The 72,089-nt window shown below is 44.6% G+C and overlaps 2 protein-coding genes across 3 annotated transcripts in view; both read left to right on the top strand.

Annotated features, from left to right (window-relative positions):
• Window positions 1-26,450: 26,450 nt before the first annotated feature.
• Window positions 26,451-42,078, top strand: Pnliprp1 (pancreatic lipase-related protein 1). 2 transcript variants are annotated; one of them, NM_032081.1, is given in 13 exon segments: window positions 26,451-26,522; window positions 26,618-26,666; window positions 27,714-27,868; window positions 28,231-28,356; window positions 29,739-29,873; window positions 31,180-31,288; window positions 32,453-32,572; window positions 32,684-32,803; window positions 34,919-35,037; window positions 36,031-36,160; window positions 38,375-38,483; window positions 38,997-39,164; window positions 41,959-42,078. In NM_032081.1, coding segments are annotated over 12 exon segments (1,422 nt in total). In that variant the 5' UTR covers window positions 26,451-26,522; the 3' UTR covers window positions 42,041-42,078.
• A 14,251-nt stretch (window positions 42,079-56,329) lies between these two features.
• Window positions 56,330-72,089, top strand: part of Pnliprp2 (pancreatic lipase related protein 2) — an 18,667-nt gene continuing 2,907 nt past the window's right edge. Inside the window, 10 exon segments of the mRNA NM_057206.1 lie at window positions 56,330-56,495; window positions 57,015-57,169; window positions 58,368-58,493; window positions 59,023-59,157; window positions 60,119-60,230; window positions 61,511-61,630; window positions 62,885-63,004; window positions 65,500-65,618; window positions 68,637-68,766; window positions 71,573-71,684. Of these exon segments, the coding sequence (NP_476554.1) occupies window positions 56,408-56,495; window positions 57,015-57,169; window positions 58,368-58,493; window positions 59,023-59,157; window positions 60,119-60,230; window positions 61,511-61,630; window positions 62,885-63,004; window positions 65,500-65,618; window positions 68,637-68,766; window positions 71,573-71,684 (1,217 nt within the window). The 5' untranslated portion in view covers window positions 56,330-56,407.

Consider the following 72,089-nt stretch of genomic DNA (forward strand, 5'->3'; position numbering starts at 1 on the left):
GTTGATATGATTTGCTGAACATGGAAGATTTCCTTGACTCCTGCCCTTTAAAACTGTGGAGTTATGGTCGATGGACATTGTATTAATTCCCACAGTAGTTGCCATGTCTTTGAATCTTTGTTTTGTTTATTATTTTGACACCAAGGTTGGATTCTCAAGAGTGCTCTACAACATGGCACGCCTGGTTGTTGCTATTGTTTGTAAAATTGACTTTTCTTCCCATTCTTTTTGCAAATCAATATTTCTAACCTGTGCCACTTAATAAGGAAAATCTCATGTGAGTGCATCCAGAGGCAGTCAAAATTACCAAGATAGTATGCCCTGGTGGGTAAAGAGGAGACTGAGATTCAACCTTCACTGTTAAATAGCTGAACAACTCTAGGAGAACTCACCACTCCTAAGGTGTTTGTCCATCTATACCTGCAAATAATGTTGGTGGTCTAAATGTCTTTGAGAAGGGATGTTGATAAAATAGTGTATGCTAATTACTTATCCTAAAGCAAATAATTATTATTTAGTAAATGTTGGTTATTAGGAGAATATGGCACTGTATTCCCAGTACATGTAGAGGAAGAATACGCAGTGACTGGGAACACCTTATGATACTCAAGGATGGAGAATAACGGTACCCAAGGATGGAGAATAACGGTACCCAAGGATGGAGAATAATGGTACCCAAGGATGGAGAAAAATTGTACCCAAGGATGGAGAAAAATGGTACCCAAGGATGGAGAAAAATGGTACCCAAGGATGGAGAATAATAGTACCCAAGGATGGAGAATAATAGTACCCAAGGATGGAGAATAATGGTACCCAAGGATGGAGAATAATGGTACCCAAGGATGGAGAATAATGGTACCCAAGGATGGAGAATAACGGTACCCAAGGATGGAGAATAACGGTACCCAAGGATGGAGAATAACGGTACCCAAGGATGGAGAATAACGGTACCCAAAGATGGAGAATAATGGTACCCAACGATGGAGAATAATGGTACCCAAGGATGGAGAATAATGGTACCCAACGATGGAGAATAATGGTACCCAAGGATGGAGAAAAATGGTACCCAACGATGGAGAATAATGGTACCCAACGATGGAGAATAATGGTACCCAACGATGGAGAATAATGGTACCCAACGATGGAGAATAATGGTACCCAAGGATGGAGAATGGGAGACGCAGATAAAAAGAGTATTAGGTTTCACCTGGTTGGTGCAGAGCAGATTCAACAACATGAAGTTCCCTTCAGAGAGCAATTGGCCCTTTTATAAAATGGTGTCTTGGTCTCACAGATGTCTCTGCCTTGGACCCACTTCTTCACTATCTAAGAAGTTGGAACTGGGTTAGTTCCCTCAGGGGAGACTTGTCAGTGTGTGTTCCATACAATGACTTGAGGTACACAGGGGTCCCTTGGCACATGGTTCCTGAGCTACTTTGGGTTCTGAGCCATATCCCTGCCTGTCTTACTGATGTTACCTTCTTGACAGTTGAAGATGGAATATAGCACCTGCTTACTCTTCTAGCTTCAGAAATGTTCCCAGGGCCCCTCCAAAGAGGCTCAGATGATGTTAAGGAAAATCAAGAGAGGAGAGGGGAGGGGAAGAGAAGGTGGGAGGGAAAAGGAGGGGAGGGGAAGGAGATGAATTTTATTTGCTGCATATCCTTCTGCTGCATATTCAAATAGTGAGTTGGAGAACATCTACTCCAGTAGACATAAGAGTGGATCCATTAGAGCATGATTTCAGGATCCTTATAAGAACTTTAGTGAGTCACAAGATTGTTTATTACTAGAAGATAAATGGTCCTTATAGCTCATGGGTCTTACATGGACCTCCTTAGCCCTAACCTTAGGTATAATCAGAATGAACTTTTCAGTAAATAGCTCCCTTTCAGCGTGTCAGTAAGTTCATAGCATGGCTCACACAATACAAGATGAAGACTGATCATAAATGGGGACATTGGGCCTGGAGATGGCTCAGTGGTTAAGAACACTGGCTGCTTTTCAAACGATCCTGGTTCAATTCCCAGCACCCATGTGATGGCTCTCAACCATCTCTAACTCGAGTTCCAAGGGATCTAATACCCTCTTCTTGCTCTGCAAGCATCACGCACACAATGTGATACACAGACATATATGCAGACATAAATGGGGACATTTACCCACTCACTGCCTAGCAGCTGTATACTCTCCCCTTAACTCCCAGCCTAAAGACTCTATCAGCTCCTCATCTTGTCTTATTTAATTCTCCATGTGCTTCTGTGGAGATGCCCCTGTGGAGGTGTGGAAGGAACGAACAGGGCTGCTTCTGTCTCCGCAGTTTCTTCTTCCCTATCCACCTCTTTTACCACAATCTCTTGTCCCCAAAGAGGAGGACATTATCTTCTGTCCTCTTCATTCACCTGGTTAAGCTTTAAAGGTTAACTCTATGATTCTCTCTACATGTCAGGAAGGCTTTTAAAATGTGAAATTGCAGCCACCTACTAAGAGAAAGCCATGAGAACTGAGGAAGGCCTGCCTTGGGGCTGAGTAAAGCCCATTTGTCACTGACTGACACCTCCTCCTATTCTTTTTTTTTTTTTTTTTTTTTTTTTTTTTTTGGTTCTTTTTTTCGGAGCTGGGGACTGAACCCAGGGCCTTGCGCTTCCTAGGTAAGCGCTCTACCACTGAGCTAAATCCCCAGCCCCTTCCTCCTATTCTTGATACGCAGCTTTCTCAAAACAGTCTATGGAGATACAGCTTCTGTCTTTCACACTGTACGTCTTGAGTTCTAGGACAAAGACTTTGGTTTGTATCGTTTGTACCAACCTGAATGCATGAAGAAATGAATGAATGAACGCATTCTAACAATTCTTCAGGCAGGTGAATGTGTTAGGGCAAAGAGGCCAAGCTAGAGAAGCAAAGAGAAGATAAATACATGTAGGTCAGGATGCTTCCGTTGTAACAACCTGTGTAGAGTGGTTCACTATAAAGAAAAGAGCACCCTCATTCTTTATTTGCTTGTCCTGGGATGATGCTTCCTCTGTCCAAGGGGAGGATGCCCTCAGATGGGTCATTGTGCTGACAGAAAGATATTATGGGAGAACAAGCAGAATCGGCTGGAACTTTTACCCAAACACTGGTAATGCCAGTAATTTTGCTCGTAAGTTTTAATTTTATTTACCTTATATTCCAAGTACAAAATAGTTTCTCATGTTCACTAATAATGTGCGAAAGTTGATTTCCATGTGGAAGCTTTAAACGCTGCTCCCCATTGTGGAAAATGTTCAGTACCACACAAATAATGACACAGTCTAATAGCATAACAGAACAGAACATGATGTCTGGGTTATTAATGAGACAAAAATCAATTTCTTCATGCTTGATCATGGAGCTGATTTCAAAGGCTTCCTCTGGTCCATCCTCTTAGTATTCAGCCATACATTTTGTTGAGCAGAATTCTGTACCAGAAGAAAGTAATCTCTGAGAGATGACCCAGATAGTTAGAATAGAAAGGAACCACAGAGCAGAGACTCATTTAGGACAGTAGACATGCCAGGGCTGGTCCTGAGGGGGAGGGTGGGAACAGTTTGTTACAGAGACAGGATGGTTTCTTCTCTGGGTAGGGGAGGAAGAAAATTACTTGTGTGGGTGTCAATAGGGTTAAGAGCCCTGTAGAAACTAAAGACAAAATTACCCCAGGCTAACACTAAGTGATAAAGACTAATGGCTCACTGCTGGTTGGTGCCAAGGCAACCTCCTTTTGGCTGTCTGGCTCTGCAAGGCCAATTCAAAATGGAATTATAAAATTAAAAAGGTAAATACAGATCACTTAGACAGAAACATGGCAGGACTCTAAAAAGTGGTGATCAATCAATAAAAATGAAGCAAAACTAGCCATCTACTACCTTCTAATCCCTTTCACCGAACAATAAATTGCCAGGTTACTAAATTGAAAGCAAAATATATTTACTAGTACATTGACTTGAAAATAAAACTATATAAATTTTAGAAGTATCCATACAACCTTCAAACCCCTAAATGGGAGTGGCTTGAGACTGTGCTGTCAATAGACTTCAATATAAATAGACCCCATGCAGTGGGATCTAAAGTAATCCTGTTTAACTAAGTCTTCTCTTTGCTCCTGTAAAAATTTTGCTCTTGAAGGCTAGAGGTAGCAGGTGGCTGTCACCTTGTCTAAACAGAAAGTCACAGGACACAATTAGGTCTCCCTGTTTGGAAGTGGAGAGAACTCTAAACACTATGACATTTTCAACTGAGTAGAATATCACCCTGATCTCCTTCACTGTACAATATACTGCATAAGAGTGGGCCCTTCATAACAACGCAGAGGCACCATCATGTATAGCACGGAGGAATTAATTTTCAAACTTAGATCTCAACACATTCAGAATTTTATTCCTGTTTTCTCTGCTGTGTCTTGAAATAACCCATTATACTTACTCTTATGCATAACACCTGAATCATAAACAATAATTATTTTATTTTATTATTTTATTTATGGCAAAAAGCTGGAGGAAAGAGTATACAATGATGTTGTGAATAAGTTACATACTGAAAGAACTGTGCCAACTCCTGAGAGAATTGTGTAAAATTGTGCCTTTGGTTTTATTAAAGTTACAATTGTCCTTGAAGTAATTAAAACCATCAACAGTAAAAGCTGCCAGTTAACATGCAAGGATGAGTGTATTTAACACAGGGAAATGACAATTTCCTATGAGCCAGTTCAACCCAAGATATCTACTAAGCCCTTTCGGAAATTCATACACATATATGTGCACAAATGATGACAGCCATGTTTATTTATACCCAAAAGCATTACACATGTATTTTTATGCACACACATGCTTCTGTGCTTTATATATTTTTATTATATTGTTCACTCCCCCCAGGGGGCTCTCTCCAACCTGGAAAACTCTTAACAGTGAGACTGACTCTCTGTAGATGTTGGAGATTTGCAGAAGGCTAAATGTATTTGATACAACAATGTGATCAACCCAACTCCACCCACAGTGGAAGCGTTGGAGATAACAGAGGGAAGAAATGATGGTAGAGTATAGGTAAGAAGAAACAGGGGGTAAGAAAGGTCTTAGAGTATTTACCATTCTCTTCTCTCTAAAATTCTCTTTGTGGTACATCACCTACAGAGTCATACATGCCCCAGCCAGGTCTGTATTCTAAGACCCCATGTGTCTTTAGGAGACAGTGTTAAGTACTAGGAATGTCACTTTGATAGATTTAAACAAGGGAGAAGAATGTTTCCTTTGGCAGACAGGCTTAGACTGTGTAAGTGACTCATGCATGCATCCCCACCCCAAACTTCACGTGTTCACAATGTAGGTTGTTGGGAACTTGTTAACTTATCAAGGAACAGAATTATGCCTCAGGCTCTTAAAGCTTAGGTCACTGAAGCTAAGTGAGGATCAGGAGGTACACAACAACTAGATTTCAAAGCACAATCTACTATAGAGGTGTGGAGGGAGGGCGGAAGGTGTTTAGAGTTATCTTGAATATTTAGCATAGCCCTGATAAGCACACACAAGTGAGCAAACCAGCCATGGCCTAGGAACAAACCACATGGAAAGATTAGAGGCAGCAGGGCCTGTTTTCTCCAGCAGTGGGATTATGGTCTGTTTCCACCAGGCAGACACAAAAGTCTGTCATTCTGTTGACATTGCACATCGACTTGGGACAGTCCCATTTCGTGGTGTGCAATGAATCAGCTAGACTGAGCAGTGTTTGACATAACTGAATTTTTTCCAAGTAACCGAACTGGATCTCAGAGCAAACTTAGATTTGTAGAACCATAAAATTTCCCATCAGGAAACACCTGAACAGACCCATGTGGAAATGTAACTCAAAGACTGACAGCTCTACAAAGAAACCTGATAATACAACTTCAGATGAACAGACCAATAAAATGAGGTCTAGTCAGAACTGACACTAATGCTAAACACATAATTCAAGAAGTGAGCACACATCTGTTTTACTTACTCAACAAGGTTAGAAGAATTATAGCAGGTATAAAAAATAATAAAGACTGTAGGTGAACTTCTACAGATTAAAAATAGAATGTCTCACATGAAAATACAATTAATAGCTTACAAACTGAATAAGAGATTCATAAAGACAAAATACAAACTATACAAAATGAAATATAAAGAAAATCATTTGTAAACTGCAAACAGCATCAGTGATCTACTAGAAAATTCAAGACAGCTAATGTTGCTGTTTTTGAAGACCAGGTTGGCAGGAGGGACAGAAAAATCTATCTGTAAAAGTAATGTTTCCAAAATTGTGTGAAGTGTTGAAAAGCTGTAAACCAACAGATCCAGAGAACATAACATCCAAATCAAATCATTTAAAAGTAGTTACAGCGGGGAAACCTGTGAAAACAGCCGGAGGGAAAAGACAACACACTGGAGAACACAGAGGCCAATCTCACAGACAGTTCTGCACAGAAGACACATCTTTAATATTCTGAAGAGAAAGACCCTTCATGCTGGTTTTCTTCCTGTGGCTGTGAAAAAAAAATCACTCTGGCCAAAAGCAACTTAGGGAAAGAGTTGGTTTATTTGTCTTACACTTCCACTCATACCCCACCACTGGGGGAACTCTGGGTGTGAATCCAAGTGGGAACGTGGAAAGACCTTTCTTGTATAGCCCAAGACCACCACCCAGGGAATGGTGTGGCCCACAATGAGTTATGCTTTCACATTCAGTTAAGACAATCAATACACACCCCTCCACAGACATGTGCATAGACCAACCCAATGAGGAATTCCTCAGTTGAGACTCCCCCTCCCCCAGGTAATTCTAGGCTGTCAGGTGGACAGTTAATGATAAGACACTATCTCTTTATTATCCATACAAATATTTTTCAAGGCTGAGAATGAAATGCATTTCAAACTACCAGTGCTTAGTTCTTCACCAGCCAGTCAGTGCAAGAAATGCTGCTGAGAGCCTTCTGAGGTGTTATTTTAGTAAGAAGTTAACCTACAGAAAGAAATGAAGAATACAAAAGTAATTATTTTGAAAATGCATGCTATTTTTGGAATTCTTTAAATCTCATTAAAACAATTGACTATGGAGAAATAATAATATCTGGGGAGTGTATATGATAGGCATAAGCGAGGTATATTCTAACAATGCCATGTAGGGCAGGAAGAGAGATGGAAACAGTGTCTTGGAGGATCCTCATGCTGAAGGCAAACTGCTGTAGTATCATTTGAAGGTTTACCGTGACCATTAAAAATATGTGCTTTTAATTCTAAAGCAACAGTATATCAACAAATTAGGGAGAAAGGAACAAAAAACTTCAATGTATGACATTAAGGTGGGAAACAAACAGAAACAATGGAGCAAACATGGAATGGAAAGGCCACAGCCACAGCGGGTGGGGTTGGCAATTTCTTAAAAAGCCAAGCATACACCAACCTATAATGTGGGCCACACTACTCTCAGGGTCAGTAGAGCCTTTCCTCATTTGAAAATACTAAATGGAACTACCAGAGGTAGCAATATCGACATTTAAATTGCACACCTTTCTAAACAGCGTAATGAAAGCTCATGCTTTCCCATTTCATCACCGTATGCAGATTGTCTGCTTTCTGGTATAATAAAGCTGCAAACACTGCCCACTCTTGTTAGTCAGTTATAGCCCTCATGGGTGTCAGATTGTCTGGTGTAGGAGTAAGGGTAGAATTTTTATTGTTTTGCTCTAGATTGTGGTCGTTACACTTTCACTACAGCACTGTGTGCCACTCTAATTATTCCACTTGATTTTTTTGTTGTTGTTGATCTCTTACTTTCCCCTTCTATATATGGGGCTGTGTGTGTGTGTGTGTGTGTGTGTGTGTGTGTGTGTGTGCGTGTGTGTGCGCGTGCGCGTGCGTGTGCGTGTGCATGCGTGTCATGGCGCATGTGAACAACACACAGGATTCTGCTCTCTCCTTCTGCCCTGTGGGTCTCAGAGATCAAACTCAAGTCATCAGGTTTGGCAGCAAGTGCCTTTACCCACGAAGTTGCCTTCCAGCCTTTATATTTCTGTAACAGGAATGGTGGGACCACCTCCGGGGGCCACATGGTCACAAAAGCATTTCCTGTGGAAGGATCTAATGTTTAAAAATTGTTTATGTATATGAGTGCGGCATGTATGTGTGTGTATGATGTGCATACCTGATGCCTATGAAATCTTTAGGAGAGTGTTGGATCTATTGAAATAGGAATTACACATTGTGAGCTGCAATGTTGGTACTGCTCCCCTGCGAGAGTATCAGATCTCTTAACTGATGAGCCATCTTGGCAGCACTTTAAAAATATATATTGTTTTATTTTCTAGATGTTATCCTTGGAACCTCCACCTGGTTTCCCTTTAAGCAGAAGAGCCCCCTCTTCTGCTTAACAAGTATATTACATTGAAAAAACTTCTTAAATTTCAATGTTCATAATTCGGTCTGCTCTCCAATGCTCAGTAGAGCTATTGTACTAAACACATCTGCCCTTAAGGCAATTCCCATTGTTATCCCCATTTTAAAACTAAGTATATGCAAGTCAATACTACAAGTCACATGAAATTTAACTGCAGTAAGCTTATTACATAAACTACAAACCTTCAGTACGTCTATATTCTTCACATATAGATATTATGTAGCTTTCATCAATATTGGTTCTTAACCTTTACCCTGACATTTGCAAAGCCGTCAGACCACAGGGAGCCAAATGATGAAGACAAAACGAGGATTTTTCTGAACATTTTTTAAAGGCCATGCACTTTACACATGGCAGTATATTTTATCAGAGAAAATTAAACCCGAAACATCATAATATTGCTTACATAGAAAATCCTGTTATTGCAGTTCAATGCTGAATTAAAATAAGAGCAGTGAGCCAGGAAAAGGCTGTCGTAAGCTCTGTGCAGGGCTGGCATTGTGTGATATCCTCCACTCTTGCTCAGTTGCTTTGGTTGGCTAAGTGTTCAGTAACTATTTGATGGAGCAGACAAAAGAGCTCTTGCTGGTCTTTAGGGCATCAATGGTAGCATGTCGTCATTGTCGTTGTTGTTGCATTTGTACAACTGTAAAACAAACTTGGACATGAGAATTCAGTCTTTCAACGGTCAGTGGCTGGAACCTACAGAATGTGCTCTTTATTAACACTCAAGGAGAGTTGTAACAGTTTCACGACCAGCACTGAATTGTCAGGAGTGTACCAGGAAGAAGTAACTTTATAGTGCTTTCTTTCCACAGTTTCAAATTTTGCAGTTCCAAAACCATGAGGGAGAACTCCTGGTGACCCTGACTTCATAGTAAAAGCCTGTTGACAAGGGGCCACTGCATCTAGCTGCTAATAAAACTCAGCAGGGTAGTGATCTGTATGGGGTGGTGCTGATGTTTTAATTGGGAATCTGAAGGTCCTGTTCCCCAGTTGGTTCTTGATCGATCAATAAAGATACCAACAGCCAAAAGTGGGTAGAAGAGGTGAGAATTCCAGATTCTCATAGGCAGGCTAGGTATGAAGGGGAAAGAAAGGGATTCATCATGCTTCAGAGAGAGAGAGAGAGAGAACCACCAGTCATGTGAGATCTTGGGTGGAGTGGCCATTGGCCACTTCCCCAACTGGGCCTAGAGCAGTAGGTGGGAGATTAGAAACACAACTAAGTTGAGGACAGATTTAGAGTGTTGAGCAAGGAATAAAGGGAAGAGCACACTAGCTGTGGGAGGCTTAGAAGAGCCCAACATCTGTGCCTTAAGGCGGGTTAAAATGAGCTTGTGTGTGTGTGTGTGTGTGTGTGTGTGTGTGTGTGTGTGTATGCACGTGCACACGTGCACACATGCTTGAATGTGTGCATGGGTGCATGTGTGCTTCATATGTGTATCCAAGGGAACCAGAGAGTAGTGGTTAGTAGTGTGATCTGCCCAGAGTTTAAAGCAGTGTAATAGAAACTACAACCTACAGATGGCACACCACTAGAACAAAGGATCACAGCCACTGCCAAAGAGAGCTTAAGCTCAGAGGCTGTGGGCTCCTGCTGTGCAAACAGGCTGACTGATTCCCTGAATGCTAGGAGGGAAGCAGTGAGAAACAAATAATAAGCTGCCTGTCTCCAGCCAGAAAAATATCAAAAGATAAATTTTGAATTTTTAAAAATTTAAAAGTTGATTTAACTGTTTTTAAACAGTTAATAGGGAGTAAAATAGTAATTGTTTAAATATTCTTAAATATACAGATATTAAAATCCACAGAAGACAGAAGTTAGGGGAAAGTGATACAGTAAGCAAAGGAAATTTATTAAAGTAAAATACAGAGAAATAGAAATATTGAGGCACTCAATCTTAAAAAATTAGATCGAAGGCAGGGGGTAGTAAGCTTAGCCTATCTCAGACAGTAGAAATTTAGGCCTTGAGAATTACATAAGGAGGAAGCCTGAAAATAGGGTTATACAGTAGGCAGAAGGGAATTTAAGTTTAAATTATATAAATAATTTATGCCTTGATCTCATGAAAGTCAGGCTGTGTCTCACTGGTTAATATTTGTTTAGATTGCTTTATTGCTTTGAATTGTTTTAATTATCAAAAGGAATATGATTGGTGGTTATATTAAGATTCCTTTGGGAGAGAGATCAAGTTAAACATTTAATGATTTCCTACTAGAACAAGGATATGTTATTTTGTGAGAGAGATTCTGTGTTCGTATTGGCAGGAAAGGAGAGAGGGCTTTGGACTCCATCCAATCATATGGATCAGATATGACAGGGGAGACAAGACAGGTAAAATGATCTGCTGGTTCCTTGTCATGAGAACAGCCCAGTAACTGGCTTAGACATAAAAATGTCTCTAGCCAAAACGTCACCTAAAATGAGACAATAAATCTTATTGGTCCTGGAATCCCGATGATTTCTCATGCCTTCCTTCATGTGACATTGAGTGTAGATTTATTACATTTGGTTATTGATAAGATTAACTCATAATAAAGAACAGTTGTTGTTCATCTGCTCAAACAAGAAGCAGGATTTCATCCTTAACTGATCTGTGCACCCTGCACAGGATCTTAATGGTACTAAAACTTTTGTTGTGTGATTCATATATTGCAGAATGTACTGCTCTGACAAGAGTCATCCACTGGGATGCTGAGCTGGCCTGCTGTTCTAGTCCCCTGCTTCCTGATGCTGCCCAGAGACTTACTACCAGAACAGCTTTAGGATTGCTGCTGATTCTAGATGACTTCACTTCATCCAACATTTCAGATGGATCCAGTCAGAACTTTAGTCAACCTCTGCATCTTCTAAACATGCAGAGACTGGATAAGAGATGCTAAAGCTAGCCTTCTTAAGTCTAACCAGCTTTTCTAGTTTTTCTACCCCTCTATACCCCTTTAGAGTATTTCTCACCATCCCTATTCAGCAGAAAGACGCTATGGAGAGTCATCAACCTGATTCCCTGGGTTTGGGTGCTTGGTAATGGTTATTTTTACAAAATATAGATAGGTTGTTATTTTAAGGGTTAATTTGGAAATGGTCATAATTTTGAACAGGGAGGAAATAGATGGGATGGATTACTAAACTTTATTCTTGAAATAAATTTGATTCTTGTATAGCCATAATGTTACATTAATAAAAATCTTTGTAACTGATACAAAATTTCGTACATTGGTACAGCAATTATATATTGATATAGAATTAAGATTTTCATTGGTATAAATCTAAATATTGATATAAAATTTGAAATTAATATTGTTACCCTTAGATAAGTATTGTGCCTTTGCAACTCATTTAAGACTATGAGGCTTAGACTCAGTCCTTTTAATCACTGCTTTACAAACTACTTAAGATGATTAAAGAACACAAGTTAAGGACCAGAGAACAAACTCATGGTTATGTTCTATTCCGATTTAATTATAATAAAGTGGTTTTAGTTCATTCAAAATAAAATGGCTAAGAGTAGCTAAGATTTAACAGTACAAATATGTTTTGCATAGAAAGATTACTCAAAATACCAGAAATCCACAGAATGTGACATTTAATGTGGTTTCATTATTAAGGATAATTTGGCCATGAGGCACGTCTGCTCCCAACAATTTCCCCATTCCCCTTCAAAAAAGAATCCAGGTGAGGCTGCTTATTGTGGCAAGGTAGCTAATAGACAGAAATTTCATATATCATCTACAGACAATATACTGTCCAAAAGGAACAAACAGAGGGAGGATAGTTGACTACTAAGCTCTGCCAAGACAGAGTTAACCAGTCCTTCATATTTCCTGCTTCTCATAAGGTCTGCCAGATGGTTGGGCCAGAAGGCTGAAGGCAGATGTTCCAACATTCAAGAAATTAGCAGCTGTCCAGATAGTCAGCTGTCTCTATAACTCTGTAAGTTTGGATGCTATGCTTGGTTCTTCCTGTATACTCAGGCAATATTTAATTTGTTCTAGAATTTCTGACAGAGTTGAAGACTAGTTATAGTTTCACAATCAAACTCAACTTGTTTGGCATTGAGAGAGAGGTTATAGCATAGTAAACATGGTTTTCAGATGCTGTTACAGGCTAAAATCTAAACATAATCCAGGGAAAGAGTTATAGCTATTTAGGTTAAGAATGATGGTAAGGACTTTATCTAATTAACAAGTATAATGGACTGGATATTAATTGTATATCATACTTTGTAATTTATATGATTATTATAGTTTTGTTCAATTTGTGTCTGAGAGTTTTCTTTTTTTACTGGGCAGAAAAGGTGAGATGTAGGGGGTAGTTTTTGGTCAGAAATCTGTGTATAAATGCTGAAGGTCCTGTTCCCCAATTGGTTCTTGATCAATCGATAAAGATACTGGCAGCCAATGACTGGGCAGAAGAGGCAGGGCTTCCAGGTTTCCACCGGAAGGCTAGGAGATACAGGAGGAGGAAAGAGATTTGCCATGCTTTGGAGGGAAAGAGAGCCACCAGTCATGTGAGATCTCAGGTGGAGTGGCCTTTGGCCGCTTCCCTGACTGGGCCTGGGGTAGCAGGCAGGAGATTAGAAATGCAACCAAGCTGAGGATATGGTGAGATTTAGGGCATTGATAAAGGAGAAGATAAGTGGGTAACTAAGTTGAGGACTGATTTAGAGTGTTATGCAAGGAATAAAGTGAAGGGTACACTAGCCACAGGCAGCTTAGAAGAGCCCAGCCATTGAGCTATAAGGCATGTTAAAAATGAGCTTGTGTGTGTGTGTGTGTGTGTGTGTGTGTGCGTGTGCGCGTGCACATGCGCGTGTGCACACATGCGTGTGTCTTTCATCCTTAAATCCAAGGGAACCTGGGCATTGGCTGGTAACATGATCTTCCCAGAGCTTAAAGTAGGGTAGTAAAAACTACACACTACAGTGAACCATTATTAATTATGTCTTGTCCTCAACTCCTTTATGTACATGGAAACATATTAATATGGTACTTAAAATCTCGGGCTGGAGAGATGGCTCAGCGGTTAAGAGCACTGACTGCTCTTCCAGAGGTCCTGAGTTCAAATCCCAGCAACCACATGGTGGCTCACAACCATCTCTAATGAGATCTGGTGCCCTCTTCTGGCCTGCAGTCACATATGCAGGCAGAATGCTGTACATAAAATAAATAAAATCTCAAATCTGCAGCTGGTGCGATGACAGGTTATGGTTACACTTTGCTACATACTGTGTGGTGGTCACACCTCGGAATATTACATACACAGTCACTATCATGGTGTCCACTTAATATTACTGTTGTCGCTCTGATCACTGGAGGCAGACTTCTGGTCTCAAAGGATTCCCTCTGGGTAGGTAGGTGCAGAAGGAAAGCACCAAATCTAGCCTCTAATCCCAACGTTTTTGTGTTCTGTGCCTTCTCCTGCTCAGATACTGCACAAGCAATAACAGGATAGTGAGGAGGAGGGGTATGGGCTTCCTAACTGGTCTACATCCCCACCTGATACAGTGGGGTTTCTCCAGTCTCTGCCTTTCTACAGACCACAGGGTCTTCCTTAAAGATGAAGATTTATGGCATCGGAAGAGAACCTCCGAAAACACGAATCATCCATCTGTCAATGTGAAAGGCCAGTCTGCTCTCAAGTGATCTTTCAGCACATGATTTTCAACAGGGTTCTTGCTGGACTGTGTGACTTTAGTCCGACATTGTGTAAATGACCACTGGCCATAGAGAATGAGATTCAACCTGTTCCTTTCAGGGTGGATTCACAGAAGATGGCTGACTGCACACTCTGTGCTGTCATTTTCCCCAACACATGCCTTAAAGCATCTTAGGTTCTTTCTAAGTACTCTATAGACCGGTTACTCATTTATCGTGACAATACACCATGATAGTGACTGTGTATGCAATATTTCCAGGTGTGATTACCACAGACTATGTAGCAAAGTGTAACCTTCACCTGTGGTCATACCAACTACAGATTTGAGACTTTAACTCCATTTATTATTCCCATTTTCAGATGAAGTAGAGCTGTGTAACTCAGGCAGAATTGCTGGCCATCTAGTGGTGGGTCTGTGTTCCCAGTCATTTTGGAGGCCAATTTGTTTTCATGAAGTAGCATTGAATTCTTTGGTTTGGTTTGGTTTGGAAGTCTTTTTGTTGTTTGTTTGTTTGTTGTTTGTTTAGTTGTATTGTCAGATTGTCTTGACCCTCCAGCTCCTAAGTAATGACCCAAAGTCATATTTATTTTTGAAAACTTAGGCCTTAGCTTGATATCTTCTAACTGGCTCATATAACTTAATGAACTGGTTTATTCTAATCCACATTTGCCAAATGGCCTGTTACCTCTCACTCAGTCACTGTACATTTGACTTCCTCCATGACTGGCTGGCAAATCTCCTGCCTCTCAATTGTTTTCCCAGAATTTCTATCAATGTCAGGAAGTCCTGCCTTTCCTTTCCTGCCTAGCTATAGGCCATCAGCTCTTAATTAAAGCCAATCAGAGAAGGCCTTAGGCAGGTGAGGAAGGACACATAGTGTACAAAAATGTCATCCCAACCTAATTTGGGGGTTGTTTTTGGTTTTGTTTTGTTTGTTTTGTTTTTGAGACAAGATTTCTCTGTGTAGCCCTGGCTCTCCTGGAACTTTCCCTGTAAACCAGGCTGCCTCAAATGTCAAGATCCATCTACCTCTACCTTCCAAGTGCTAGGATTAGAGGCATGGAGTTGGGGTTTAATGAAGATAGTTTACCATAGGTTTAAACACAAAGGTTTAAAAAAAAAGAGACACGCAAAAGAATAAACAAGGCACACTCATGAATATTTCCAAGTATGGGTACAATCTCCTTAATGGAGAATCACAGGCTCTTGTCTTTGAAGGTCGTCATACATAGGAGTGCTTCAAAGAGTTACTAAGGAATTTAAGTGAGATCTTTAGTAGAGTGGTTTCTGAGAGTATCTCACAAGATTGCAGCTTACAAGTTAAATGTGGGTTACAGGTTACTAGAACATAAGGTATTTCTATTGCAGACAGTATTAAATATTTTTTAAAATACTATTTATTAAATATATGTATGTGTGTACTTGAGTATATGTATGTGTACCACATGGGTATATTGCCCATGGAAGTCAGAAAAGGGAATTGGATCCCTTGGACCGGGAGTTGCAGATAGTTGTAGGCCACCCAATATGGGTGTTGGGAACTGAGACCCCTAAACCTCTGGAAGTGCTTTTAATTACTGAGTCATCTTTCCCAACCCAAGGTTAAATCTCTGTATCAATATTAAAATTAAACATTTAAAAATTATTTAAAAATAGCTCTGTTTGAGATTCTCAGATGAAGTCTGGGAAATCAAATGAGGCCAGATGCAATGTCAGATTCTTCCAAGCTTTGAGGCTGAGACACTGCTATTCAAATGTAAAGTGTCTATCAAGGAGAAGGATGTGGGCTCTGGGTTTGCAGCCTTTTCAGTAAAGGTTAACTGTGTTAGAATTCCTGCTGCTCTGCTGGCCAGGAGCTTCCGCCAGGCTCCAGGGTGAGGTGTTCCAGGTCATCCCTTGTTCCCACAGTTTCCCAGTCTTTCTATGCTCCTTCAATGTCCCCCTTTCAGACTGTGTCACACAGAGCCAAAACACCTGTGCTTTGTAATTTCCTGGATGCTGAACAGGCACATAGATCCTACTTATTAAAAACAAGCACATCAGAATTGTCATGAGCCATTTGGGATAGGCCAAAGGATAGCAGGTGCCTTTCCTGAAGGTGCCCCACTTTTTCGAATGGTCTAAGATGAATGAGCTTTTACAAGCAAGGCCACAAAGAGATTTCATCTCAGGATTGCTTCTTGAAGCTGATGTGCCTTTCCTGCCATTACTAAATTAATATAGCAATTCCTGGGCATTAGCCCAGCCCATTGGGCAGATTTTTCTGCAGGTAACCAAAATGTACTCTTGTAGTAATACTGTATAGATAAATAGATTTCATAATTCCTAAAAATGATTCTATAAAATTTATACAAGTAATTTTGAGCCCTCTAAGTATGAAGACTACAATTAGGACTCTGTAAACCTTTATGTGGCATGAACTAATTGCACTAAGATAGATAGCAGGTGTGAAACAGATTTACAATCAGGGAAAACATTCTTTCTGGGTTGGCTGTGAAACCATTATCAGATAACCGAAGGTCATGAAACTGATAACAAACCATTTATTATAGGTACAAGGACAAAAGATAAAATATTGACTATACAAAAATATTAGATAGATAATATATTGTCTAAACAAAACTTCAATATTAATGAGACACTAGGCAGATAATTTGCCTCTTGACAAAACCATGCTAACTTTGACATAGTAATTATTGTTTCAAACTTTTAATGAACCTGTGGAGCTAGTGGCAGAAAATGAAGTTTTAGTTAGATAGTCTTAATGAAAACACATGTAAATATCTCTGTTGCAACTTCTTATTCAATTTATGGTTTGAATTTATGTTTGAACTTGTGAACTTGTGAGCTTGGAATACCATGTGATCATGTATCCTGAAAAAGTACAAGAACTAGGACCAATGAAAAAAGAGCAGAATAAGAAGAGAAGCAGAGGAGAGCAGAGAGAGCAGAAGAGAGCAGAGAGGAACAGAGGGACAGATTTTTTTTCTTAACCAACTAGAGAGTTCTCCCCGCTCCATCCCTCCTTTCTCTTGGAAGAAAGATTAGAATCTTCTTTCAAAGTGAGTGTTTTCTTTTTTCCAGAGGTCCCAGGATCTGTGAGGAAGGTGGAGGAACACAAAAAACTCAATCCCCTGCTGTTTAACAATTGGGTGTTAATCACCAGAGGTTTGCAGTTAATAGTCTCAGAGTAATTTAGAGTAAAAAATGTAAACATTACTTAATAGTAAACAAAATTTATTGTGTGTGTGTGTGTGTGTGTGTGTGTGTGTGTGTGGAACCAAGTAGTGCCCCCCTTCCCCCAAGCTTCCCCACAGCTGCTATCCTGAGACATCCAGTGCTCCACCAGACTCCTGGCACAGAATAACCTTGTATCTCTCATCAGCAACCCAGGAGCCAGCCAAGTGTGAAACAATATATCTCTAGCCCTGAAGGTAAACAGCTAGCAAACAAAGAATTAAAATAACCCAAATCCCCAATATAAAAGATAAAGTAAAGCTGCCTTTTCTAAGAACTACTGGGCCTCTCACAGAGACAGATAACCTAGGCAGATTGCAATGGAAAACAAACTCAAACTATCACACTGATCACACTGCTGCTACTGACCGAAAATTTGCTTTTTAATATTCCTCTATTGAAAACAACTTACCTTTCATCTACTGCTAATAAACAAGCACTTCTGTCTTGTAGTAAATGATTGTTTCTAGAAAGGAAAGATAAAAGTTTAAAGCGGACATAAGTTGTGAAGGTCTAAGAAAATGATTTAAGGTGTGTGAAAATAAGACATAGAAATAATAAAAGTTCAAAATTCACTCAGTCGAGTTCTGATAAGTTATTATTTTAATCTGATTTCTGTGGCAGAAACAGTGGCTACTAAAACTTTTTTTAAAAAAAATAAATAAAATTACCATAGTCACAGGCTCAATTTTTTTTTTTTTTTGGTTCTTTTTTCCGGAGCTGGGGACCGAACCCAGGGCCTTGCGCATCCTAGGTAAGCGCTCTACCACTGAGCTAAATCCCCAGCCCCAAATTTTTTAACTTTCTTTTGGTTGTTTCCTAAACACAAGCTTAAAGGTTCTTCTCTGTGTGTTGAAAACATCTCTGTCCAATTTGTATCTATCTAGTCCTCTGTCCAAGAGGGGAAAAAATGCTCATCCTTCTACTTCCAAAACATCTGTGAGTCCTCAAGCTTTTACTCCTGTTCTCTTTTCTACTGGGAAACTTTCTTTTATCATGCTAATAATTTTTCAGGTTTTATTTTTGCCATAGCTCAAAGGTGTGAGTCTATTCAAGTTGCTTACAGACACTCTTAATCTGCTTCTCTTCTATGATCTCGGTGCAGATTACAGACAGTGGCCATGCTAATTTATCAAAAACTTTTATCTCTTTTCCTGACTTTAAAGGATCCTGTGAGCTTTAAGGAATCATGCCTTTGATCCATCTGTCGAAAGACTCATTCCTCCCCTCCTGGTGGATTGATTGATCTTTCTGTATTCACAACCTTCTAAGCAAAGAAACAGGACTGAAACATTGCAAGTAAAGATTGTCCCAAGCTCCTTAACTTTACCTTCTTCCCCAATGTGTCTTGTCTCAGAGATTTTTACTCAGCTGACAGACACAACCCAGGAATCAACTATAGTCCTGCAACTACTCCAAAACGGGCTCATCTCCCTAGCCCCAGGTGGTCCTCAATATCTGGCCAGCTCTGGATTTGCTGAAAGTCTATGTGAAGAAGTCCAGCCAAGAGAAAGAGAACTTGCCTGCAAATTATGGCCTCCAGTGGCCAGCTCCAAGGTCCTTTGGTCTCCCTTGAGCCCCATGGCTCTTACTTCTCTTCTGCCCACTGATCTCCATCCTTCCCACCATAATGTGATTGTTCATGTCTCTTCTGGTTCTTTCAGGTGAAATTACCTACGTTTATGTTAAGTCTCCTACCATAGCCTGCCTGCCCGACTCACCCCACATTTGGCTCACATTTTAACCTTCCTGGGCCCCCACGACTGTGTCCCTATCCAACTGTGAAGCACCCAGAAAAGTATACCCCTTTTCATCAGCAAAAGGCTGGAAAAGCCCCAAGCACTCCAAAAGAGGCTAAGCCTCACTGATTTGGTCCAAAATGTGTTCTTGACTCAACTCAAGCAGGACTACAGGATTGCTGGGGAAGAGATTAAAAGCTCACTCTCCCCACTCCTCAGGAACCTACTCCTGTTCTCTCTGCTCTGATAGATAGCCCTGGGCCTGACCAGTCTGCCCTTCTCCTCTCTGTCCTAGAGAGATAGCCATGGTAGCTTTGGACTTTCCCCAGTGGCCCCTGGCTAGTCTCTTATATCTGATAAAAACCCTTCTGGCTGTCTGAGCCCTTGCTTACAGGGAATACTAAGAGCAAGGCAGTAATTGATTGAACAAAGACCAACAGAACAATGCTTAGAATTAAATTGGGTGTTTGGGTTCAGGACTTTTTGCCGCAGGACTGTATTAGACTGAAGGCCCTCAGGTGTTGGACACCCATAGTCACCAAACCTGGAGCAATGGCTCTGGGTCTGTTGTCTCATTCCAATAAAGATGAACTCAGTAGAAAGTCATGGGAACAGAAGCAGGTTATACTAAAAAGTGTTCCAGAGAATTTAAAATCCGAGGCAAGGTGAGAAACTGAGGGAATATGATGCTCCTAAAGGGGGGGGAGCTGCTGACCTCTGTCATCCAGGGGTTTATGGGGCCATGGCACAAACTGGGAAAAGGCTGTGGTGATTGTTATGAGATTGGATTGTTTTCTAGATTACCAGGGGTCTGGCCAATCAGGGTCCCAAATGCCCTATGTATTGTCAAGGAATGTTGAAGACACCCCCTCTCACCCAGCGTCTACCTCTGACCTCTGTTTTGTTAGCTTTTGACCATTGACCTGTGGGTTAGCTATGTGTTACTTGACAGATGGGTGTTCTGCTGTCCCACCTTGCATGTGATTGTACTAGAAATCTTCGTTAACACTTGCCAGCTTCCCCTTAAAAATAGATGCATTTGTTCCTTCTTCGTTAGCTCCTTATCAGTGGAATGGTCTGAGGTCTTATTCCTAAAATAGGGGGAGACTTTCCTAAAAGCTCCCTGTTAGAATTAGCTAGATTAGAGCCAAGGACATGTAAGAGAGCAATAGTGTGTAGCCCATGCTTCCTGGGAGGGTCTCATGGAAGCTCTCCGAGCGGGTCTGCTGACCCTGCCCTTGCTTCTTTGAGTTCCTGTCTTCTCTTATCAGGTTCACCTGAGTGCCTCATGCCCAACTGCAAGCTGTTCACTCCTCACTCCTAGTCCTCCCAGCTCCACTGTTTGCCCCTAACATTCCCTCCAACACTGGCATCTGCCTAGTCCTCCCAGCTCCGCTGTTTGCCCCTAACATTCCCTCCAACACTGGCATCTGCTCTGACTGCAGCATTTGTGAGCTTGAACTTTTCACATTGGGCTCCTTTCCCTTCCTACCTTTGAAGACATAGCTTCTGCCTTAGAATAAAAGTGATTTTCAGAAAAGAGAGATAAGATGGACAAACACTTAAAAACTAACCAATAAAAAGAAAAAGGGGGTCTAAATTAATAAGATTATAGATGAAAAATGGAAGTTGCTACAGATTCAAATGAAATCTTGAGTATCATTTAGGGAATTATGTGTGAAATTACATTTCCCCCAACCCTGAAAATTTTAGAAATAGAAAATTCTACACATATATGACCTGCAAAAAATAAATCAAAGATGTATAAGGAACGTAAGCAGACCCAAAGTAAGCAAGAGTAGAGAGGCCAACAGTATCCACACGACGACAACCTCAAGACAAATTCACTGCTGAGTTCTACCAAACAGACTACATACACACACCATACACCACACATACCACACGACACCCTATCACATACCATATATCACACACAACACATACAATACACAACATACCACATACCACACATATACTAGACATACAAACACACACACACCACATACCACACACACAAAGACACACACATACAACATACCACTTACCACACATATGCTAGACACACACACATACACACACACATACCACTCTCATACACCACATACCACACATACACACACAACACTCTCACATACCACATAACACAGACACACACACACACACACACAAACACGCTACATTCTACACACCATATACTACACATACCCACACACACCACACACTATACTCTACACATCATATCACACACACACACCCCACACTCTCATACACCACATACCACCACACACACACACACCCTACATACCACACATATACCACATACACACACACCACTCTACAATTTTTTTTTTACAATTTTTTTTCTTTTTTCTTTTTTCTTTTCTTTCGGAGCTGGGGACTGAACCCAGGACCTTGCGCTTACTAGGCAAGCACTCTCCCACTGAGCTAAATCCCCAACCCCCCACACACACCACTCTAACACACCACATACAACACACACAGACACACACATACAACATACCACATACCACACATATACTAGACACACACACATACACACCACTCTCACACACCACATACCACACATTCACACACACCACTCTCACATACCACACACACACATACACACACACACGCTACATTCTACACATATACTACACACTCACACATACACACACACCACACACCACACACTATACTCTACACACCATATCACACACACACACACCCCACACTCTCATACACCACATACCACCACACACATACCACACACACACACACCACACCACACATACACACACATACCACACTACATATACAACATATAACACAGTCTCACATACCACACACACCACACACATACACGATTAAAAAAAATAACCTGAAGAAAGAAATAGAAAAGGACACTAGAAGATAGACTCTCCTGCTCATGGATTTGAAGAATCAATGTTATAAAAAAAATGGCTCTCTTGTCTAATGGCTTTCTTGTCTAAAGCAATCTCCCAAGTCAACACAAGTCCCTCAAAATTCCAATGACATTCTTTTTTTTTTTTTTTTTTGGTTCTTTTTTTTGGAGTTGGGGACCGAACCCAGGGCCTTGCGCTTCCTAGGTAAGCGCTCTACCACTGAGCTAAATCCCCAGCCCCTCCAATGACATTCTTAACAGAACACAAAATCAATCCTAAAATTCAAGTAGAAACACAAAGGCATTTCCAAGCAGAGAACAATGCTCAAAGTACTACAGCTGATGATCTCAAACTATACTCCCAAGCCATAATAACAAAAACAGCAAAGTACTGGCATAGAGACAAACATGTAACTCAATGGTGTAGAAAGCAGGAATAAAGGACTCTCACGGATATCAACATGTGGTGCTCATACATACCCACATGCAGGTAAACACCCATACATTAAAAATTAAACATATGATAATATTGGTTTTTTAAAGGATTGTATCTTTCCTCAGAATGGCCATCATCAAGGAAACAGATAAATTCTAGGAGGAAGTGAGGGGGGAGCTCTTGTACAGTGCTGGTAGGAGTATGAACTAGTATAGCCACTATGGAAATTAGAGTGGAGGTTGCTCAAAAATCTGAAGATAGAAATACATATCATCCAGCTATACCACTCCTACCAAGTACACAATGGGCTCTTAATCTACATACCACAGAGATAACATACATGCACATTTGTGTTTATTGCTACATGATTTATAATAACTACTTACAAGGGCTAAGAGATAGAACAAGTGTAGCTGTCCACCACCTGAAGGATAAAGGAAGCATGGTACCTACCTACAATCAGTCATGGAGAAATATTTCCTGTAATTGAAGATGATTGTGTTAGGTTAAATAAACCAGACTCAGAATGACAAATTCTGGGTATTTCTCTCTCATATTTAGGCACTAAATTTGTGTGTGGGAGACTGTGAATTCTTACAGAGGAGTGTGTGGAGGAGGAGGATATATTATATGCATGAATATATATCATGAGTTGACACTGATAAAGCAGAATTCAGATTCAGATGTAATATTTCAATGCAAATTTCAGCGCAATGATAGATTCTGATCTGAGGAGTTTGGCTTCGAAGGCAGAAACGTGCTAACAAAGCAAAACCAGAGACACAGCTGGGATTGGTCATTTCAGAGTTATGTCCCTGTATAGTTAAAGCAAAGGGAAATTCCTTATTGTAGTTATTTGCATTGACTAGACTCTCCTGTTTTATTGAAAAGATAATTGGCCCATTTCATTCTTTACTTGGATTACGTGATATGTAACACACATAATTCCATTCCATTTGGTTCTAACAGTGAAGGTTTATAACTACTGTTCAATGAATTTTGTGGGAGGGTGCAGTCCTGGAATAGCCTCCTGTTCTAGGCCCTCACAGATCATAACCAAACCATTACTTCAGAGTTATGCTCCTGTAAGCATGTTGTTCGTTCAAATCAATGACAGTGTGAGGCTTCATTCAAACAATAGAGTAGGACAGGGCCCACCTCCACAGTACATGATCTAGGACAGGGTCACCTCACAGTACATGATCTAGGACAGGGTCACCTCACAGTACATGATCTAGGACAGGGTCACCTCACAGTGAGTGATCTAGAACAGGGTCACCTTACAGTGCATGATCTAGGACAAGGTCACTTCACAGTGCATGATCTAGGACAGGGTCACCTCACAATGTGTGACCTAGAACAGGGTCACTTCACAGTGAGTGATCTAGGACAGGGTCACCTCACAGTGAGTGTTCTAGGACAGGGTCACCTCACAGTGCATGATTTAGGACAGGCTCACCTCACAGTTTGTGATCTGGCAGCTCTGGAGAGGCTTAAGCTCATCCCTCAGCTTTCCCTCGTTTATAGGACTATGGGAGATCTAGAGTTACTGTGTTGTATTTATCTTTATTATATTCTCTTCCGTCAAATCTACACAAGCACTTCAGTGGCAGCAGTCTAGATTTAAAGAGAAAGGAGCAGTTATGTTGCAGCTAAATAATTACTATGTAACCATTGTGCTCTTGAGATAAATCAGACACCTATACCAATGTAGCAGAATAGAGAATCCAGAAGAATTTGTGAGTCTGCAGCCTGCTAGTTTTTAACAAGGGAGCCAAAAGCATCTCCTGGAAAATGAAAATTCTCTTTAACAAAGTGTCCTGAATTGTTTCGGGGAGATAACATGTCCACACAGTGAAGAATGCCATTCAAAGCCTCCCTTCCAGCATATGTGACAATGAGCACAGAACAGATACTGACTCCACATTACAAGCTGAAACTATAAAAATTCTAGTAGAAAACATATGGGAAGTGCTTCATGACCTTTGTCCAGACAAATATTTCTTATATTTGACCCCAGAATTACAGGCAAAAAAGGGTGGCAAAAATCCCAAAAAGTGTAAGTGGGCTTGCATCTTTACTCATTAGCTGGGGGAGGTATTTCTCTTTGTGCCTCAGTTTCTCTATGCATAAAAGGACACTAACAATAAGTCCTGCCTAGTGTGTTAGCTGTCAAGGTGAAGTGAGATCACTTGTACTTGAACCAGAGTGACTAGAGGTGGCTGTTTCTATTTTTGTTTTTGACAAGTCTGTTTAGATTCTTCTCTGTTCATAGTTACAGGTTTTATGACTGTTCTTAAGGAATGGTTGTGTACAGGATTTTGTGTTGTCTAGATGGGCAAATTGCATTTTATCAATTAGATCAGAGGATATTGTGTGATGTATTCTTTCATGTGGTGACTTAATTGCATTCAAGAGATTATATGGTGGCTGGATGCACGGGGCCCACCACGGAATTGGGATGTGAATGCATGGCATGGTGGAAACCAGCCAAGAGAGCTGTGAGCGAGGGCGGGATGGCCTGACAGGGTGCTGTGCTGGAATGGCTCGTGGACAATGGGTCAGAAAGTACTTGGGGGCAGCATGGAGCTGCGAGATTAATTAGTGCAGTTCCAATGTCCTGCTGGAGCCGGAACTAGCGAGACCGTGACCGCCAGGGTACGTGAGGGAACTGTTCGCGCCTTTTTAAATTTTTACTGCAGCAAAGGTCTCTTGCAGCCTGGGCTGGACTTGTCTCATTTAATGGGTAGTCAAAGAGGACTTTGAACTCTGACCTCTTGCCTTCACCTTCCTCTCAGTGCTGAGATCAGAACGCTTTACAATGCCCTGTGTAAGCTGTCAAGGGGTAGAACCCAGGGTTTCGAAGTGGTATGCAATTACTCTAGCAAATCCTGTCCTTACCCAGCCCAGGGCTGTTCCTTGTTAATCTGGAGGATGGATGACCTTTCTTAACAGGAGGGCCCTTTGACCTTTACCCCAGTTCTTGAGTTATTTTGGTGTATGAACTTGACATAGAATTGGGTGTCTGGCCCTCACCATGCTTGCTCTGCGAAGGCTTATCTGCCTCGTGTGAACTGACCGGCTGCTTTCAGGTACATAGACCTGAAGGTAAATCGGGGTCCAGTCTGTCTTGCAGCTGTGCAACCTTTTGAGGATCTGGGGGAACAAAACTGGCATGCTGTGAAGTGCAGTGCTGGGTGGGATCTGGGGGACCCTGAACCCCGACTGTTCAAATTAGAGGGAGGGACCGTCGCAGTTGCTCTAAGCACTGTACCTCAGATTGATTCACTGCACGGCAGTGGGAACAGGTTGATGGGGCTGGAGACCGTGCTGGGGTTATAGAGAGGCCCATTGAACAGTCTTCAAGGCTCTTGTGCCTGAGTGTTTCTAGCCTGCCAAGGGAGGGAGGCATTGGAGAGAAAATTCTTTTACCGGGTGTTTGCCTTTACTTCCCATGCTTCTAGGGCATCTCTACCTATTGTACATGAGAGACACTACCCCCATAATAGGGTTTACTGTCTTTTTTTTTTTTTTTGAGGGGAGGTTCATGTTGGAAACAGAAACCAAGGTCTCATATATACCGAGAAAGCACACTTATCTCTGAGTTACAACTGGACTGCTTTTGGGTTTTAATCCCTTTTTATTCTACTTTGAGACAGAAGCTCACTAAGTCACTCGTGTGCAGCCCAGTGCAGACTGCGTGCAGACCGAGACCTGCCCACTGCTCTGTGGTAAAACTGAAGCAGAGAAACAGAGCCCACTTGGCTCCTAAGGATTCTCACAGGCACCACAAGGAGAAGCTAAGGTTCTTCTGCATCTTCCGTTCAAGCATGTTTTCATCTTCCCAGGCTTGTGGGAAGATCTGCCTGCCATCCCGAGCTTGTCGTGTGTAAATACACACGCAGGTTGAAGGACAGATCTAAGGGGAGATTAAAGGATAGATAGAGTTCCCATAGCCCCAGCTCTCCTCACTCACTGTTTGCTTGAACTACGGTCCAAACGATAAGGCTGGAGCATAAAAAGGTCCTGGTGGGTCCCAGGAGAACAAGCACCTGGCTCCTGTGACCACACCAGTCACCTTAGGATCTGCATCTCCATCAGCTGAAAAAGCAGAGGTGAGGCAAACAAGTCCTGCACCCCCCCAACCTCACCCCCAAGACTTTGCTCCAACCCAGGCTGAGTATGTCTGATATCATTGACTTTGTTGTAGATGCTGACCCTCTGGACAGTCTCTCTTTTCCTACTGGGAGCAGCTCAGGGTAAGCAACACCACAGTGCCCCACGGTTGTCGATGTGTGCTCCGACCCTCTCTAGGGCTGGAGAAAGCTCTGGCCCAGACAAAGCTTGCAGGTGCCCAGACTTTCCCACGGTTCTGGGAAAGGTGATGCAACAGCCTGGGAGGATAGACTGGGCGACTGAGGGGGATGGGTCCTATGCCTGCAGGAGCTTGGAGCCTGAATTTTTAAGGAAAAATTCTAGAATGTCTAGAAGTGACAGGTGGACTTTTGCTGCATTAACATGGACCTCTGGGGTTGGGGCTGCTCTGCAAATATGCTGGAAGAGTTTGGGAAGGGATTTGGGGTGTTTTAGGTTTTTTTCTCTTTTATTGAGAATAGACTTTCCCCATGCAATATGTTCTGATTGCAGTTTTCTCTTTCTCCCACTCCTCCCAACTCATCCCCATCTCCCCTTCCATCCTAATCCACCCCTTTTCTGTCTCTTGTTAGAAAACAAATCGGGTTCTAAATGATGATAATACAATAAAAATAAATCAAAAAGCAAACAAATCTGAATATGACCAAAGTTCCAAACAAGAAAAAGAACCAACTAAAAGGTGCAAAACCACATGTAGATGCAGAGACAAACATGTTCACACACACAGGGATCCCATAAAACCCCCAAACTGGAAGCCATAACATATATGCAAGGACCTGTACTGTTAAAAACAAATTCATCGTCAGACAAAGACACTCTGAAGATGCTCTTGAGTTCGTTTTATGGTGAACTCCTACTGCTGGGCACGGCGCCTACCCTAGGAGTGGTTTCCTCAGTGAGACTTTCTTGGAAGAAACTAGATTTTCATTTGCAAGTGTCTATGAGTTTGAAATAGCTTCTGGGTTAGCATGCCTTGCACGGCCATCATCGGAGAAGCTTCCCCCTTCAGAGATTGGAACAACCAGCCAGACAATCTGTAGAGAGTGAGAGACCTTGGAACACTTGGGTTCCCATCAAGCCCCCCAGTCAGGAACTTGGGAGCTCAGCCACAATAGCTTCTTCTTGAGCCTATCCACATTCTCTCTCCCCAGGAAAAGAGGTTTGCTATGATAACCTTGGATGCTTTTCTGACGCTGAGCCCTGGGCAGGGACAGCTATCAGGCCCCTCAAACTTCTCCCATGGAGCCCTGAGAAGATCAACACTCGCTTCCTGCTGTACACCAATGAGAACCCAACTGCTTTTCAGGTAAGACTTCTCTTCATGAACTCTGGGGACACCCCTTATCTTTGTACCTGTTTCCCACGCCCTGCCCCACCTTATGGGTGAGTGACTGGTTCACAGCTGTGTAGTTCCTGCTAACTCTTTAGCCCTCATCTGGACATGGGCTTTCTGTCCAACGATTCCACAGGAATGATAACTTGTAAGCCCCCATCCCAGACCCAGTGGAGGTAGGGCATCAGGAGTGGAAAGGTCAGGGTGGCCTCCTGAGGTGACTTTGTGCTCAGCCTTGAAAGGCCAATACAGTGGGAAAGGCGAGGATGGAGATGGGAACAGATAGGCTCAGGGGACAAGTAGGCAAAAACCTAAACCCTTCCTGCTTGTCACAGACTCTCCAGCTTTCTGACCCATTGACCATTGGGGCCTCCAATTTTCAAGTTGCCAGGAAGACTCGGTTTATCATCCATGGCTTCATAGACAAAGGAGAGGAAAACTGGGTGGTTGACATGTGCAAGGTAAGGAACACCTCTCATCCAATCACTCAGCCCCACTCACGCCTCTGATCTACACAGCCCTGTCCTACTGACCTGTCACACCTCACACAGCCACACTACGTAAGCTTGAAAGCAAAAGATCTGGCAGCTCAAATGCTTCTCTTCACCAAACCCCAATTCCTCTCTAGTTTCTAATCCGAATTTGCAGCCCGAAGCAGGAATTTGCTATGGGAACTCTCCCCTCCCCCATGGCTGTGCGTCCTGTTTAGCTGTGGTTAAGGCGCACTCTCAAATTTTGGCAGGAGTGTTTGTATTTCTGCAACTGAGGGATTGTGGAGTTTCATTTATCCAAATCTTCTCCACATTCCTATGAGTCAGAGGCATGTGTCTGTGACCACTTATTGAAGATACAAAGGACTAAGGTTGACATGGTGACTTTGAAGAGGCCCAGTAGGGAGCAGGACACCAGTAATGAGACAGCCATGGGAGGACACAAACCTATACACATGTGCACATGGGAAACTGACATAGAGACATGCATGGCTGTACATGCTTAGTCTACACACATGTAAAAGATGGTATCCTCCTTTCTTATTATATATACAGATTCTATTTGTCTCAGAAATCATGCAGCCACCTGCCTTCTACACATGTAGAAATAACAGTGATAATTTTGACAATAAAAATTACAATTTGTCCCTTGGCGCCTGTCACCCCCTTGACCTGTCTTTTATAAACATCTCGTTAATCTAGCTACAGTCCCAAACTTTCCAAGGTCTGGAGATTTCCCAGGCTTGCTTTGAGAATGGAAATCTCGAGGAACAGGACCTCAGAAACTCAGACATCTGACTGTTAGCACTATTGTCAAAATGTTAGATGGGAATCTAAGATATCGGTGCCAACTGGTCATATGTGTGGCCTGGATGAGCACAAGGATGCGCTCCCTAATTCCCTGATCTCTCCCACATTAGTGTCCTATCCATGAAGTGTTTACACCATCTTGACTAGAAAATGACCCTTCTCTGCCTCAAAGCTCAAGAAATACCCAGCAGCCTGGCATGTCACCTAAAGGACCTCTCGGGCAGAATCATGAGGTCACATAGACACCAGCCACCAGATGCTACAGTGAGGCCATTTCCTGTCACAACTGGATTCCTTTAAGGCTGCAACCCATCCACCTTGTCAGATTCAGTTAAAACAATCAGAGGGGCCAGCTTTTCCTCCATCTTTAGGGTGTAGATGTTCTCTGCTGCTAGATTTACTTTTTTGGACTTCAGGATCCCCTGGAGAGAGAGTCCAGCCCATCTCAGCACCCCAGCTACAAGACACAAGGGACCCTTCTGACCCCTGGCTGAAAGGTGTCCCCCATGCCCTACGGCAATACTGTATCTCTCCAACCCTAGAACATGTTCCAAGTGGAGGAGGTGAACTGCATCTGTGTGGACTGGAAGAAAGGTTCTCAGACTACCTACACACAGGCTGCCAACAATGTGCGAGTAGTGGGTGCCCAGGTAGCTCAGATGATCGACATCCTTGTGGTAAGTGGGCCGGCACGGAGGTTGGGGGATGGAGCACAGAGGTGAATTTAGGAGTAATGAAAGAACCACCTCAGTGGCACACAGGTAAAGGGAGAAGGTGTCAGCTAACACCCAGTGCTGGGATTTTATTATCCCCTCCTATTTATAGTTGAGGAAACTGAGGCACAGGGAGGTTAACTAGCTTGCCAAAAGATAGAGCGGATGAATAGAAGAGTTGTCTTGGGGCCCAGAGCATCTGGCCTCCACAACATAGTGTCATTTGTGTGATGCAGAGCCTGGTATTGCAAAGAAAGCCACACAGAGCCAGGGGCAGGATGTGCAATTGACAAGTGTGGGTGCCTGCAACTCCAGGTCTCTGCGATCTGGGTCCTTGAGACTCTGGGTCCCTGTGATCTGGGTCCCCTGTGATCTGGGTTCCTAAGACTCTGGGTCCCCAAGACTCTGGGTCCCTATGATCTGAGTCCCACTCTTGCTGGGAAATTCTTCCTTCCATGATCATTTCAGTTCCTTCTTCCAAACTTGGTCTTTGATCTTAGCCAATACTGTAAGACTCTCCTTCTCTGTGTTAATTCAGGAATCCTTTGTGGCCATTTTCTGTACCAGGTCAAAGTCCCACTATTTCCCATCTTTGAGGTCATAAGTCTACAAAGAATGAACTACTTCTGCACCCCTACAGAAATCAGAACCTTTTGGGTTTGTGCAGGAAGCAGAGTAGACCCATTAATGAGAGGCCTGTTGAAGGATATCACAGAAGAGTGCATGTGGCTGCCTTGGTTGTCCTGTGTTTCTAGAGCACAGGGGCAATAACTTGTGAGGAGGTAAAGGAAGTCAATGGGATCCTAGGCCTTCAAGGAGCTGCAGGCAAGGAAGACTTGCAGTGACCACAGAGCTATCAGTGATCTGTTAGAGGGTTCTGGAGGTGGGGGAAGGGCATGCAGGCTTTATGTGGGAACATGAGGATAGTTAGTCCACCTTGTATGTGGGCGTGGGGTAATGTTTGGGAAGTCTCTGCAGGAAAATGTTACTGAAGAGGGTCTTCAGATAGTTGGTGAGCAAGTAGTAAAGAAGATGGGTTACCATGGTATAAACCAGGTCCAGGGAACACATTGAAGGAAAGGGGCACTGTTTCAGACCACAGGATTTTAGCTTGAGAAGATTCTAGTAAGGGACATGTTGAGTCGGGAAAGCTCTGAGGTTCTTGTCAGAAGCTAGAGTTCAATTCTGAGGTCCCAGAGAGCAGGGAAAGTTCACTGCAGGAGAACCCAGAGTATAAACATGTCCAGCACATGTGATCTCTCCTTTCTAGAAAAACTACAGCTACTCGCCTTCCAAAGTCCACCTCATTGGCCACAGCCTAGGAGCCCACGTGGCCGGGGAAGCAGGAAGTCGGACTCCAGGTCTAGGCAGAATTACAGGTAAGGCCCCAGGTCCCATTCCAGCAACCCCAGAGTGGTCACAAGTTCGCAGCCCAGCTGAGAGCCATCCCAAACCCCTCACCTGTGGTAGGGATGGGTATAACCTAGACGAGGATCTTAAGAAGCTTCTAAGAAACACATAGGCCATCACTGTTGGCAAGAAAGATGGTGGCTATGTCTCTGTGATACTTCTGCTGTGATCATAGTCAGTCCTCCCCAGAGGCAATCCTTCCTTGATATGGTGTCTGTAGCCACTTTGAACAGGCAGGAAAACAAGCGTGCAGCAGATAGCTAGTACAGACATGAGCAAGTAGACTGAACAGGGGCTGCTCTACCCATTCCTTGCCTTCCTTTTGAAGTCAGAGGAAATTGCTTTCCACCTTTCTACTGGTAAAGGCTTCTACCCAACATATTTACCAAAAACACCCTTTAATCAGCACCGTCAAAGCAGCCTTCAAACACAGCAAGGCCTTCACATTATAACAAGAACAACAGAACATATCTACATGAGAATATTAGCGCCATGATTTAAGACAGTATAGGTTAAGTTCCTGATTGCCCTAAACCCTGTGCAAAGCTCCTTGTGTTCCTCAACTAATCCTTAGAACTGAAGAAACCCAGTCAGGGAAGCAATACTTACCTGAGAGCACATAGATTATGTATGATTCCATGCCATTCTTTGTGCTACACATTGTATATTGAATTATTTAATTAACAACTATATAAAATTAATGAATTCATTGTTTTTAATTCATGAAATAGGGAAACTGAGACACAAAAAACTTTGATGGTTTTTGCAAAGTTATACACAATTTGTTCCAAAACTTGCTTAGCAGAGATTTAGAACCCGGCAACCCAGACAGGCCCAAGACACTGCTTTCTTTTTAATTCACTAAAATAAAAGAGAAAAAATGAAAATGTTAAATATGAAAGATACATGCAAGAAACTGATGTAGAAAGAAATCCTAGCTCAAACATAATCTGAATTCTTTTGCTCATGTGCCCTCCTCTCCTGCCACAAAGCGCCTTATAAATGAATAGCACTGAAACTCTGTGTCCCCATGTTTGAAACCCAGGCAACGGCACTGTACTACTACAAGTAATTGCATAACCTAGCCTGACCCTCATGAATCTACAGTTTGACATGTTTGCCATCCCGTCTAGGACTGGATCCTGTAGAAGCAAACTTCGAGGGCACTCCTGAAGAGGTCCGGCTTGACCCCTCGGATGCTGACTTTGTTGATGTGATTCACACAGATGCAGCTCCCTTGATCCCGTTCTTGGGTGAGCCTTATGGTGCTCTGGCCTATAGATGTGGGCAAGAGTGATAGTGCTTTAACCCTAAGAGCTCTGTGCTTCTAAAACCCTGTCTCATTGTTGGTACAAATATTTTAGGCTTCGGAACAAACCAAATGTCAGGGCACCTTGACTTCTTCCCCAACGGAGGACAGAGCATGCCCGGGTGCAAGAAGAATGCTCTGTCCCAGATTGTAGACATCGATGGCATCTGGTCAGGTAAAGCCATGGGGGCCACTCTGGAGGATGTTGCTTCTTTGGGATACTCAGTGCTTGCCATAACTAACCCGTGTGTTTGTGTGTGTGTGTGTGTGTGTGTGTGTGTGTGTGTGTGTGTGTGTAGGGGTGTGTGGGAGGGTGTGAGTAGGGGTGTAGAGGTGAGTGTGGGTAGGGGTGCATGTGTATATAGGTAGGTATGGGGTGTGGGTGTTTGTGTGTGTAGGGGTATGTGTAGGGGAGTGTGTGAGTAGGGGTGTATGTAGAGGTGTGTGCGAGTGGGGGTGCATATGTATATAGGTGGGTATAGTGTGTGTGTGTGTGTAGGGGCATGTGGAGGGGTGTGTGTGAGTAGGGTTGTGTGTAGAGGTGAATGTGTGTAGGGGTGCATGTGTGGGTATGTAGGGCAGTGTGTGTAGAGGCGCATTGTGTATAGTTGTGTGTATATGTGTGTATAGGTTGTGTATGGGGTGTGTGTCTGTGTAGGGGTGCATGTGTGTGTAGAGATGTGTGTGTAGAGGTGTGTGTGTATGTGTAGTTTGTGTAGGGATGTGTGTGTGTGTGTGTGTGTAGGGGTGCATGTGGGGGGCAGTGGAAAACTTACTGTGTCATTCCTTAGATACTATGTACCCTTTTTTAATGGCACCAGATCCCACCATCCTAGAGAATGTCATAAGGAACCTTTACTCTGCCAGGACTATCAAAATGCTGCCACATTTAGCTTCTTTTTTAACATGGACTTTGGGCATCAAACTCAGGTCCTCCTACTTTCAAGGCAAGCATTTTACTGACTAGGCCATCTCCTTAGCACTATAGCAAATCTTAGTAATGAAAATGTACTTTCTTTTAAGAATATACAATGTTTCTTTGTGCATATTATTTCTGAAAAAAACTATGTAGTTCTTATGTGTCAGATCTACTGATTCTGTGTTTCGCTCAAGCATTGTTCTGAATGTTCTGGAATACATAAGCAACAAAGAATCAAAAATCTCTGTACCACCCCAGCTGTCAGCTGGTAGTCATCTCACAGAGAACAGGAAGTGGCAAGAGGGATCATACAGGATGTCTCAAGAGAACTTTCCTGCAAATGCCCCTGTGAATCAATATTGCAGTTCAATCCTAGACAGCTAGCTTCTGTTCTGTCCCTAGAATAAGGGTATCTCAGAGGTGTGCATGGTGAAGCCATCTCCATAGTGTAAGTCACTGCTCACTTATGGTGAAAAGGGCAATCACATGAGGGAGGCTAGAATGAGGACTATCCATTTGCCATTGATGAGCACGCCTGGGTTAAAGGGCATCCTTCCTTCCGTTACAGCACCTATGCTATCTATTGAGATCAAGAATCCAACAGCCATTTCGAGCCATGATAATCAACTAGCACCATATTCAAGTTAAAACCCTTCATGGTGTGATAGAGCCTTACAAGTGTCCTTTCTATTCACTCAAAAGGGCTTGGGTGGCCTCTATGCAAATATTAAAGCTATATGTCTGGACTTTGATCGCTCCATCAGCAATGGAGAGTAGTTAAGGCCAGGTCAAGAGGTTTGCTGGGACATTTGTCAGGTGGCTTGGGTGAGGACATGGAACACTGAGGGGGAGAGGGAGGGACACTCAGGTGAAGCCACTGGAAGCTACTTTTACCTTCCTGTACATAAGAGCATCATGGCAATGCTCTAATGCTGACCGTGTCACATCTGGAAGAATAAGGCACATCTGGTTGTATCTCTGGGGATTTCCAACCTTGTACCTGGACACAGAAGCTGGAAGGACAGTATTGAACCAGATGAACTTGTGCCCATTACAGCTCTCCCCTTTGCTAACTGGAATTTGTGAATCATTGTGGATACATTTACAAAAGTGGTATTATGACATCTGCCTCCTAGGAAAAGGGGGGTTTATCAGACAAGGCCAATGAAGTAACCAGAACACTATCTCCAACACCCAAAGCCTTGTTTGCTTATTGTCATTATTGTGAATGAATTATGAACTTAAATTCTGAAGACCTGAACTTAAACTCTGGACCTATTACACTGGAGAAAGAGAGGCGTAGATCCTGCATAGATCCTGTCACAGCCTGCCTCCAGTTGCCTGGACTGACCTCTTGCCCTGTTTCCCCAGGAACCCGGGACTTTGTGGCTTGTAACCACCTGAGAAGCTACAAGTACTACTTGGAGAGCATCCTTAACCCTGATGGGTTCGCTGCATACCCCTGTGCTTCCTACAAGGACTTTGAGTCTGTAAGCTATTATTCTACCATGAGCGAAAGGCATCACACACCGAGGCCCTACTGTATAGAGACCATAGTGCTTTCTCTCTGCATGCCACACCCTGCCCCTCAAAACCCACTCTCAGATGAGCCACCTAGGAGAGGAAAATTCTTGATGATCAGAGAACAGATCCACAGGCTGGCCACTTTCTATTCACTCAAAAGGGCTTGGGTGGCCTCTATGCAAATATTAAAGCTATACGTCTGGACTTTGATCGCTCCATCAGCAATGGAGAGTAGTTAAGGCCAGGTCAAGAGGTTTGTATACAGCAAAGAGACAGACACCATGACATACTGCTGCCTGCCTTTTTGACTCATGAGAGCCAGTAGGGACATCCTTCATTTAGCTCCATACTTGAGACATCATGTTGGCAGCCTAAAGCTGGCCAGGATTAAAATATTTATACCATCGAAATTGGCAAACTCTGGGGGCTGTAGCTGTAGCTCAATTGGTAGAATACTTGCTTGGCATGCACAAAGCCCTGGTTCAATCCCCCCGCACCTTATAAACCAGATATTGAGGCCCAGACCTATGATGTCAGCATTAGGGTGTCAATAGCGGGAGGATAAGAAGTTCAAGGTCATTCTCTACTATATAGTGAGGTCAAATACAACCTGGGCAACATATGATTCTGCCTTTAAGAAAATAAGAAAGAAAAGTGTTGGTAAATGCTACAATCAGTATGGAGAGGTGGCACCACCACCACACACCTGCCTGAGAAACACAACCCAAGATGGAAACTGGGCCCAAGACGGCAGTGCTGTTAAAGGTCTCTGGTAATTCTAACACGCTGCACATCAGAGCTAGGGATTGCGCTGAGATGGAGGGAATTCAGAGGTGATGAGCTCTAATTCCTTTCCCATTGCAATGGGGGAACTGGGCTCTGAGGGAATAGAGCATCATCTTTTCCCAGAGAGCATAAGATGACAAACCTGCTTCATAGCCCCCTGTTCTCTTTACCAGAACAAATGCTTCCCCTGCCCAGATCAAGGCTGCCCACAGATGGGTCACTATGCCGATAAGTTTGCCGGCAAGTCAGGTGACGAGCCACAGAAGTTCTTCTTGAACACAGGAGAAGCCAAGAACTTTGCACGTAAGTTGACTACTTGCCTGTGTCAAGAGAGTGTCATACTTGGTATGTGGAAAGGCTTGTCCCTAACCTAAAGATTTCTGAACATGTTTAGATTACCTTAAAGGAGGATATGCCTTCCCTCAGTGCTCCATACATGACTCCACTGAGACATAGAACACATCCAAGCTTCTTCCATTTGATTTCCATTCTTTGGAACAACGAGAAGTCAGCAGTGTCATTTGTGGGTTTGAGGCAATTTACAGAGCTTTGGGAACAACGAGCTTAAACTTTTACTCTTCTAGAGTTCATTGCCCCCTTTCTTATTAAGGTTCTCTCTCAGTCTCTTTCTTGTTTTTCTGTCTGTCTCTCTGCCTCTCTGTCTCTATCTCTCTGTCTCTGTCTCTCTCTGCCTATGTCTCTCTGTCTCTGTCTCCCTGTCTCTGTATTTCTCTCTCACACATACACACTCCTGTGTACTCCTGCGTTTCTGTGTCTTTGTATCTCTGTCTCTCTCTCAGTCTCTCTGTCTCTTTGTCTCTCTCTCTTCCTCTGTCTCTGTGTGTGTGTGTGTGTCTCTCTCAGTCTATTGTTTCTCTGTCTGTCTCTCTTTTCTCTGCCTCTGTCTCTCATACACACATTCCTATGTATTCCTGTGTCTCTCTGTGTCTGTCTACTGTATACTTGGCACTGGTCCTTCGCCAGGGAGGTATTTCCCATAAGGTATTCCCCTTTCTCTATCATGTACCCCAGGTGCCTGTCTGATGTAGAATGGGGTGCTCACTGAGAAGGGGATGATTCCTCTCCTAATCATCTTGAACTCATTCAAGAGGCCAGGTCTGAATTAGGCATGTTTGCACCGTTTGTGACAACTTAGGTTAGCGAATTCCATGACGTGTCACCTAATAAAAACAGAAACGATGAATTAGAAGACTCCATAAAAATAATGCTGTCTGTAGTTTCTGAAAGTCAGGTGTATTGAGGTATAATTTATGTTTAGGAAGACTCGTCCTTTTTAAGGCATATTTCTGATCTGACAAACCAATAGATGGATAGTCAGATCCCATGGAGATCTGGAGCCTTCCCATCATTATAGATACACACACCTATAATTTTTTTTTTGGTCTGATTAATCAACCCTCAGTGATGTAGCAATATTTGGAATGCTTGCCTATATTTTTAAAGGAATAGTTCAAAACCGTGTATTTATCCCCCTCACCCCCAACACTTATTTATGTGCCACAGATATGGGCCACTAGGTATGGGGATGGAAGAATGACCAAGATACTGCTTTGGAATTTATGAGTCCTTGGCAGCATTTGTCTGGTGGCTGTTGCATTGATTTGGTGGACTGCTGCGTTGGTTGGATGGACTAATGCATTGGTCTGGTGGGCTGCAGAATTGGTCTTGTGGGCTGTTACATTGGTTGGGGGGGGCTGCTGCATTAGTCTCGTGGACTACTGCATTGCTCAGGTGGGTTGTTGCTGAACTAGAGAGAACATGGAAAACTTGACCCTGAGAAGGGAGACAGCAGGGGCAACAACTCAGGGAATGCGAAAGATGAGTGTGACTTAGACAGAGGTATATGTGTTTCTATACGTGTGTACATAACTGAGTGAATTTGTGTGTTTACATGTGTGTACACTGGATGCACATGTGCACACCTGTGTGTATATGTATATGTATATGTTCCTATGTGCAATGCCTATGTGCGCATGGGTATTTGTACATGCAAACAGGCCCTGGGACAGCACCCTAGTATAAGTTTGATGACAACTAGATGAGCACCAGGGGTCTTAGGGATGTAGAGATGGGACAGACCCAGACTGGAGGTCTGACCCTGAGCTACCCTCCCATGGGTGGCCTGGACCCCTGGCTCCTCTTCTTGTCATAATACACAGCACCATCACTCTGGAGCAGAGCTTTCTCCAGCAAAGGGCTTGCTCAGCCCTGTTGGATCCAGAGGCCATTGAGTCCAGTTGGCAATTTAAAACCCACCACATGGCTATTGAACACAAGGGAGTAAACACTTTATTTATCATGAACTTAACTGTAGGCAGTCATTACTTCTTACTGGGTTGTACTGGTCCAAAGGAGCCACCATCAGGTGCTTATCTAAGGTGTAGATTGGGAAGATATTTCATACTCTGGGCCTCCGTGTAAGGGGTGGGGATGATAATTCTGTTTAGGACCCCTATTTCTTTATCAGTAAGGTGACTTCTCCCTTGCTTTGTCTAGGCTGGAGGTACCGTGTTTCCTTGATACTGTCTGGAAGAATGGTCACAGGGCAAGTCAAAGTGGCTCTGTTTGGAAGTAAGGGCAATACACACCAGTATGATATCTTCAGGTAATCCCCGTGGAGTGGACATAGCACTCAAGCATTTACATCTTTAGACATCAGGGGGCTTGAAACTTCTTTATACACATACACAAAAAAAATTTATACTTCTAATAAATTTTCATTTAAACCTAACAGTCCCTTTCTCTCAATAGGTTATATTTTAAATATCTATTATTGTTCCAGATTCCTTCTATACTGATTAGCCTAACAAGATACGTTAAGTTAAGAAGATAAATGACTATATAGACAATGCTTCCAGAAAAAAGACTAAAGTAATTTGAGAGAGGTTTATCATTTTTTCTATGAAGAAAGAGAAATTAATGAGAGTGGGAAAAGCAACACTGAATAATAGGTTGGAGTTGCCGCCAGCTCATTGCCGATTTTCCATTCCTCCATCTTTGATTAGAGGGTGAATTTGAAGGAGACTCATTATTTTAATAAGGGGTGGAGGGCATGGTCCTTCGTGAACTTTACAATATGCCTCAGTGGACAGGAGTGTTTCTCTTTCTTTATTTCAAGGGGAATTATCAAGCCTGGTGCTACACATTCCAGTGAGTTTGATGCCAAGCTCGACGTGGGAACAATTGAGAAAGTCAAGTTTCTCTGGAACAATCAAGTGATAAACCCAAGCTTCCCCAAAGTGGGCGCAGCCAAAATCACTGTGCAAAAGGGAGAGGAGCGGACGGAGTACGTATCTTCCTTTGCTGAGTCCTCTCATGATGTTTGCAGAGGGTGTCTGTAGGGGAATCCCCTCCCCACAGGACAGACAAGGGGAGAAGAAATCATTTGAAATGGGACACACAAAGTGCAGAGGGGGCAACACTTGCAAATCCCATGCCCATCCGCAGCTCCCTGGTTCCTGCCTGATCAGGCACAGGGCTTTCAGTAAAACAGAGGGCAGCTGGAATGGGGAGAGATGACCTGGAGAGGCAGAATCAAGCTTCATCCATCATCCATTCCTGGTGGCTTGGTGGGAAGTGTCAGCTACTGGTGGTCTTTGGGATTGGTGGTTAAATGGAGTCAGCAAACCCAACCCCTTGGAAACTCAGATGCAGATGAGAAGAGGGTTGGCAGAGAGGCTTGTGGTTGATGCAGGGGTCGTTACCTTGGATGGATGGACTTCTGAAATCACCCCTGATTTCACAAGGTGAGAAAACAGGCTGGTGAGGTGATCAGCAGGACCAAGCTTCCTCTCAGTACCACAGAAGACCCAGGCTGGCCAGTGGAGAACCTTCCCTCAGCCTCCATTGTAAGATACTGCCTGTAGAGTCAGTTCCTAAGGTCTGTTAAGAAGTGTCCCTAGGCCTGGATCCTGCAACTGTGTGCCTAAAATCACATTAGAATATCACTGGGCTCCTAGAGGTTTTTGAAGAGAGATGCACACTTTCTGGAAATCAAACAGGTCTAGTGGAGGCTACCCCTGAGGCCCTATGGACAGTATATGTCTGATAACTTCTCCTGTGACTGAGCACAGTGACTTTGTCTAATCACTGTGGGGAGAATATCTAAAATGTTTTATACATTGTCGAGTGATGACGGCACGCAACTTTAATCCCAGCACTCAGGAGGCAGAAGCAGGCAGAACTCTGAGTTTAAGGCCATCATGGTGTGTTGAGCGAGTTCCAAGATAGCCAAGGCTACACAGAAAAACCTTGTCTTGGGGAAAAAGCATGCATTTATTTGTGTACACATGAGCATATGCCATGGTGCCCAAAAACTCAGAGAAGAACTTGCTGGAGTGAGTTTTTTAGTTTGTGAGTTCTGAGGAATCAACCTCAGGCCTGGCCACAAGTGTCATTACATGCTGGGCCATCTTACTGACCTACAACACTCTCTCTCTCTCTCTCTCTCTCTCTCTCTCTCTCTCTCTCTCTCTCTCTCTCTCTCGGGATTCTGGTCCCAAGTGGTTAAAATTGAAGAAAGTCAAAAGCCACTTCAAATGTCACAAACTAGCTTGAGGAATAGAACAAACTCAAGGAGTTAATTAGTTAGATATTCTACTGTTGTGAGGACTGCCAGGAACACTTGCTATTCAATAACACTAATAGTAATCATAAAATTAAGAACAGTTAATATTGTGACACAACCTCCTCTTGGCACACTCTCCCATGTAACCTGATCTCAATGGAATTCCAACCTGCTGACTAGAATTTCTTCCAGGGACATGAGGCCCAAAGAGAAATACAGCTTGTCCTGCATGTATTACCCCCTCCCATTCAGTACCCATTGCCATGAGACTTTGTCAAGGATAGTATCAAGCACCTGTCCTGGGGAATTAGCAGGAAAAGCAAAGGTAGAGCCTGCATCAAGGACATTACTTCAGGCACACATGGCAGATCACATGACCCAGGAGGACAGCAGAGACCACAGAGTGACTGAGAAACTGGGGCAGGAGGGAAGAGAAAGGACAGCAGGTGCTCATAAGGGCAGGCAAGTGGCAGCCAGGTGAGCTGGCAGTGGAGACTAAATGCAGGGCTACCAGGTTAAAAGTTCTAGCAAAGCCACTCAGAAGAGAAAGCTGGAGGGGCCGACAAAGACAAGTAGTTCTGTTTGGTTGTTTACAAGAGCATGGAGAATGGGCTATTCAAGGTGCAGAGTACCCTGCCAAGGGCTACACTGATGGAAAAACAGTTGGGACAGAAAGTCAGAGCTCACAGAGCCTCAGAGGAAACCTTCCTTGGTCCTTCCACAACCACAGAGATAGCCACTTGTGTCTGCTTTAGTTTCATGTTCAAAAACATTTTCTGTTTGCTGTGAGCTCTCACATAATTACCATGGAAGTCTCAATAACACCAGAAGGAGCCCTCTCATACAAGTGAAGACATCAGAAAACAGCAAGCAGGAATAGCTGGAAGGGGGTGGGGGGACCAAGGAGAAAGCCATACTCTTTGGCCCTGGAAGACAGGCAGGGATGGAGAATAAGATGGGTAATACTACAATAGAAGATGCTGATCATGGCATAAGGTAGACTTGCAGTTGCATTTTGCACTTTTACCTTAGGTGAGCTTTCTGTGCTTCAGTTTCCTCTCCTGCAAGGCAGGGCTAATCATAAGACCTCCTCACCCATAGGTGGTACTTTACACGGAGAACCTTTTGGTGCATTTGCCTGCAACTGAGAGCTCAGTCTATCGTAGCTGATGGAATGGCATTCCACTGAGACTTAAGAGTGACTAAGGTCTCTAAGCCTACTGTGGCCACCAGTATCTGTTAAAAATGGAAAAAGAGGGAGTGTTCCCTTAGGAAGCCTCGGTCTGTGTCTGACAGGACCAGTGGCTGATCACCTCAGAGCAATAGCAGGCCCAGCCCTAGGCTGGGTGGGCTTCTTCCTAGAAGCTCAGTGGTTGCAGCCATAGCCTTAGTGTGTCTCTCCCAGGCTTCTGAACTTCAGATCCCTGTCAACTGTTGCTCAACCCCCAGAGAGCAGAAGCTTTCCTAAGGGTAACAGAGCACACCAGTGCCAAACCCTTGTATCTCGTTACAGGTACAACTTCTGTAGTGAAGAGACCGTGAGAGAAGACACTCTGCTCACTCTCTTGCCTTGTGAAACCTCAGACACAGTGTGACCTCTTAGTGACACCAATAAAATCATCAGCTGCACTTAGCCAAATGCCGTCTATCTCAGATGCCCGCGGCCGTGCACAGGGATGTTTAACAACTGGATATTTAAAACACAGATGAGCATTTCCCTACATGTGGGCCTCTCACCATAGCATCTAACAAAATAGCACCTTCCCCTGCCCCCTGGTCACTTCCACACACACTGTTTTCTCTTCCTCGGGGAGGGGGTAGACTCACAGAAATAAAGGGTGAGGGGCCAGGGAACTCTGTAAATTCTTGTCCTCACTGTATCTTCTTACAGGGGAAACTGAGGCACACATCAGGCAGGTTCTATACTCACCCATGAATTCATGCCCCCACCAGGGGTGACTCAGGGGCCAAGCTCAACTCCACTCACTCCTTCCTGGCCCAGCTACTAACTTGGTGGGGTCATGGAATCTGTGATGCTGATTTCCTGATATTTTAGGGGTGAGAAGTGGGTTTTGGTTTTGGTTTTGGTCGGGGGGGGGGGAACTTATGGTAGCCTTGGTTGAGAATTCCAGAGACTCATTTAAGCTCATTTGCATAGCCCCTCTTGACTGCAAGTAAGGCTGCTTAGGGTCCTACCTCCCTTTCTCCCTGTCTGCCTGTCTGTCTGCCTGCAGGCTCTGAAGGATGTTTCAGAATAGATTATAGGAAACTCATGATGCAGGCCTCCTGCTAGAATTACTGGGGGGCTCTCAGTCAGTGATCCCTGACACAGGCCACATTCACACAGACTCGGGTATAGATGCTTTCGAGGTAACCCAGCATCGAGCATGCTGTGTCTAAAACAGCCAGACACATCCGTGACTTTCCACAAAGTCAGAATCTGTTGAAGGACAATAAACTCCCAAGCCATGTCAGCTGCAGGTCACTGAGTGCCCCTGGCTCTGCCTGACACAGCACTGCCCTGGCCACGGACAACCACAGTCCTTTCATTATGGTCTTAATTACTAATATAAACTCCTTCACACGTTACATCAGATGAGCAGACGAGATCTGGCGCTTTGCTAACCACAGCACAGAGCTGTTCCCAGTGCAGAGTTGTCAAAACGCAGGGCCAGGTGGCAGGCCATTCCAAGTACACTGCGAAGTGGGCTGGGTGTCAGGAGCATGGGGATCCTACACTCAAGCTGGAGCCTCGGAACAGGCATGGTAGTCCCTCCTTGTGGTAATCTTCCTGATGGTGGTGGCTCATGACAAAAGACCAGATAGATGATGAGCCAATCTTCCTACCACATCTGTGTTGGAGTGCCCCTTGCATAGTCCCAGGTCTGGATGACTGATAAGCCCATATGTCTGGTGATATAGTTACAGGTATCACCCTTCAGACAGTTTGTGGCTTGCAGGGTAAAGGCAGACAGAGACTGTTCACTTGTATAAACAAGGGGTAGACTCCATCTTCCCTGGTAGTTGTACTCAAATGCAATGACTCAGGCAGACTGTTATATTAAGATAGAGTAATCCAAACTTAAGGCTGTGATTCTATACAATATACTGAGCCCCCTTGCAGACCTAGTCTCTTCTCACCCAGCCTAGCGGTAAATCTTCCAGGCAAGCCACGCCCTCCCCAGATGGTAGCCCCTTTAGTCACTGCAGCAGCCTCAGCACTTAGATTCATTTCTGGCCATCTGAGCAGCACCAAACCCTCCCAGTGCTTACAGTTGAATGTCAGTCAGCAGAAGTGGTGCTGTGGTAGGCTCTAAAGAAGTCATTGTGGGAGAGGACTTCCCAGTGTAACCGAGAAAACCTAAATAAGCCCCACTGCTGATAGTCATGTGCCTTTAAAAGTTATTAATTCTGAGGACCAGAGAGGTGGCTTAGTGGCTACAAGCATTTGCTGTTCTCAAAGAAGACTCAGGTTCAGTTCCCAGCACCCCCAAGATGGCCCAACAATCATCTATAACTTCAGAGGCTCCAGTGCCTACCTCTCACCCCATAGCCAACAGGCATGCACGTGGTGATTGGACATATATGCAGCAAAACAGCTGCACACGTAAGACAAATGAATGAAAATCTGTTGCTGATTCTGCACACCATACAACTGAGCAAAATGCACCACACCAATTGCCTTGCTTAGACAGCGTCTCCAGTACGTGTGTTCTAATAGCCATTGCTTTTCGGGCCCTTTAAGGCCACTTCTATGAAAAGCACTTACTTTCCCCTTGGGCCTGTGTGTGTACCCCATAAATGACTAAAACCATAAAAGGGCTTGACTTCTCTGCCTTCTTCTTGGAATATGTTGTTACCTTAGCCTTTGGAGATAACCATTTCTGCTCAACTGAACATAGACAGATTGGTACTTAGGGAATATGTGTCTGGAACTGAGAGTTCAAGGTTATTTTATCTGAAACTTTCCCAGTCTCTCTCAAGACTGAAGGTGACCAGCAAGATAAAATTATCTAAGATTCTCTCAGGACAATGGAAACATCATCAACAAATCATCAGCTCCCAAACTTTAGCATCTCAGTTGCCACACGATGGAGAGATATCAAGAGTCTCTCCATAGCTGAAGCCCTTTCTCTTGCTTACTGGAAGGAGCTTGAAGCTGACTGGGGAGAAGACCATCCTTTCTCCATGATAGTCCACCATTTCTTCACTGGCTGGCACTGCAACTGTGCCCTTTCATCCTTTCCCCAACTCCCCTTTGCCTCTTTTGAAATGTCAGATGAACAGATTTGGGCAACAGCAACAGCACAAACCACCACCATCAATAGTACGTAGTCATGCAGGGTTGACAGAGGTGATGGCAGTAGCAGGGGACACTCAGCTCCTTGGTGATGGGGCCTCCAAGCAGTCAGGACTGGCAGATGTTATGTGGCCTTTTGCCACAGTGACCTGATCCCAGCCAGCGTAGACCTGATCCCACACCATGGCAAGGAGAGGCCATATTAGCAAAAGACTCAGTGTAGTCTAGGTTCTACAATCCTACAGACACGTATCACAGACCGGCCCTGAATGTATGACCATGCCAGGCACTGGTCACAGAAGAAAGCAGAGAATACCAGCTGTGATGAGCCCAGGTGGGCACTGCTGTGTGGCTGTGTCATGGGGACACAAAGCAAGGCATGCCAGGAAAGAGAAGGAGCACATTGGTAAAGTCTTTACCGAGGTAGTGGTTTGGGGCCCTAGTTTGATAAAAACCAAAAGACATCTCCTTGAGAGGCCTGCCTGTCAGATAGCTGGGAGGAAGCAGTCCCTGAGTGTTGGGAGCGATGCCCTTGAAGTCCTCCATTATTGATGTTAATAGTATGGTTAGAGTTAAGTATGACTGAGTTCTTGGAAAATCCCCAGCCAGCTGCAGAAGACCAATACAAATCTGGTGGTCAGGATGAACAATGATATGATAAAGTTGTGACCTTGCTGAGAAATACATCCGACGTCAAGACGCCCAATGTGACGACCTGTAACCTTTCTGAGAAACCAACATCCTGCTGACTAATGATATGACAAACCTGTAACCTTTCTGAAAAACCAACATCCTGTTGACATCAGCTGAGCACACAAATACTGTGTCCTTGGCCTGTGGAAATGTTTCACACTTCCCCCCTCCCTCTGTTACCCCTGTTTTGGTATAAATTCAGCCTTGGGAAAAAATAAAATTGTCGTCTTGATCAGACTCTTGTCTTGGCGCCCATTCTCTTCCAGGTACCCTCTGCACCCTCGTTGACACCTGAGGATATGCAAACTACAGAGGATGAGAACTTGTCTGAAGTGGCTGTGTAGAACTCAGATATGATTGAGGTAGTCATGAACGACAGCCTTGCTCCCAGGTCAAGGGTAAGATGCTGCATTGCTCATCACGCTACAGGCATAGCGGTGTAGAATCATTGATTTTAAAATAAAGAAAAGCAGAGATTATTATGCAGGACGGAGAGAGGAAAGTAGGTTGGACATGCCTACTGGGCACACCATTATCACATCATTTGCATCAGCCCTGAGCCTCAGCGACTTCCTGCTGACATAGGGTGGCTACGTGCTCCAGGAGAAGGTAAGGCAGTCATAGCCAGTGGATCCTGAAGCTGGAGTGATGCCAAGCTGCAGCCCTCCTCTTCCCACTGCTTTTCCTAGAACGTGTGTCCTCATATGCAGTGTGTACCTGGACAAAACATCCACATCTGAGATATGCACCTGGGCAAAACTCACAGAGAGGCAAAGGGCAGGTTCCAAGGTTACACTGATCTGTGTAGGGTCAAGAACTCACTTCCTGGGCTGAAGAAGCTTGCAACCCCATAAGAACAACAATGCCAACCATTTAGAGCTTCTGGGGACTAAACTACTACTGAAAGACTATATATGGACTGACCCAGGGCTCCAACTGCATATGTAGCAGAGAACAGCCTTGGGGCACCAATGGAGGGGGAAACCCTTGGTCCTGCCAAGGTTGGATCCCTGGTGCAGGAGAATGTGGAGGGGGGGCGGTAAGGGGGATGAATGGGGGAACACCCATATGGGGGAGGGGGAGGAGATGGGGGCTTATGGACAGGAAACTGGGAAAGGGAATAACGTTTGAAATGTAAGTAAAGAAATATATCTAATAAAAAAAAGAAAAAGAAAAAGAAAGAAAAAAGAAAGTGTGATGCATATCACTCGGCCCCAAGGCAGGAAGATTTACGATTGCTAAGAAACACTAAGAAGAATCAAGCAGAAAGCTAGAAACAAAATCCAAAGTATTACCACTACAGCTAAGGAAAGAAAACTTTTCAGAAGGAGGGCACGGTCAGATGGACAAGGAAGTAGACCAGGAAAATTATTGACCATGGTCAAATGGAAAGTAGGGATAACTCTGACAAGAGCATTTTTAATTGTGTGATGGAGTGAATCCAAGGCAAAATGCAATGCGTGGGGCTAATTATTGTGACAGTGAATCTAGAATGTCAGTCGCACATACTTGGCTGTGAAAGGAAATACGTGGAAAGGGTGGTGGCTGGAGGGAGAGTCCCTAGCCAAAGAAGACCTGCTGGTTCTGGTTGTTTTAATTGGTGAATGGGAAAAAGAAGTGAAGAAAACATATGCTTAGGAGAAAGAGACGTTTGAGTAAAGAGAGAAAGGGGAGAAGGGAATAAATCTAGGTAATACTGGTAGAGTAGGTGCATACGGGTTATGTCACAGTATCTACCACAAAGTGAGGTTAATCTTTATTCGAGGTGGGGGGATATCTGTTATCACAGATTTGTCAGAATTTCACAGAGATTTAGTGAGACAAAAACTATCAGCACAAAAAAACTATTCTGCATCTCTCTGCCTCTCTGTTCTGTTCTTTCTTCTCTCCACTCCTAATCTCCCTCCCCTTTCTCCCCCCCCCAACCCTGTCTCTACCTCTGCCTCTGCCTCTAGCACTTTCTCTACCTCTTCAAGCATTTCTTTAACAGGCTCACATCTCAGCAAACTTCTTCCGGATTCTCAAACTGAATCTAGATGCATTTTTAGTTCCATTCAGTAAGTCTTATGCTGCAGGGTAGGTTCCCTTTCAGTAGAGCAGAACTAGTAGAGTCTGACTAGAATCTTGCAAGAAGTCTTTGGAAACAGAGTACACATTACCATCCTCGCACACATGAAGGAAGCAGGTGGACAGTACATGGAAGGGAGTGAACTATTCTTTTTTTTTTTTTTCATTTTTAGTGATGCCCTTTCGGTCATTTACTGGTATTTCAATAGAAGAAAGCACAATATAATATTGTCTCTCACAAACACTGCTTGTCTACAGTTCAAAACATGTAAATAAAGGCAATGCTTCCAAAGTTAAAAAAAAAAAAAAAAAGAACTCACTTCCTGATGCTGCTGGGATGTGTATTCTCACAGGCACACCTACGAGACAGGCAGACTCTGGTTCTCCCAGTTATTCTGTGGAACATCTGTGTTTTCCAGATCTCAGGGGGTATGTGGGGCTAGACTCATTAGGCTTTTAGTGGTTTTGTATTTTTCTTACTCAAATGCCAAGGATGGTTCACAATGCAGATGAGTAGAGTCTTTGAGGCATTAGAAATATGTTACGCTGTCATGAAGCTTTGAAACAATTCCAGACGCTGACATAGTTGGCTACGCAACATTTGTTTGGAGCATATATTCCCCTTTCCTTCGAGATTAGACCTCGTGTGAGAACTTGGTTTAGCTCTCCTCTTCCCTTGGGAACACGGCATCTGATATTGTTGGAACTCCACGTGGGTGTTCCTGACCTCCAGTGCTGGACTGGAAAATATATATAAACCCAGGAGTTAATGGTACTTCGGAACCTTAGGCAGGAGCAGACAATGCCCCGTTCACTTCAGGGCCTTGTAACCTAGCCCTCTATCACATTTCTGCCCCGTGGTGTCATAGGACATGTGTCCTCCAGGATACCCACTGTGGAGGATCCTCACTAACCACTCATATGAGGCTCTGTTCAACCTGACCTAGGCTTGACTTTTCACCAAAGCCTGCTTCCACCCAGACAGAAAGAGTGGACTCTAGTGAATCTGTGAGCCACCCACTGTGTGCTGGTGCACATACAGCACTTTCTCTGCCAACTTGGTGCACACTATCTTCCTCTGTAACCATCGCAAACCTCAGGAAAGTTCCCTTTGTATGTGATAAGCTCTGTGACTCATGGAAACACGTTTAGATCACCTTCCTGTCTCCACAGTACGCAGATTAGTGTGCCATTTATTAACATGAAACTCAAATGCCATTCGGACTGTCTAGAGGCAATATAATGGGGCTGTGAGGCAGTAGTGTGCTCAGGCCAGATGACCTGTGCAAGGGCTGTTTCCTCTCTGGTTTATAGCTCCCTCGTACATTCAATGGAGACAATAAGTGGGCCCTGAATTCCTAGTATTAGTGTCTGTCGGCTCTAGCAAGGAAATCAACTGTGTGGTGAGTTGTCACGCTCTATCGTTAAGTTCAGTGGGTTGACCTCAGGGAGTGGTCAAGGTCTGGCTACAGACCTACAAGATGGGGAGGGTTAGTATAGTCCCTGGATTTAGAGAATGCAATACTTGTAAGGAAAGTCCAACCAATCTACATCCTGTTTGCAATCTCCCAAGGTACACAAGCTGACCACTTTCTACCGTAATTCTTTGTATAAAAAGCCTAAATTACATGTACTATAGCCCAGATAGGAGCCCTGCTAGTAAGATTCTCTTATTAATCATTGCTAATTTTATATTTATTTGTAAATAACCATGTATCCCATAGGACTTTTGGTACCACAAGATCTAGGAAGATGGGTGTGTAACAAGTTCATTGCTGTGCCAGTGTCCTGCGTAAAAAATACCTGAGACAAAGAGCTCATGGGTATGGTATGGTTATTATCTCTGAATTAGACATGACCATCACCATCTTGAAACAGAGAGGCTGTGGTTATCTGTATGAGACCCTCACAAGAGCTACCCTATGAATGCTCCCTTGTGGAAGGATGGGGCAGGTAAGACTCACAAGGCTCCTCCTCTCCTGAAGATCCTAATTACCATTATAGAAGACATAAATGATTGACTTAGGTAAAGTTGCCTGAGTCACCCAGGTTCCTGATAGAAAACCAATAAACTCCCTACTCCACCAAGCAGGACTTCCTTGGGTCGATCAGCTCCTGGGTCTACAGTCCACAGTCACTTCCTGGTGCTTTGACTCTGTGGTGGCAAAGTACATCACAGAACATTCCACACGAGGGAACACAAAGAGCCAGGAAGAGGTCAGAGACTCAACGTCCCTCATGAGTACATCCTTTGTGATCTCACTTCTTTTTTTTTTTTATCTTTATTAACTTGAGTATTTCTTATTTACATTTCGATTGTTATTTCCTTTCCCAATTTCCAGGCCAACATCCCCCTAACCCCTCACCCTCCCCTTCTATGTGGGTGTTCCCCTCCCCACCCTCCCCCCATTACCACCCTCCCCCCTACAATCACGTTCACTGGGGGTTCAGTCTTAGCTGGACCAAGGGCTTCCCCTTCCACTGGTGCTCTTACGAGGCTATTCATTGCTACCTATGCGGTTGGAACCCAGGGTCAGTCCATGTATGGTCTTTGGGTAGTGGCTTAATCCCTGGAAGCTCTGGTTACTTGGCATTGTTGTTCATATGGGGTCTTGAGCCCCTTCAAGCTCTTCCAGTTCTTTCTCTGATTCCTTCAACGGGGGTCCTATTCTCAAATCAGTGGTTTGCTGCTGGCATTTGCCTCTGTATTTGCTGTATTCTGGCTGTGTCTCTCAGGAGAGATCTACATCCTGTTCCTGTCAGCCTGCACTTCTTTGCTTCATCCATCTTGTCTAATTGGGTGGCTGTATATGTATGGGCCACATATGGGGCAGGCTCTGAATGGGTGTTCCTTCTGCCTCTGTTTTAAACTTTGCCTCCCTATTCCCTGCCAAGGGTATTCTTGTTCCCCTTTTAAAGAAGGAGTGAAGCATTCACATTTTGGTTATCCCTCTTGAGTTTCATGTGTTCTGTGCGTTTAGGGCAATTCAAGCATTTGGGCTAATAGCCACTTATCAATGAGTGCATACCATGTGTGTTTTTCTGTGATTTGGTTACCTCACTCAGGATGATATTTTCCAGTTCCATCCATTTGCCTATGAATTTCATAAAGTCATTGTTTTTGATAGCTGAGTAATATTCCATTGTGTAGATGTACCACATTTTCTGAATCCATTCCTCTGTTGAAGGGCATCTGGGTTCTTTCCAGCTTCTGGCTATTATAAATAAGGCTGTTATGAACATGGTGGAGCATGTGTCTTTGTTATATGTTGGGGCATCTTTTGGGTATATGCCCAAGAGAGGTATAGCTGGGTCCTCAGGTAGTTCAATGTCCAATTTTCTGAGGAACCTCCAGACTGATTTCCAGAGTGGTTGTACCAGCTTGCAATCTCACCAGCAGTTGAGGAGTGTTCCTCTTTCTCCACATCCTCGCCAGCATCTGCTGTCCCCTGAGTTTTTGATCTTAGCCATTCTCACTGGTGTGAGGTAAAATCTCAGGGTTGTTTTGATTTGCATTTCCCTTATGACTAAAGATGTTGAACATTTCTTTAGGTGTTTCTCAGCCATTCGGCATTCCTCAGCTGTGAATTCTTTATTTACCTCTGAACCCCATTTTTAACGGGGTTATTTGTCTCCCTGTAGTCTAACTTCTTGAGTTCTTTGTATATTTTGGATATAAGGCCTCTATCTGTTGTAGGATTGGTAAAGATCTTTTCCCAATCTGTTGGTTGCCGTTTTGTCCTAACCACAGTGTCCTTTGCCTTACAGAAGCTTTGCAGTTTTATGAGATCCCATTTGTGGATTCTTCATCTTAGAGCATAAGCCATTGGTGTTTTGTTCAGGAAATTTTCTCCAGTGCCCATGTGTTCGAGATGCTTCCCCACTTTTTCTTCTATTAGTTTGAGTGTGTGATCTCACTTCTTTGTGTTAGGTCCCACCTGTTAGAGACTCTGACACCACCCAGTGGTCCCAAAGGCTAGGCACAAAGCTTTCAACACTTTGGACCTTTGGCAGAACACTCATGATCCAAACTATAGCAGTGGAAGAGAGCCAGGCGCACTGCAGTCCCGTGGAAATTAATGTGAATGAGGAAGCTAGTGTAGGACTAAGACACAAGGACACAAGGACCTACATACAGAGCTAGAGCTGGAAGGATGGAAGTGCTGTGGCTGGCCTGGACAGGGGTGTGGGATATGCTAGAGAGGTGATGTAAGAGAACAAGCTCAAGGCAAAGGAACAGAGAAGGGGTAGAAGACAGACAGGCCTCTGGTGTAAGGACAGAATGACCCAAGTCAGTCCCAGGCCCAAGGCAGCTGCAGTGCCAGTTGGCAAGGATAAGGCCCCAATCTAACCTTGTAGGCACATGTGGTTGAGAAAGAGATTTTCCCACAGGAGCTGCCCTTCACCTCCTTGACCTACTTCCAGCAGGCAACTGGAAGAACCTCCAGTCTTCTAGGTGCCTCCAAAAAGGGCTTGCAGCGGAGAGGGAACCGGCATGGGCAAGCAAGTAAAAGTTAATGAGTTCCTAGACACAGCTGGATTATCCTGCAGAAGAGACGGGGAAGTCTCTGAACTCAAGGGCACCCTGTGACTTTTCCTTCATCCAGTACTTCAACATGCCTCTGCTGTGTAGGGGAGGTTCCCAGCCCCCTTTGGAGTCCAAGGACAGAGGTTCTACATTCTGCCCATTCTGTGGATCAACAAGCTAAGACCTTCAGGAATAGAGAAGAGTACTAAGGGGGCCCTCGGATTAAGTACTCATTCTTCCGTTCCTCTACACTCAGCCCTTAATCTTTCTGGGTCCTGATTGTCTCAGCTGTAAAGTGGAAATGGCATGTCTCTACTTCACAACTTTACACGGCTCTGAGAACATAGTTTCAATCCCTGTGCTGACGTTTTCTCTGAGGATATTGTGTATGACCACTGTCTAATTTTTTTCCATGTCTAGCTCTCTCTACCTGCCATCTGGACTATGGTCCCCAAATATTCAGCTCATGTCTCATCACCTTGAATAACATCAGCTCTGACAAAATTTCTTATCCACTTTATAACTCGGGTTGAAATTGTAACAAGCCTGGAAGGAAACACTTGTATCCTTTCCTTTGACTCTGAAACAGACTATTGCAACAATAACCTCCAGGAATCTCACACAGGAATAGAGAAAGGGTAAACGGGGAACAGTCAGAAAGAGAATATTCTTTTTATGGAGATTTGCAACTTGTCAACAACCTCGAGAGAAAGTGGAACCAAAACAAGGATGGGTCAGCTGTGGGAGGGACCACACTTTGACAACTGATTAAATATGCATAATTCTGGCCCTTTGCTTAAATCTAAACCTCAGCTCAGGATCTCAAAGACAGAAGAGTGTGTGTGTGTTGCAGGGGAGGGGTGGAGGGCGCAACATGGATGACACAGAGGGACAGACGATCAATGACTCTCTTTATGCCTCTTCTTCCTGTGGCCAAACTGAATAAATTGTATTATGCTTTAAACTATCAATTCGGGTCTTTTAATTGGCTTGTCGAGGATGAGTGCCTGAAACCTGGCTTGTTGAGGCATGGGGTGTGACCCTCAATCTGGTAACAAATGATGTCTTCCTTTGGTGCAGCTCTTGCTTGGACGGAAAGATTGCATCTTGTAGGATCCCAGATCTGAAGACATCCAAGGAATAAACAACCTGAATGAAGATGTTCCTGAGTTACGACTTCTGTCCTGAAGTGAGGCAGAGAGCTCAAATTCCACTAGCAAAACCCTGTGCAGTTTTCCAGTGAGTTTGGCCTTTGGAAAGTGTTCCCTTACATGGCATAAATCTGTTTTGTTGGACACCTGGAAATGAGGGTGACCATCACTTGTCCTTGACCTTTGGAATGGAACCTGGAACCTGGGAATAATAAGAAAGACTTCTTGTGTTACAGGACTGTAACTCTCCCTGGTGTCTAGCCCTCCTTCAGAGGGGTGTGTGCCAGGCGAACCACCACTATTCTCTCTGGAGGGGTTTCCCTTGGTTCCTTGCTGATCTATGACTGAAGCCATGGTCACACTCAACCAGGACCAGAGATGCTCAAGTATTCAGAAGAGGTGGTGGCCTGCTGATGCCAAGAGAGTCTGTAGAAAACCACAGCTACCTGTACTGTCTCAGCAGCTACCCATAATCCCTCAGTGATATGTTTCTCTTGTTGTACAGTGACAAAACCTCAAAGCCATGTCTGCCCCTCATCCTGGCTTCTGCTGTATCTTGAGAGCCTGAGGCTCTTGGACCCTCCCTCCCTGCCCCACTCTCCATCACCAGATATTGGAATCAAGGGCCTTGAATTGAGTGGCCCTTGTAATAACCACAGCCTCAGAACCTGGGCAGAGAACATTTGAGGGCTGTTAAAGCCAGGAAATGCCAAATTTGGATCCTCCCCCCCCCCACCCATTTCCCCTGGCTACAAGGCTTGGTCCTGTTACCTATAGGGTCTCTGGCCATGCTTCCACCTTTGTGCCATGGCAGAAGCTTGGCCTTATGCTGCCAGGTCACCCAGATAGAAGTAGGCAGACTTCTGTTTACCCGCTAGCCCAGTGGGTACAGAATCCCCTGAGGTTTGCCTGTTTATGAGATTTAATTGAGGTTCAAAGCCAAAATTTCAAAGCTGCTCTGGAACTTTTATTTTTACTCATATCTGTGGATTTAACTTTTGTATTTTTTCTTTTTGAACGTTTTTTGCAACTTTATTATTAAATATTTTAGTATCCACAAAGTCATCTATATTTGGATCTAAATTGATACACTTTTCCCTCCCTTTTCATTTATCGCCCCCAGTTTCCCTCTCAATTTCGTGTTCTCTCTCTCTCCCTCTTAATTTAATACCCATCAAGTCTATTTAACGTGACATGTATGAGCATTTGGGAGACAGGATAGCATAGTTACACATATGCACTTAGGATGGCACTAGGTCAAGCCAAACAAAATCCCCACAAGGAAGGGAGCAGGGCTCACAAAGACTCACCTCCATATTGAGGAGATATTGTAGTTGGTCTCTATTGGGAGAGTAATTTTTTTATCTTTTTAATCATAACTCTGACACAAAGCATTTTTACCATTTCTCCTTCTGTATTTAACTTAATAATTCACATTTGAGATGCTGCCCTCAACTCGTGATCAAGTTCTGTGCGAGTTACCCTGGAAATGGGCTGGTGTAATGCTATTCTGTATCCAGTATCTTGTGTCTAATAGACAGCACTGAATTCACAAGAACTTTCTACACAAGAAAGGGATATTGGAGGGGGTTGCGTGGTGTTGCAACAAGCACTCAGGCTGTAAATATGGCAAATCTGTCCCCTACCATTCTGGGACAAAATCCAATTCTCCCAAATCTACCAACCTGGAGGTGTGCTGCTGCTGGTAGAGTCTTTGAAGCTTCACTGCAAGGACCACATCTGTGAGAGCATTTGGCAATACCATCATAGAAACTGGGTGGGGAGCATGGGGTGTGCTGTCTCTTGGGTATCACTATAAAACCACAAATATATTACCGATTTCCTTTATGTAGCCTAGCTCAGTACCCATTCAATGGGGAATTCGGGACCACTCGGGTGTTCCTGTCCCAGTAAGCCTGGTCTACACAGGAACTGTAAGAGGTATTGGGTCTGGGATGATCACTCAGAGGTCAAGAGCATTTGATGCTGTTGCAGAGTTCAATTATCAGTATTTATGTTGTATTGCTCAACTACCTGTAACTCCAGTTCCAGGGGATCCGCTATCCTCTTCCTCTTCTGGCCCCAGCATCATCCTGACACATGAATATAGAGCCATACATAGATACACACTCATTAAGAAAATATACTGATATATATGAGACATGGAAGAATTTCCATGATGCTGTGTGTGAGGAATAAAAGATACATACCTACCGGCTCTCTTACCTAAAATTCTGGAACAAAGTAGAAATAGAAATCGCCACACATATAACAGGCGATGGGAAAGGAACCCCACAGAAACTTCTAGCTGGGGGAATCTTGACTCAGGCATATTCACAGCCACACAGATATCAGAACCCAGTAAACTGTACCTAAGTTTTTAACTGGAATCTGCATCCTTCAGTGCCCCCATGCAATGCTAACTTGAAACACAGCAGGTTGGCACCTGGCTGTTCACTCAGGACTGCTTCTTAGCTCTGAGGGAAAGAAAACATTTCCACTTCTTATCTCCAGGTCAAAGTACCACAGGTTCTTTGCAAATGGAATACGTTGTTTCTAAACAAACCTGGCTGGAAACAAAGTCATCAGTATACCTATCTCCTTCTGTACCATCTGTGCCTTTCGAGTCACTTTCTGAGTTCACTGAGGCTGAGAACCGCTGGCCACCCGTCCCACCCCTCAAGTGACCAAGGTGTGTATCTTCACAAATATTCCTTTTCATTGTTTACGGTAACTGGAGTAACTTGCGAGCACCCCTATCTCTCCTGTCCTGGCATTTCTTCAATGGCGTCCAAAAGAGAAAACTCGTTTATAAAAGGTCGTGGTCAAACCCCTCTGGTCATAGCTATACATCCCAGTGTAGCACAGTAAGTCATAGTGCCACCTGAACAAGAAGAAAAGCGGGGATTAGGGCCAAAGAGGGAGGTGGCTTCAGAAGAAGACTTTGAGCCCAAGATCCTTGGGTGGTGCTACCTCAATCATTAAACTCTGGGAGGCCTCAGCTTCCGGTCCTGCCCACTGAGGGGGATAGCCCCATCTACACAGTCTCCGGTCCTGTCCACCACATTCAGCCCCACCTACACAGCCTCTCCACCCCACCCACCCGGGACAGCCCCATTTACACAGTACAGGCTGCTGGTCTTCTAGTTGTTCACATTCCGCAGTGCACTCTAGAATTAACTGCTTCTTTGAGTCTGGCCTCTGCTGGCCTCATCCTTATCCTATGCCTAGGGGTGTCAGTGGAAATCTGTTTCCATCTGTGCAGATGTTGCTCTGCTGGATCGTCAGTCTTCTGCTGGCCACTGTCGGAGGTGAGGATGCTGTCACCATTGCTCTAGAGGAAAGGTGATGGCCGGAGCTTGATCACGGAGACTGCGATGGCATGTGTGGGCTAGAGTTCGTAAGCATTAAGTAGTAAGTACTTCGTGCTTAGTAAGAACTTAATGTTTAGTAGCAATTACTGCGTGCTAAGTAGTAAATACTCAATGTTAAGAGCCGTGTGACTTACGCTGAGCTGACTGGAAGCTTCCTGTGCTATTTTTATCTCAGGTGAATGTGCCTTGAGTTTGCCTATGGGCAACGGTGCTTACTAAACATGCCATTGCAGGACCAACCTAGGGCTCTCAGGTTGGTAGTGTCTGAGGAAGAAACCTAGAAGTGTGCCAGATGCATCCAGTACCCAATAGCTCTTATAGGCACAGAAATCCAGGGAACTACAAGATGGCCCATGGCCAGGGTCCACTTGGAAAATTTTCCTGTGACAGATGACATTACTTCTTCCCAGGCCCTTATGCTTGTCCTCTTTGTGGTTTGTTTTTCCCCTCTTCCAGGGAAAGAGGTTTGCTATGGACACCTTGGCTGCTTTTCCAATGACAAGCCCTGGGCAGGGATGCTTCAGCGGCCTTTGAAGATATTCCCTTGGTCCCCAGAGGACATCGATACACGCTTTCTTCTGTACACAAATGAGAATCCAAATAACTACCAAGTAAGTGTTGGCATGGAGTGTCTGCATTGGATGACAAAGTCAGTATGAACCACACATTGGGGCCACGAAGTGGCTGCCTAGGGCACAATTGACACTTTGGAACGGTCCTCCTAATGGAGGGGGTTTACTTGACTCTAAGGTCCATAAAGCCCTGAATATCTCAGAAAGTATACAAATAAAATACAGAAATGTACACGGGGACATTTATGGAGAAGTCCAGGCATAACCCAAGTAAGGCCCGGATCACCTTCTCTCAGGGCCATGGAGCAGTAGCATACGCAAAGCCTTCCTAAGATGATACAAGTCAGAAAATACAATTCAACACAAAGCATTTGAAAATATGAGGTCTCTGGGGCGATTCTCAGGACAGGCCTGCTGTTCCAGGTAGTCAGGTAACCAGCAAGGTTTTTTTTAATGACAACGTTGCTATGAGGTTAAGGAGCTCAAGCTTTGGTCCCGGTAGGTAGGTCTGTCTCTGGGTCTGAGTGCCTGGGGTTATCCACGCTGGGACTTAGTTCCTCCATCCTGGAAGCTGTGTAGACACAGTGGCCATTCCTGTCTTCCTTGTCCTATCTTTCCAGGGTTTGCTGGCAGAAGATTCCCAAGCAAACCCGTGGGCATATGGAAGTCATTCTGAAGCACCAGGCTCCCCAGAGCTGTTATGGCTTCTAACAAAGGATTTTCTACCTTCCTTATACCAGGAATCTCCTTAGCTGCCTGAGGAAGCCTAAAGGCCTTTCTCAGGAAAATATGCCCAAATAGACAAAATAAAATGCGATGGACCACAAAGAAAATCAGAGACTGAAAACACCCATCAGAATGTGGTAGCATAGTATTAAATAAGCTATTTTATTACCTCAATAGGGTCTGACCTCAAAACTCTCTCAGCAAAGCAGTGATGACATAACACTTTGAGCCACTTACAACAAGTATTCCGTGGCATCAGAATTGAGGAACTGAGTCGCAGCCATTGCTAATCCCACTCTAGTCTGCTGCCTGGACCGTGCTTAACAGAAATACTTGATTTAGGTTCAAGGTTCATGAAGACAGGTGGTCATTGAACTCGGGCTTTCCCAATTCGCAGGACTCAGCTGCAGGGTTCTAGACCTGGGATCTCATTGGTCCCATTGGTCTGGCTATTGCAGGTTTGCAGATGGGCCAGGCCAACATTTCAATTCATCTTGTCTAATTTAACCAGAAAATCTCTGCCACCGAACCAGACACCATCAAGTTTTCCAACTTCCAACTGGACCGCAAGACGCGTTTCATCGTCCATGGATTCATAGACAAGGGAGAGGATGGCTGGTTGCTGGACATGTGCAAGGTTGCTATCCGTTCTTCTCACCCAAATCCCATACCCCATGCCCGGGACACAGGAAGGGAAATGTTCCTGCAGAGAAGGATTCTTCCTAAAATCCTTCTAAGAAAGCCTGCTTCTTGGGTCTCCATTACCACATTCTCCCTACTCACCATTGCTAGCCAGTAAGCTTCAGAGGTGGGGACTCCACACTCGGACTCAGGTAACATTAAAACAAGCATATTGCCCTCTTAAGCTCCACTAGCTCATGGCCGTGTTCTGTATCTGCTCTAGGAGCCACTGTCTGCGAGTGCACCAGAAGCCACGATTGTGAGCTTTTTAGCCTAGGGATTTGTTTGGACCTAGCTTTGAGCCCTTTTGAGACTAGGAAAAGTCCCTCTCAAGCCTCAGTCTCCATATTTGTTAGTAAGACGATCATACCCCAAAGGTCAGCTGTGCCAGGAGGGAAGGAAACTGAAATGCTAGCAAGGACCAGGCACTCTGGAAGGTGAACCTGGCCTGTTTACAAAGTTTGTTCTCTCTTTCTCTGCCCTAGAAAATGTTTCAAGTGGAGAAAGTGAACTGTATTTGCGTCGATTGGAGGCGAGGATCCAGGACTGAATACACCCAAGCCTCCTACAACACTCGGGTCGTGGGCGCTGAGATTGCCTTCCTAGTGCAAGTGTTATCGGTAATGGCCAAGTCTGGGGCGGAGTCAGAGAGAGGGGTGTAGTTAGAGAGGGGTGGAGTCAGAGGGAGGAGCTAGGGAGGAGTGGAATTAGATTGAGGTAGAATCGGAGGGGTGGAGCTAGAAGTGGGCGTGGCCATGGAAGGGTGGGGTTATGGAGAGGGGTCGGGTTAGTGAGAGGGGTGAAGTTAGGGAGCCACACAGAGAAAGGCAGAGTTAAGAGGGGGGTGGTGTTAGGGGTGGAGTTAGAGAGGGGGAGGAGTTAGAGAGAGGGGCAGCATTAGAAGGGCACAGCTGTAGGGGTAGGGTGCACACATCTGGCACACAGACGTGGCTAGGGACCATAGTTCAGACAGGACTGGGGACACAAGTCAAGGAAGCCAAGTTCTCAACTCCTTCCGAGGAAAAGCAATAAACTTTCTCCTCGGTGACTGTCTACAATGCCCTAGGTGTGGGCCTGAGAGCCTCGGTTTCCCCTTCTAACATAGCACCTTTCTTGCAAGCTGTTCTGGGAACTGATAGCAGACTGCGACGCCCAGCAGTTCTCTCTGTGAAGCTTTGGGCCTCACCTTTTCCCATATGGGATAGGGATGGGGTGGGGGATTTAACTCCTGGCTGCCTTTCTTCCCTGTTTTAAGTTCTGGAGGGTTCAAAGCTTCCCTTTCACTGTAAGCCAGTCTGTGAGATCAGGGCAGAGGCCTCCACTGCAACACCAGGTGGCAGCAGCAACCAGAGAGGTGGCCTGCAGTTAGCGTGGTGGCCACTGGCCAGCACTGTTGCTGCACGTAGGAGCAGGGAATGTTCCCCCAAGGACACGCAGCCTGCATTATCTCCTGGGCTATTTATTCCCCTGGAGTCTCCAGCTCCATCCTGCTTTCTTCCCTCTGGTAAGGGCCAGGCTCTGCTTCCCAATCTTCTTGTTTCCAAGTGGTTCCAGGGGACCTAACGCTCCCTCTTTCCACAGACAGAGATGGGGTACAGCCCAGAGAATGTTCATCTCATCGGCCATAGCCTGGGCGCACACGTGGTTGGGGAGGCAGGCAGGAGGCTGGAGGGCCATGTGGGCAGGATTACAGGTAGGAGTCCTAAGAGCCAGTCTGAGGTAAGAGGGCCCCCAGGAAGTAGGGAAAATTTATCCGTTTCCTCCTCCTCCTCCTCCTCCTCCTCCTCCTCCTCCTCCTCCTCCTCCTCCTCCTCCTCCTCCTCCTCCTCCTCCTCCTCCTCCTCCTGTTATTAGGTGATATCCTGACTCAAAGAGAATTGCCCTTGTTTCTTAATGCCTGTCAGAAAATCCATTGTCACAGGTAAAGACCTGTTTGTAAAACAAGAAAAAAAAATATAAACAGGTTCAGTTTCATGAATCCTAACTTCAGAGACATTACTGCTGTAATGTAGCAAAGATCTTTGTTTGCTTGTTTTTAAATGGCACGGCTTTTTTCTTTTTAACTTTATTAGTTCCACTTCTTGAATGTTTTAGCTCAGTTGGGCACAGCCAGAAAGAGACTTATCATTTAGGAAGTGCCTGGTGAATGGAGGAAATCATTAGGAACAGTCAATGCACATATAAGCAGGCTCAAATAGCTATTCATATTGTGCAGTCAAACCAATGTGTAGCCTTGCCTCTCTCTGGGAGGTGGCTTCAGGGATGGAAATGGGACTTCTAGTCCTGTAGATGTTTTCAGTTTGCAGGGGCCTATCTGTCCCATCCGTCCAAGGGATTTTCATAAGCTTGAATGACAGATGGTCTATTCTCACCCTCTGGATGAGGGTAGACGGACAGAGCCTTCACACTCTTCTCCTCCCTGGCTCCTTTTGAAAAATGATGGGTACAGCCTCTGCTTTAGGAAATGCACATACCAGTCCAGAATGCAGATGACTAAATAGACAAGATTCAAAGCAGAATTTATGAGCACAAAACAACGCCGTGCTCAGGACAGCCTGAGAAAGGAGAAACTGAGTTGACGCAAGGAGGTGGTATTTGAGGCTGGGCTTAGTGAAGGAGGAGTTGGATAAAGGGAGAATGTGCTCAAGGGTCAGGAGGCTGAGGTACACAGTTCAGGGAAAGATGTGGAGGAGGTGTGGGTCTCGGGGACCCGGGAGCAACTGAGTGAGGCCACAGAGCTTGTGATCTCTGTGTGAGGAAAATTGGGATGGGGGAATGAGAGGTGACGCTAGGGATTTCTGAGCATTCTCTGTTTCCTGCCTCCATCTTGACATCTAGTCCAGGAACTGTGGCTTCTCAGAACAGCAACCTCTAGGGAATGCAGATCTTCACCCAGCACACCTCACCTCAGTTTGACACTTAGACCTTGTCTTTCTCAGGCTACGATTTTTCTACCTCTATTCTACCTTTCAGGGCTGGACCCTGCAGAGCCCTGTTTCCAAGGCCTGCCAGAGGAAGTTCGGTTGGACCCATCGGATGCCATGTTTGTAGACGTGATCCACACAGATAGTGCTCCCATAATTCCCTATCTAGGTGAGCTCCTCATGACCTGTGACGGATGGCATTGTGCCCAAGTGACACCCCCCAGAGACACACAGCTGCAGAGGGACTGTTAAATATGGTTAACTGCAGAGCATAGCTTCAGGAGGCTAAGGCTCCTCAAGGCCTGCGTCCCTCCCTGGGTCCACAGGAACAGATGTTTTCACTTGACCAGACTGAAAGTTTTTATACTTAATTCTCTATTTTAAAGAGTCGCCAAAGCTTTGGTGACAGTTGTCCTATAGTTGGTTCCAGTTGGAACTACACCTTTTTGCTTAATTCTCCTAAAAGAAGTCCTGTGTATTGTATAACCACGAAAGAAATGTGTACCTATAGGGTATGTTTTAATGATAAAAAGATGATGGCAAAGGATCATTTACTGGATACTTAACATGTGCTGCACTGAACATTTTGCACATAAAAGCTTATCATGGGACACCCTAAAAGGGAAACTGTCCCCCACCTCACAGCTGAGGAGACTCTAAGACCAAATAATTCAGCAAGATCATGAAGTTGGTCAGTGGAACCCAGGTTTTGATCGCAGGTCTATGCACCACAAAAATTAAGGCACCTCCCCATTTGCCTATTACTCCCCAAGTAACCTCTGTGGGTCTCACTATAGCAACACAGCCTCGAAGGTCTGAAGCGTAGCTCGGTTTTAGAGAACTTCTGTCGTACGCTCACCATATCACAAATTTTAAAATCTACAGTGCAGGGGGGCTTACTTAGTGATTGAAAGCACATAGCACACTCAAAGAGGACCCCGGTCTGGTTCCTAGCACCCATGATGGGCAGCTCACAATGCTCCACAAACTCCACCTGCGGGGAGTACATGCAGTCATACGCATGCACGCATGTACATCCTCAGCATAGGTATAATGTAAATTTATATAACGCAGAAACCAAGCACTTAAAAAAATAAATATCATGCAAATGCTACCATATACATGCCTACTGGTGCCTTATGATCTTAGATTTACCAATATCATCCAGGGCCTCTCCAAGACAGACAGATAGGCACAAATAGATATATCCACGCTCACCCAAACCTCGCCTACCTCCTTCCCCACTCACTTCCCGGGGTGGTTCTTCTCCTTTGTCCTGCCCATTGCCCATTTCAGAACTCTCTGCGGAAAGAGCTGGTGTGGCTAAGGGGGGAAGTGCCAAGGAGCCTTGTGCTGCTGCTCAAATGGACTGACATGTCACTGAGACCAGGATGTAATGTTGGGACTGCTTCAAACATTTCAGGTTTTGGAATGAGCCAAAAGGTCGGACATCTGGATTTCTTCCCCAATGGAGGGAAGGAAATGCCAGGATGTCAGAAAAACATCCTTTCCACCATTGTTGATATCAACGGGATATGGGAAGGTATGTATATGAGATAAATGATGTGGCACCTTCCCAGTTGGGATGGAGGCAGAATGTGGGAGAGTCTGGCCACTGAAATCATGGACTTGCCGCCTTCTGCTGTCTCAATCTGAGCCAGGCTTTTCACAATGCTCTAAGATACTTTCTATGTTTCATACAAGCAGGCACTGGGTACCTGGAGGGATACATACTTGTCCAAGGCTACCCTATATATAAGCCTAGCTTCTTACTGAAGGGCTCTCAGTTGTCAGGATGCCAGGACAGGGGCTGGATGGGGGGAGGAGCAAACACCCAGCTCTGGTTTTGCCTTCAACATGATCTCAGCATCTGCTCCTTGAAGAACTGCAGAACTCCACAGGATGTGGGGGCTCTACCTTTCTTGCTATTGACTATGCCAGGCTGGCTGGAAGAAGATGCACTCTGAGGTTTTCCAGGAAGCCTTGGAAGGCCGGCGACTGTGTGACTTCCTGGAGTCTGTGTGTGACTTTGTTCATCCATAGAGCAAGACTTCCACTTGAGTGACATCCCGGAGACATTGATATGCCTGCCCCTTGTTCTCCAGCTTGCAGTTACTCTTTGTCCCTCTCCTGAGACCAGGCTTCGAATTCTTTCTGAGAGAGGGGGCTTTGGGTCAGTAAACCATTTGTCAACATTTTTCTTAAATTGGAAACTCCATGTGGCTGGGGACTTAATGAACACCCCATTACCCCAGGGCCTGGCCCTGTCCTGAAGAAAGCACAAGCACACGCTGTTGAGTGGTTTGTTGTGGTCTTTAACTGTCCTGTGTGCTTCATGTCTGCAAGAAGCATGGAGAAAGCAACAGCCAGCCTTAATGACAAACAGAGCTTTTGACCGCTTGGCCCCTTACCAGGTACCTCATTCGGGACTGGCTGTTCTCCCCCTAAAAAAGCCTGAGTCGTGATAACAGCCGCCCCCTCCCAGAAGTGACAAGCAAGGCACACACAATAGCAGAGAACCCGGATTAATTAAAGAGGCAATTTAGAGTGAACCGGCCCATGAGCACCGGGAGTGTGTTTCTATTGTGTGTCACACAAGTCACGCAGCCGCTGGGCACAGGGAACAATTGAACGCACTTTGTCCTTTATTATGGGATCCCTGAGCAGCAATTTTGGATCAAAGAAACAATTAAGTTTAAAGCAGGTTCTGTTGTCTACTGAGGGCACTGGGGTGAGCCCTGACCTGGAGGCTGGGCTGTGAACACAGCAGGGCAGGGCTAGGAGCCCAGGGAGCAAAGCTACCCCACCTGTAAAGGGAACAGGTCCTTTCTTGATGAGTGGCCCCCAAGAATGATCTTTGTAGATTTCTCCATGGGAAGTTTTACATCAAGTAACTAGAGAAGTGAAAAATGATTTCCACAAACAAGTCATCTTTGGGTTAAAGTAGAATCTGGTGGTACACTGGAATCCCCCAGCAGACAGGAGTTGTTACACAGCCATAACAGTGAGACCCAAGATAGTTGGTCCCCAGGAAGGGCTGTATATCCACATGGCTGCCCTGCTAAGAATACTGACAATAAGTCAGCTCACGCTCAGTACAGACTCAACCATTATAGACCTAACAGCATGCACCAGTCATGGTTGTCTGAACCCAAAGGTGCAGAAACCACAGATAATGATCACAGCCTCTCTCTCTCTCTCTCTCTCTCTCTCTCTCTCTCTCTCTCTCTCTCTCTCTCTCTCCATGTATATCTATGTGGGTATTGTTTTAAAAGCTATTGCTTTCTCTTTAAAAATTTTTTTTTCTTCAGTTCAATGGTTTGCTGCTAGCATTCACTTCTGTATTTGCCATGCTCTGACAGAGCCTCTCAGGAGACAGCTATAGCAGGCTCCTGTCAGCATGCACTTCTTGGCTTCATCAATATTATCTAGTTTTGGTGGCTGTATATAAATGGGGTGTATATCCAGGTGGAGCAGGCTCTGAATGGCTGTTCCTTCAGTCTCTGCTCCAAACCTTGTCTCTATATCCCCTCCTATGAATATTTTTGTTCCCTCTTTCAAGAAGGACTGAAGCATCTACACTTTGGTCATCTTTCTTCTTGAGGTTAATGTGGTCTGTGAGATATGTTTCTTTTTCAATGTCTAAATTATCAGTTTTTTTTTAAAATAAGTAAATTTATCATTTAAAAAAGTTTTTTTAAATTGATTGTTCTCTTCTCTCTTTCTATGTGTGTGTAAACTAGTCGGTGTCTGTTTCTCTTTCTGTGTTCTCTCTCTCTCTCTCTCTCTCTCTCTCTCTCTCTCTCTCTCTCTCCCTCCCTCCCTCCCTCCCTCCCTTGGTTCCCCCATCCTCCAGCCCTTTCATGTTTGTTATATATATGTTACATGCATTCAACAAGCATGCTTGCCAGGATTTGTGAGCCTTCAGCCGTTCCCTGGCCAGAGGCCTGAGGTGTGGAGGCTGCTCCTTACTCACTCAGAATGGTTGACCTGAAGGTGAAGGCCCTTCTCTCACTCCTGTGGCCTTGGCTTTCTCAGGAACTCAAAACTTTGTAGCCTGCAACCACCTGCGGAGCTACAAGTACTACGCCAGCAGCATCCTCAACCCCGACGGCTTCCTGGGGTACCCTTGCTCTTCCTATGAGAAGTTCCAGCAGGTAGGTCACTGTCTCTGTGACATAGAACATAATGAAAAGGTTCATGAGACCCTTCAGGCATGAAACGGGGCTGGCAGGTCAGGGCTGTAGGGTAGGGGGATATGTAGAAGTTGCCAAAGCCACATTCCTCCAGGAGGGGAGTGGACTGGGGTGGAGACCATATTGCTGACTGACCTCCTCAGGGTCTCCAGCTTTTCATTTAGGACAATTCCCAGCCTAGGGGAAGGTTGAAATAGGTGCACAGAAGTAAGTGCCCGTTACACCTGTCACTCACGTGGACCAGTGGCTAAGGTTTCCCACACAAGCATGTCTGTGTGTTTGTGTGTGAACGTGGAACAGAGATAAGAGGCGCTGTTCTCTGTATCATCTCCAAGGACAAGAACAGCCTTCTATGAAGGGCACTTAAGAAATCCATCTCTTACACACTAGCATTTTAAATGTGTAAGCCCTGTGGACAAAACCCCATTTTTCTAAAGTTTGCTAGAACTGCACTGGCCTGCCACCGTCATTCCTTCCTAACTTCCTTCTCCTATCCCTCCCTTCTTCCTGCTTCTCCTTCCATCTTCCCTCCTCTCTTCCTTCCCTCCTTCCTCTCTTTCCTTCCCTCCCCCTCTGTCTCTCCTTCCCTCCTCCTTTCTGTCTTTCCTTTCTTCCTGTCTCTCCTTCCCTCCTCCCTCTGTCTCTCCTTCCCTCCTCCCTCTGTCTCTCCTTCCCTCCCCCTCTGTCTCTCCTTCCCTCCTTCCTCTCTTTCCTTCCCTCCCCCTGTCTCTCCTTCCCTCCCCCTCTGTCTCTCCTTCCCTCCTTCCTCTCTTTCCTTCCCTCCCCCTCTGTCTCTCCTTCCCTCCTTCCTCTCTTTCCTTTCCTCCCCCTCTGTCTCTCCTTCCCTCCCCCTCTGTCTCTCCTTCCCTCCTTCCTCTCTTTCCTTCCCTCCCCCTCTGTCTCTCCTTCCCTCCTTCCTCTCTTTCCTTCCCTCCCCCTCTGTCTCTCCTTCCCTCCCCCTCTGTCTCTCCTTCCCTCCTTCCTCTCTTTCCTTCCCTCCCCCTCTGTCTCTCCTTCCCTCCCCCTCTGTCTCTCCTTCCCTCCCCCTCTGTCTCTCCTTCCCTCCCCCTCTGTCTCTCCTTCCCTCCTTCCTCTCTTTCCTTCCCTCCCCCTCTGTCTCTCCTTCCCTCCTCCTTTCTGTCTTTCCTTTCCTCCTGTCTCTCCTCCCCCTCCCCCCCACCCCTGCTTCTGCATTGCATTTATTGCCTCTTTCTTCTATAACACAGAGCAGTTCAGCATTTTTCCTTAGTCTTCCAGGACACAGATAGTTCTGAGGTTTCTAGGACGTTTGATAGACTGCCCCACGGACTGAAGCTGTTGGTTTCTTTCCGATTTGGTGGCTGACATAGGGCCCTTCTCAGCAGGTCACAACCTGGGACATCCATTCACCAACACCTTCTTGGTATTTGATGACTGATGTTGGATTATTCAGTTGAGGTTATGTCTGACAGATCTCTCTGTTTTAAAAGCACTAACTCATTCTAAATAACCTTTTAGGGGACTGACTCTGTTTTCAGTAGTAAACTCAGCAAAAAAAAATTGAGTTTTTGATGATGCTCTTCACCGAAATCACTTACTACATCAAGAATAGCAAAAACTCTCGATTTTAAAATATCTTTGTCAAGGAAAAACTACATTTAAATTTACTTTTTTTCAAAACTAATTTTGCCCTTAACATCATGAGATGTATCTGGGTTGAAAGAACCTCCTCCTCTCTGATCATCACAGTCTGGGGTCACACAGTAAGTAGCCTTGCCTGCCCTGGTTGGGAGACTGGGCAGTCCCTTGGCTCCCAACATCTGACTCTTTGCAAGTCTCACACCATGTATTTGTGGTGAGGTGTAGGGTCAGAGAACAGAGGACCATGATATCCTGCTACAGAGTGCTCACCTGATTAAAAGGACCAGTGAGTGAACGGCCATCTAAGGAGGGCTGGGTGGGATCAACCAGGGTGGTAAAATCATTCATAGTAAAAGCAAATGGTTAAGGATCCTTGTCTCTTCCCTCCCTCCTCCTTCTCTCCTCCTTCCTTCCTCTCTCCCTCTCTCCCTCCCTCCTCCCTCCTTCCCTCCCTTCCTGTCTATCTGTCTGTCATTGATCCACTGATCTATTGATTTAGCTTTTATCTATTATCTATTTATATTTCTATTTCTCTCCATCCTTCTACTTACCCTTCTCTCGTTTCATTCTCCTGGTGGCTCACTTATTTTACTAGCTCAAACATGCATGCATACACGCACACACACATCTCCCTGGGCCCATGACTATGCATTCATTCTCAGAATTATACAAAGGATCATTCCTAAACATGCAGAACACCCAACAATGTACCTTGAAAACTTATAGTTGGGAAACAAATCATATAGGAAAGGGGATTGTAAAATGATGTCTCTAGGGAGAAGACAGTTGGAAAGACAAGTTATTTCAAAAAGAGAGGAAAGTGAGGATCTGGGCCAGGTGTGGTGGTGCATTTTAATCCCTGTACTGAGGCAGAGGCAGAGGCAGAGGCAGAGGCAGAGGCAGAGGCAGAGGCAGAGGCAGAGGCAGAGGCAGAGAGGCAGAGAGGCAGAGAGGCAGAGAGGCAGAGAGGCAGAGAGGCAGAGAGGCAGAGAGGCAGAGAGGCAGAGAGGCAGAGAGGCAGAGAGGCAGAGAGGCAGAGAGGCAGAGAGGCAGAGAGGCAGAGAGGCAGAGGCAGAGGCAGAGGCAGGGGCAGGCTGATCTCTGAGTCTCAGGAGAGCCTGGTCTACACAATGAGTTCCAGGACAGTCAGGGCAAATAAAGAGACCCTGTCTCAAACAAAGAAAGAAAAAGAATTAAAGGAAGGAAAGAAGGAGGGAGGGAGGAAGAGAGGGAGGGAGAGGGGGTAGAGAGGGAAGGAGGGAGGAAAGGAGGGAGGGAGAGAGGGAGGGAGGGAGAGGGGGTAGGAAGAGAGGGACCTGGGGCAAGGTCTCCAACTAAGAAATGATTTCTTTGCACTAGAATGACTGCTTCCCTTGTCCAGAAGAAGGGTGTCCCAAAATGGGGCACTATGCTGATCAATTTGAGGGGAAAACCGCTACTGTGGAACAAACCGTTTATCTGAATACAGGAGATAGTGGTAACTTTACTCGTAAGTTTCCATTTTACTTACAATTTTCTTAAAATAATTTTAAAAGGCACATGAGCTCCGCTGGTTAGTCCCCTTGGAGTTAACTGACAAAAACTCAACCGGCAGTGCCACAAGCTGTAGTGTAAGGGTGGCAGAACAGCACGCCCTTTGGGGTGTAATGCCTGTGAAACCTGAGGAAAAGAGAGTCGGTGAATTACACGTTCACCTCATGACAGGGAGGATATGCATGTTATTTCCAGAAGAAAGCAACAGAAGAAATGGGACTGTAAATCAGAATATTATCACAGATGACTGCCTGACATCTAACTCACATGCATACACAAAGACACACACAAGCACACAGGCACTCACAAACACAGACACACACATACATATGGGTACACACACAGAGATACACACACATGCACGTAGACACACACAGACACACATACTCACACATGAACACACACACACAGACATACACAAAGACACACACAAGCACACAGGCATATACACAAACACACATGCACACACAAACACAGACACACACGTACATATGGGTACACACACAGATACATATGCACACACGCAGACATACACAGAGACATGTGAGCATACAGGTATACACACATGTACACACAAACACAGACACACACATACATATAGGTACACACACAGAGAGATACACACACATGCACGCAGACACACACAGACACACATACTCACACATGCACACACAGATATACACAGACAGGCAAGCACACAGGCACACACACACACACACACACACACACAAACACAGATACACACAGAGACATACACACAGATATGCCCAAACACATGTATGTACATGTGTGCGCACACATACAAGCAAACATGTATGTGTGCACGCACACACACACACACACACGCACACAGATCACTATTAAGCTACAACCTGTTCTTTCTTGTTCTTTGCCAAGAACACATTAATATCAACGTTATAAGATAAACATTCCAATTTTCAGAAGTCCCAAAATCTTTAAAAAGTAAAACACTTACAAATTCAGTCTCTTTAAAATAGCTGGTCTCTTTTTAAAATTGAAAGTCCTTTGAAATTAAGTCTCTCAACTGTGGGTCCCTGTAAAATAAAAAATAAACACTTCCTTATTTCAAGAGGGAAGAACCAGGGCACAGTCACAATCTGACAAACAAAACCAAACTCTGATAGAATAAGAACTCAGTGTCCAATTATCTGGGATTTATTCACAATTTTTATACTCCTCCAAGGGGCTTGGGTCAATTCTCAGCCTCCCTCCTCTGCAACATGCAGTTTGTCTTCTAGACTCTGACTGGTACCGCTCCATGGCCGCTGCTGTTCTTGGCAGTCCTCCCATGGTACTGGAATCTCCAAAATTCTGGGATCTTCTACAGCAAGTAGGCTACACTTTCACTCACAGCTTCTCACACACAGGCTCTCTTCCTGCTGCAGAGCCTCAGCTTCCTCCATGGCCCCTTCAGATCTGGGGCTTCCCCTGCTACTCTGGCTATGCCTTCCCGAATGGCTTCTCCCAGTAACAAGCCTTAGCTGCTCTCCATGACTCCTTCATGCCTTCAAAACCAGTACCACCTGGGAGACTGTTACACTACCAGTTCTTCTGCCTGCATGAGGTAGAGCCTTGGCTGCCTCTGGAACACAGCTTGTGTTCAGACTGACTTAGGAGAAATACTTCCGACAAGATTTCACCTCAGTGATGCTGGTCTCTTAGGCATTACTGATTTCTCAGCACCAGCTGACCAGCATCAACACCCCAGTAAATCAAAGGTGTGACTTCAGTGATTCTGGACCCTTGTTAATCAGAGCTGATTCTCCAGCCCCAGCTAACCAGAACCACAGTGAATGGTCACAAGGGGGTCATTACAAGCTCTCAAATTCCCCTCTGAAGCTTCCTGAGCCTGGCCCCATTATCTGGCTGTTCTTGTCTTCAAAGCTCCTACAGAACATCTCCTAGAGCTCTCAACACTCAACAGCTCTTCTAGCCCAAAGTTTCAAATTCCTCCCCAACACAATCCCCCCCACATGGTCAACAGCCAATACCCCCACTATCCTGGTACCAATTTCTGTCCTAGTTAGGAGTTTCTATTGCTGTGATGTAACACTATGACCAAAAGCAAGTTGGGGAGGAAAGGATTTATTTGGCTCACACTTCTGTATCACTGTATATCATTGAAGGAAGTCAGGGCACAAACTCGAGCAGGGCAGGAACCTGGAGGCAAGAGCTGATGCAGAGGCCATGGAGGGTGCTGCTTGCTGGCTTACTCCTCATGGCTTGCTCAGCCTGCTCTTTTATAGAACCAAGTACCTCCAGTCCAGGGATGGCGCCACCCATAATGCACTTAGCCTTCTCCCATCAATCTCTAATTAAGAAACTGTTCTATACACTTGCTGACAGCCCAATCTTATGGCGGCACTTCTTCAATTGAGGTTCATTCCTCTCGGATAACTCTAACTTGTGTCATGTTGACAAAAAACTAGCCATCACAAACAGTTAGGACCTCAACATACGAATTGGGACGGAGGAGGGGAAACCCTCCCGTGTCTGTCAGATACAACTTTCATCCATCATGACAGACACTGCGCTGTGCTCAGCTGTCACATTTTCTGTCCCCTCAGTCTCCTCACCTTCCCAGAATCTGAATCATGGGTCAACTCCGTGGAAGAACATAACTCCGTCCCTGTCAACTCTTACCCTAGGGGAAGTCAATCTTAGAAAAGTAGCACTTCCAGTTGAGTCTTTTCCTTTTCAACAGTATGAGTCTTTTGAAACAATATTACTTCTTGGCACAGGTTGGAGATACAAAGTATCAGTCACACTGTCAGGAGCAAAGAAACTGAGTGGGTACATTTTGGTTGCTCTGTACGGAAATAATGGAAACTCAAAGCAGTATGAAATTTTCAAGTAAGTTTTGTAGTAAATGCAATGGCTAAACTTCCCATAAGAGGTGACTCCTGGGGTTGGGGATTTAGCTCAGCGGTAGAGCACTTGCCTAGCAAGCGCAAGGCCCTGGGTTTGGTCCCCAGCTCCGAAAAAAAAAAGAAAAAAAAAAGAGGTGACTCCTAACAACTTGGTTATCCACCACTTTACAAATTTACTCAATAGAACATAGTCCCAAACTGTCTGAGCTGGAAGGAAATTGCCATGTCTAATCCAATCACACCATTTTATATATGAGAACAATGAGGCTCTGTGAGAGATATCATGGTTTACAATGTATCACATGGTGGTTGCTTTTGTCAGCCACAAGACACAGGCGTGTGTGTGTGTGTGTGTGTGTGTGTGTGTGTGTGTGTGTGTGTGTGTGTA

This window comes from Rattus norvegicus, chromosome 1, assembly GCF_036323735.1.
Source record: "Rattus norvegicus strain BN/NHsdMcwi chromosome 1, GRCr8, whole genome shotgun sequence".
NCBI lineage: Eukaryota > Metazoa > Chordata > Mammalia > Rodentia > Muridae > Rattus > Rattus norvegicus.

What these genes read in the sequence shown, in the direction of transcription:
- Pnliprp1 (XM_063275761.1), top strand. Translation starts at nt 26,618, where the DNA reads ATGCTGACCCTCTGGACAGTCTCTCTTTTCCTACTGGGAGCAGCTCAG. An exon ending in CCTACTGGGAGCAGCTCAGG is followed by an intron (nt 26,667 to 27,713) that starts GTAAGCAACACC and finishes CTCTCTCCCCAG; the next exon opens with GAAAAGAGGTTTGCTATGAT. An exon ending in AGATGATCGACATCCTTGTG is followed by an intron (nt 29,874 to 31,179) that starts GTAAGTGGGCCG and finishes TCTCCTTTCTAG; the next exon opens with AAAAACTACAGCTACTCGCC.